We start from the raw sequence: 72089 nt of genomic DNA, 5'->3' as shown, positions 1-72089 counted from the left end.
ATCACTCTCCAACTGAATTGCCTCAAGTGGCACTGTGTCCCGCAATGGAACATCCATCATCTCTGCATGACACTTCTTCAACTGAGATACATGAAACACATCGTGAACTCCTGACAAAGATTCTGGCAACTCCAACTGATAAGCTACCTCTCCTCTACGCTCCAAGATCGTGTAAGGCCCCACAAAACGTGGTGCTAACTTACCCTTGATTCCAAACCTCTTAATTCCACGAAGTGGTGAAACTCTAAGATATGCACGGTCTCCTACCTCATATGTCACCTCCTTACGTTTTGCATCTGCATAACTCTTCTGTCTGGACTGTGCTATCTTCAGCTTTTCACGAATCAACTTGACCTTCTCCTCAGCATCTCTGATCAAGTCTGGCCCAAAGAACTGACGCTCTCCAACCTCATCCCACATTAACGGTGTCCTGCACTTTCTGCCATACAATACCTCAAATGGTGCCATCTTCAGACTAGCCTGATAACTGTTATTATATGAGAACTCTGCATAGGGTAAATTATCATCCCAACTGGACCCGTAGTCCAAAGCACAAGCTCTCAACATATCCTCCAAAATCTGATTTACCCTCTCTGTCTTCCCATCTGTCTGTGGATGGAAAGCTGTACTGAACTCCAGTCTGGTGCCCAAGGATTCATGCAACTGACGCCAAAATTTAGATGTGAACTGAGTACCTCTATCAGACACTACCTTCCTTGGAACTCCATGCAGACAAACAATTTTAGACATATAAATCTTTGCTAGCTGAGCACTGGTATAAGTAGTCTTTACCGGGATGAAGTGAGCAACTTTAGTCAAATGATCAACAACTACCCAAATAGAATCATAACCTGAACGAGTCCTGGGTAGACCTGTAATGAAATCCATACCAATCTCATCCCACTTCCAATCAGGTATAGGCAATGGCTGTAGCAAACCTGCCGGTCTCTGATGTTCTGCTTTAACTCTCTGGCACACATCACATGTTGCAATATATCCAGCAATTTCCCTCTTCAGGCTAGGCCACCAAAATTTTTCCCTCAAATCCAAATACATCTTAGTATTACCTGGGTGAATAGAATAAGGTGAATCATGCGCCTCCTGAAGAATCAACTTCCTGATGTCTGCATCCTGAGGTACACAAATACGCTTCTCAAACCATATGGCCCCATGTTCATCCTCATGGAAACCTTCTGCTTTACCTTTAACCATGTTCTCTTCTATCTCAGCAATCTCCTTATCACCCTTTTGAGCTTCTGTAATCCTATCAAGCAAAGTAGGCTTTACCTCAAGTGTTGCCAAATATCCCTTAGGAACCATCTCCAACCTGAGATTCCTGAACTGTTCACATAACTCGGGTGGCATATTATCAATATTAATTGCATTAGCATGGCTCCTACGACTCAATGCATCAGCAACAACATTAGCCTTACCAGGATGATACTGCACATTCAAATCATAATCCTTAATAAGCTCCAACCATCTCCTCTGCCTGAGGTTTAAATCCTTCTGAGTAAAAATATACTTCAAGCTCTTATGATCAGTAAATATATCACAACGATTACCAATAAGGTATGGCCTCCAAGTTTTCAATGCATGCACAACTGAGGCTAACTCCAAATCATGTGTAGGATAATTATGCTCATGATTCTTAAGATGACGTGAAGCATATGAAACAACTTTACCTTCCTGCATCAAAACACTCCCAAGTCCTTGCCGAGAAGCATCACAATATACCTGGAAGTCCTTATGTATATTCGGCAGAGTTAAGACTGGTGCTGTAACCAAACGCTGCTTCAATTCCTGAAAGCTGGCTTCACATTCATCAGTCCAAACAAACTTCTTCTCCTTCTTCAACAATTCAGTCATAGGCTTTGCAATCTTGGAGAAGTTCTCAATAAACCTCCTGTAATAACCTGCAAGGCCCAAAAAGCTGCGAATCTCTCCAACTGTCGTGGGTGTCTCCCACTCTGTAACTGCAGCAACCTTAGATGGATCAACTGCAACTCCATTACCTGACACAACATGTCCAAGGAATGCTACCTCATCTAGCCAAAACTCACATTTGCTGAACTTGGCATACAACTGATGTTCCCTCAATTTCTCCAATACCAAACGTAGATGCACCTCATGCTCTTGCTTATTCTTGGAGAACACCAATATATCATCAATGAAAACAACCACAAATTTATCCAAGAACTCCATAAACACCTTGTTCATCATATTCATGAAGTATGCAGGAGCGTTAGTCAGTCCAAATGACATAACGGTATATTCATACAACCCATACCTCGTGGTGAAAGCAGTCTTTGGAATATCTTGCTCGCGAATCTTCAATTGATGATAACCAGAACGAAGATCAATCTTAGAAAACACAGTAGCTCCCTCCAACTGTCAAATAGATCATTTATCATAGGCAAAGGATACTTATTCTTAATGGTTACCTCATTCAGAGAACGATAATCAACACACATCCTCAAAGTCCCATCCTTCTTCTCCACAAACAAAACTGGAGCTCCCCAAGGTGATGAACTTGGGCGAATAAATCCCTATGCCTGCAATTCTCTTATCTGCTTCTTCAATTCCTCCAACTCTTGAGGAGGCATTCTATACGGTCTCTTTGCAATAGGTCCAGTGCCTGGTATTAAATCAATAAGAAACTCAATATCCCTATCTGGTGGCATACCTGGCAACTCCTCTAGAAACACATCTGGATAATCCCTCACAACTGGCACCTCTTCCAGGCTACCCCCCTTAAGAGAGTTCACCTGCACCTGATTATGCTTATACTTACATACATATTTGATCCTCTTCCCTCCTTGTGCACTGAGAGCAATAGTTCGACTAGCACAATCAATAACACCCTCATACTTGATCATCCAGTCCATACCCAAAATAATATCCAGACCTTGTGGGAAATTCATACTTCCCAATAGACAAAGTCAACTGATGGCAACCAACACCTGCTATCATCTCAGCTCCTGGGGAACTCACTCTAATAGGCATACTAAGGGTTTTGGTTGGCGAGAATAGATGAGTTATAGATATAATAGGGCCAAAAGCTATGTATATATAAATATATTCTACCCAAATGCATAATATGATCAAGGCAACAAAACACAACAACGAATAACACCAACAACAAACAACAAACAACAAACAACAAACAATATTATATATATACATATATAGTCGAATAATTTTGACAAGATATAAATTAACAAACAAACTACCAATCAAGCAAACAATCTAGTATCTTCATACCACAAAAGTGGGCATAATCAGATACACTAACATGATAGCGTTGCAATATAAAACAAGCATGAATGGGTGTCTCAGCACTAGTTCCTACTTAACTGGCAACATACTTGAGGGGGTTAACTAATAAACAGCAAGAAGTATAGCTGGTTTATAAAATAATTTTCACTCCTATGGCTTTCTAATCCATTTTCTAGGGTCACGTCCTACAGTCAAAACACTGCTCTGATACCATCTGTAACGACCAAACCTCGAAGGATTTGAGTCTCTGTGCTTACCGTGCTAGTCCCTGGATCGAACTCGCTAGCACACACAGTATAGATGAATACCAGAATAGCAAGTGCATCATTTATTACATCGTATGATCCAGAATATATAAAATAAAACAATCTGCATAGCACTTGGCTAGCTTTATTCAATCAAACAGCGGAAAGTAGCAGAAAATAACTATGAGTCCCGTCATAGCCCACTGGCGATGCTGAGTGTAGACTCGCGACCCTAACGGTACCTTACTCTTCGTCTGAATATCCTGCAACATGAGACGTTGCAGCCATATAGGTCAATACTTTGAATGTATTGGCAAGTTACACAGGAGTAATAATATAGCAGACCTACATGTATATGCATAGTACAACAAAGGAAGGCTTGAGGGTTTATTTTTGCATAAAGCTGATTTTATCCTAATAACTACCTAATAGTCAAATTTTTATTTAGTCCTTTTATTACTACAATCAAATACACAAGGTTGAGTTGGCAAAATCAACTCCAACCTACCCTTTATTAATTTGCCCACAAATATTATTAAGTGTCACATCTGTCAAGATCATCCAACAACTGTAATGGCATAGTGGCTCAATTTACCCATAACCGGGGGCACGGCTAATCATGATTAGTTTTAATACTCTGCAGAGTTTTGTACGCTTTACCCACTAGACCCAATCCGAAGATTGAGACGAAGTCTTTCAGAAGAGGTTCCCTTGACCACCTGACGGCCACATCCCACCTACATATGCTACATCTGTCGACACTGTCTGGGCCAGGGTTCCAACAACTGATCAACTAAGCCAGAGCCCATATAGCCAGTGGCCGCACATGGAAGCTACTAGTCACTAAGTCTGTCTGATCTTTTTGAACCTGGGCGGCATTCCACTTAGGGTGCACTCTCATGAGCGCATGGCCTTAGAAAAGGTGCAAGACCCCATGATGCCTTCCCTCAACACCAAGCAATACCACTTCCGCCCAGAGGTGAGTTAAATCCTGAGTTACTACTCAATTGTTATATATATATATATAATCCTCACATACACTCAATGTATACACGAACCACCCCCGTCTACAAAGCATAGCAACCTACAACTACCACGATTTGCAAAGACGGGAAGATAGCTCAACAACATATAGCAAAATAATATAGTAATCATATACATGCATATATTCATAGTGTGATATAACTACATGCATAGAAAACAATAGGTAAAGGATGATCAACATGTACTTGCCTTGGTTCTGGTTCAGAAAGTCACACTCCTGACAATAGCTCGCATCGCACTCCCGACAATCTACACGTTTCACACAATTCAACAAATCAATCATCGGAACACGAATCGAACCAAAATAAAACCAACAGCAAGAAAATCATTTCAAAAACACAACAAAAGAAGCTTAACAGCACCTAAATTGAACTACGGTCACAACGCAAAAAGAATCACTCGAATCTGATAAACGGTTTGAGAGTTATGGCTCCGGAAGGTTTAATTCAAATTCAAACTAATTCAAATTTGAACAGAGCAAACATGTGCAAAGTTGGTACTGTGATATTGTGCTGAATTTTGTGAGTGCATAGGAGAAAGAATTACTTAAATTGGACAAATATACTAAGAGTTATAGCAAATTGAAATTTGGATTAAAATCTGGAAAAGAAACAAAAGGCAGCAGAAAACTCCTGGAACTGCAACAGCGTGCACTGTAGCCGTGCCATGTGGCAGCGGGCGGTTGGCCGAAAAACCTCCTGTGCGTGTGTGCTCACCGTTTACAGAGGAAAACGGCGGCGGCTTCGGGCGTCGGCGGCGGTGGCTCTCCGGCGAGTCTGCGGCGAAGGTGAAGCGACGGATGGGTGCGGCGGTGAGTGGCGGAGGTGGTGGTGGTTTTCAACGGCGGCGGGGCGTCCTTTGCGGGCGGCGGTGATGACGTGAACGCGGTGTGCTCCGGCGGCGGCAGATGTCGGTGGTGGCGGTGTTCGGCTGCGTCTCAGGCGACAAAACGACATCAAAACAGTGAAGAGATGAGCGGATGGTCGAGGAGAGTAAACGGGGTGGTCCGAGGCGTCCTTACGGCGGCGGGAACGACTGGCGAACGACAGCGGCGGCGGAGCTCCGCGGTGAGATTCGTTTCGCCCTCGCTCGAGCGTGCGGCAACGAGGAAGAACGAGGAGTGGATGCGGGGTTGCCCTGGGTCTTCTGCTTGCACACGGCGACTCGGGAGCGCTCGAGGTGGACCAGGGACGCGGGGTGAACCAGCTCGGCCTCGGCATGCGTGCGGTGTGCACGTGTGGTGTCCGGCTCGGGGAGGGACGCACAGGGGCGCGAGTGGGTCCCGCTGTCAGCGGCTAGAGGCGAGGGGTGGATCGGGCGCGGGTCGGGTGCGAGCGAGCGGCGTACCGCTTCGCTGCGGCTTAAGTGGGCTGCGGCGCGGGCGGTGGTTGCTGGGCCGCGGGCTAGCTGGGCCGCGCTGCGGCGCTATGCTGCGCTGCTTTTTTTTTTTTAAAGAAAACAAAACTGCTACAGCAGTTAAACTAAAATAAAAACAACATAATAAAAACTAAACAAAAATACATATACACACAGTAAAATATAGACTACTAATATAAACTACAGGAACACTAGTTCCTCACCTAATGCAATTTTTGAAAATCATTTTATGCAATAGGCCACACAAACAGCAATAAAACAAACAAATAAAATATTTTGAAGATTGCAAAAATTACCAGAACATATCAGATGAACTGGAAATAATATTCTGCACATTATGAACATTTTTAAACAGGGGAGAAGTCATGTTATCTCCACTCCAATAAATTGCCTTTAGTTGCATAATGAAAAGAATATTGCAGAAGAGCAAATAATGCATGGAAAATATGATATGCATATGTATGATCTAATAACATCCTAATTTAGGAAAATTGGGATGTTACATCACCTCATCAAGACCCACACGCTTCCGAAGAACAAAGTGAAGGCCCTCACCCTCGTGAACAAGACCAAGGGCAAGATCTACCTCAAGACGGTGATGAACCACTAAATGATGCCCTAGGTCAAGTTCTCCCCCTCGAGCAAGTTCAAGATCAAGAGCAACCTCGAGATCAAGAACAAGCTCAAGACGGCGCTCAAGATCATCAAGTCAACCCTCCTCCTTCCACATCCGAGGAGGAATTAGAGCGTCGTGCCGCGAAGATTGCTTCCAAGCTCACCGCCCAAGTCAATCTCATGGAAAATGTGGTTGGAAGCATAAGAAAGGGGGTAAGCACTCGTAGACAATTGGCAAACTATTGTGAACATCACGCGTTTGTCTCTTGTGTCGAACCCCAAAAGGTCTATGAGGCGCTCGAAGACTCGGATTGGCTCAATGCCATGCATGAAGAACTCAACAACTTCGAGTACAACAAGGTGTGGAGATTGGTGCCAAGAGCATCCGGGAACCATAATGTCATTGGGACCAAGTGGATCTTCAAGAACAAGCAAGATGCCCATGGAAACATCATTCGCAACAAGGCAAGATTGGTAGCACAAGGCTACTCCCAAGTCGAGGGTATCGATACGGTGAAACCTTTGCTCCCGTTGCTCGTCTTGAATCCATTCGTTTGTTGATTGCTTATGCTTCCCATCACAACTTTAAGTTGCAACAAATGGATGTGAAAAGTGCTTTTCTTAATGGTCCCATTAATGAGTTAGTCTATGTCAAGCAACCCCCCGGGTTCGAGGATCCCTACTTTCCGGATCATGTGTATCAACTCGATAAGGCACTCTATGGCCTTAAACAAGCCCCACGTGCGTGGTATGACCACCTTACCGAGTTGCTACAAGATCGTGGTTTTGAAGTAGGGCTAATCGACCCCACTCTTTTTACTAAGAAGGTCAACGGAGAGTTGTTTGTATGCCAACTATATGTTGATGATATTATTTTTGGTTCCCCTAACAAAGCTTTCAATGAAGAATTTGCCGCTCTCATGACCTCCAAGTTTAAGATGTCTTCGATGGGAGAGTTGAAGTTCTTCCTTGGTTTCGACATCAAGCAAAGAAGAGAAGGAACCTTCATCAACCAAGCCAAATACACTCAAGACATGCTTAAAAGATTCAAGCTAAGTGATGTCAAGCCGGCTACTACACCAATGCCTACCAAGTGCCAACTTGACATCGATCCCAATGGTAAAGCGGTGGATCAAAAGGTATATCGCTCCATGATTGGCTCCTTGCTTTACCTTTGTGCATCTAGACCGGATATCATGTTGAGTGTGGGGATGTGTGCACGTTTTCAAGCCACACCAAAGGAAAGTCACCTTGTGGCGGTCAAGCGAATCTTTCGATATTTGGCTCATACCCCAAACTTTGGCTTATGGTACCCAAGAGGAGCAAACTTCAAGCTTGAAGGGTTCACGGATTCCGATTGGGCGGGAGACAAAGTGGATAGGAAGTCCACTTCCGGAGGGTGCCAATTTCTTGGTTGCTCTTTGGTAAGTTGGTCTTCCAAGAAGCAAAGTTGTGTGTCTCTCTCGTCCACCGAAGCGGAGTATGTGGCGGCCGGTAGTTGTTGTGCTCAACTCCTATGGATGAGGCAAACTTTAAAGGAGTACGGTGTCATTTGTGACAAAGTGCCTCTTTGGTGTGATAATGAAAGTGCCATCAAGATTTCTCTCAACCCGGTGCAACACTTCAAGACGAAGCACATTGAGATTCGGTATCACTTCATTCGGGATCACATTAGGCGAGGGGAGATCGAGCTCAAGTATGTCAACACTCATGATAACCTTGCAGATATTTTCACGAAGCCCTTGGATGAAGCAAGATTTCGCGAGTTAAGGCATGAGCTAAATATCATTGATTTGAGCAATGTGACTTGAACCCGTGCACCCCCCACCACACTCAACTTGTTGTCTAGTTTAGATGTAGGCATGGACATAGGGGGAGTGTTGTTCTCTCAATGAACTCTCCCTCCCCCCATTATGCATAAATAGATCACCTCTTTCACATTAGCCATTTTTGATGGTACTTGTGCTTCAAAGACGAGTTTTGGTCATGGGCCCAAGGATAATTCTTCGCGGTGCCATACCATCCAACTCAAACATAGGTGGCTTCGGCCACCGCCCTCTCTCCATGAGAGGTTTCGTCGCATTGGGATTTCCTGTTGTTCCCTTGGTATGTGCTTGTTCTTGTGTAGTTTTGGGTTGTGTCTGTTTTTTGGTGCAAAGGCATTTTTCTCTCTTGTTCAAAACCTTCGGTGGCATGAGCTCACGGTACTACCGCGGTAGGCCACAGTACTACCGCGGCCAACCAAGGTACTACCGCTGATGGGAGCACGGTACTACCGTCCCCAAGCGGCAGTAATTTTTTACTGCCGCCTGGTTGAGCGGTACTACCGCCTAGGCGCGGTACTTCCGCCCGGGCGGTACTACCGCGATGACCCGCGGTACTACCGCGCCGGTTCGAAGCGCGTGGGGATAAGATCGGGCAGGGGGAGTTCTAACTCCCCCATACCCATTCGTCCTCTTCTCTCCATGTTGTCTCTTCCTCTCTCGTGCTCACGAACGGAGCCGGCGTTCGTCGCCGGATCTCCTCCACCGGCTGCCCTCCCGTGATTCCGTCCGGTGGGATCGTTCCCCACCACGTGCTCTTGCTATGGAACAAGGTTTTTCCCCAAATCCTTCTCCGTTTTGATTGTATTTGGTTCTTCTAGGTTTTGGGGGAGGCTTGTATGTTCTTGAGATTCCTAGTCTAGATCTCTGCAAGAGTAGGATGAAGGAGTGTAGTCTTGCATAGGATTTACACTTGTATTGTTGTCTTGCACTAGATCTGGTCACCGTAGCACCGCCATGGTTTTGCGGTTCTTTTCAGATTCAAATCCTGCTAGATCCGACGCGGCGCGGTACTACCGCCCGTAGGGAGCGGTACTACCGCTCTCACGGTAAGCGGTACTACCGCTCTCACGGTACTACCGCGCGCCGTGCGGTACTAAAGCCTTACTACTGCCCCAGCCACGGTACTACCGCGACCCCTCACGGTACTACCGCGTCTGGAGCTATACTAAGCCTTTAGTATCGCAATCCATGGAAGATCTACCGTGGCTCACATCTATCGCATGCCAACTTTCTCGTTTATCTTCTATGGGTTTCGTGTGCTGTCTTATAGCCTTTGCATTGATTCTTTTCGCCTTGTTTTGGTGCTTTGCGTGTGTGTCTTAGGTGGTGGCTCTCGCCGGGCCAATCCCGTTCGTGACACTGGCTCCAAGCGTCTGCGTAACCCAGGAGAAGTTCCCGAGGGGTCATCTGCATCGAAGCGCAATGTCAAGACCACCGCTAGCAAGCACAAGGAGCCCGCCAGGGGTATGGATGAGATAGGCGCTCAAGAGTATGTCCGTCTCAGGCAGCTTCACCCCTATGTGACTCCACGCTCCACTGTCAGAGGGTGTGAACTGTTCTGGAACAAGACTCAAACCCAGATCTACTTGGATGTCATCAAGAACAAGCAGAATACCTATGTGGAGGTGAAGTGGATTGAGATGCACCACATGAGGAAGGACAAGTTTCGTGACTACTTTGGGGAGGCTTTGGACTTGGTGGAGCAGTTTGGCATTGAGCATGTGATCTCTTTCCACATGTACTATGACCCTGAGATCATTTGTCAGTTCTTTGCCTCAGTGTTCTTTCACACCAATGATGAGAGGAGGATGACGTGGATGACCAATGGCCGCCAGCTGTCTGCTACCTGGAAGGAGTTCATGGATTTGCTTCACGTTGCTGATGATGGACTTGACACTCCCGTCGGTGTTCGCCCTCACGGCAATGCTGACTCTGCTAACAAGGACAAGCTCACCCCGTTCATGGTTGAGAAGACGCTCGCCACTAGCAAGACAATCTTGGTTCTCAACCCCTTTCTGGATATCATGTACCGCATCTTCCGCAACTCTCTGTTCCCACGCATCGGTGACAAAGACAAGGTTCATGCCTACATGGTGGACATGATGCTTCTGTGCGAGGAGGCTCGCTCATCTCAGACTCAGCCACTTGATGTCTCTCACATCATCTGGTGTGAGCTTCGGTTTGCTGTGTTCAACCGCAAGGTGCCTATCTATGGACCCTACCTGTTTCTGCTGATTTCGAAGACTTGGGAGAAGATGTACCCTGAGGAGGAGTTCCTGGCTCCAGACTGGATTCGCCAGGAGCCCATTTGTCTGAGGGTCAAACCCAACTGGGCTAACACCGCTACTCGTGCTGAGGCGTCTGCTGATAGGGCTGCTGCTGTTGATGAGGATGTTGCTGGAGCTGAGGATGTTGCTGGGGGCCGTTCTGCTAGGCCCTCTCAGAGTGACTCTAGGCCATCTTGGGCCAAGAGGTTGAAGGATAATATGAAGTCTCTTTTCTGCATGCAAGCCAAGGGACAGTACAGGGCTCACGTGGAGTCCAAGGAGAGTCGTCGCCGGCACAACAAGGTCTTGCAGCTCTATGGCGAGGATGTGTCTGGCGGATCTGAGGAGCGCATCACTCCTGAGACCGAGTGGATGGAGAAGCAAGGATACAAGTGGACTGATTCTGAGGAGGAGGCCGAGGAGTCCATTCCAGCTGCAGAGGAGTCTGGCGAAGAGGCGTGGGACAACTTCTCTGCTTGAGCCACCTCTTGTGTGTTTAGGTGTCCTCTCTGCCTTTTTGGCGTCTCGATGCCAAAGGGGGAGAGAGTGTAGGGATTTGGATTTGCGAGTTTGTGTGTTTGCTGCCTTCAGTTGAACTCTTTGCTGTCTTTATCGGTTGAACCTTGGTTTTCGTACCTCGTATGGTGTAAGACATATGCACTCTATCTATCCTAGCTAGCTTGTGTTATATTGTGCTACTTTCATGCTATGCTATGCTTATTATCATGTCTTGGTCTCTAAAATATAGGGGGAGTGTTGATCCTAGTTTGGGTGCCATGCAGTCCAAAGCATTCATCTAAAGTGCACACATCTAGGGGGAGCCCCGTCTATATTTTAGAGAAGTGGGGTTTGCCACTGCTTTAAAAATATATTATCTATGTGCAAATCCCGTGTTGTCATCAGTACACCAAAAAGGGGGAGATTGTAAGGGCATATTTATCCCTAAGTGTTTTGGTGATTGATGACAATACTCGTGCGGACTAATCGTGTGCCTTGAGTCTCTCAGATACTTCATCATTAGGCACAAGACGATTCGGTGCCCCTCGGAGACTGTTGAAGCCGGCGTTGTTCTACGTTTCTCTTTGGTGGAGTTGAGTCGTAGGAGAGCCGCACTATTAAGAGGGGGTCCGCGTCGGAAAGGTAGGGTGGAATCACACGTACACTTGTCCCTCCTTTCCTTGCACCTTGGAGCTACCCGTCGTTATCTTGGTTGTGTGAAAAACTGACGACTACTGCTGTACTTGCGGTAGTACCGCAGGTACAAGCGGTAGTACCACGGGGCGTCACGGTAGTACTGCTCCTTTGGCGCGGTAGTACCGCGGCACCCTGGCCTAGTGCCGCTCAGGTGCGGTAGTAGGGGCGGATGTAATTTTTTACATCCGCGCTCCTCACGGTAGTACCGCCCCTCTGGTGCGGTAGTACCGTTGCACCCTGGCCTAGTGCCGCTCCGGTGCGGTAGTAGGGGCGGATGTAATTTTTTACATCCGCGCCACCCACGGTAGTACCGCTCGTCCAGCGCGGTAGTACCACGGGGGCCCACGGTAGTACCGCTCCCTTGGAGTTGTAGTACCGTGGCCCTTCTGCCTAGTACCGCAGCGTCACGGTAGTAGGCGCGGATGTAATTTTTTACATCCGCGCCAGCCACGGTAGTACCGCACCTCGCAGTCGGTAGTACCGCGTCGGGTTTTTGCACCACCCTAGTTTCTGCGGAAGTAGGCACGGATGAAATTTATTTCGTCCGCGCCCTTCCCAGGCCATGACCCTCCTGCCTTGCGGTAGTACCGCAAGGGGGAGCGGTAGTACCGCGCAAGCGGTAGTACTGTTGCGTCCTCAGGTTTGTTCCGGCCTGTGCAGGTGCCACGGTAGTACCGTGGTGGTCGACGGTAGTACCGCGCGGCGCCGCGGTAGTATCGCTTCCTTGGAGCGGTAGTACCGTGGGTCGCGGGCAGAACTAGTGGATAAGGTTGGATTATTTCCACGACTATATAAGGGATGTCTTCTACCTCTAGTTGACTACCTCTTCCACCTCTAAGCTCCATTGTTGCTCCAAGCTCCATTTTCGCTCGATCTCTCTCCCTAGCCAATCAAACTTGTTGATTTGCTCGGGATTGGGTGACAAGGGCCCGATCTACACTTCCACCAAAGGATATTTGATTCCCCCCACTTATCCCTTGCGGATCTTGTTACTCTTGGGTGTTGAGCACCCTAGACGGTTGAGATCACCTCGAAGCCACACTCCATTGTGGTGAAGCTTCGTGGTGGTGTTGTTGTTCGGAGCCTCCGATTGTTGTGGAGATTGCCCCAACCTTGCTTGTAAAGGTTCGGTCGCCGCCTTCAAGGGCACCGATAGTGGAATCACGGCATCTCGCATCGTGTGAGGGCGTGAGGAGAATACGGTGGCCCTAGTGGCTTCTTGGGGAGCATTGTGCCTCCACACCGCTCTAACGGAGACGTACTTCCCCTCAAAAGGAAGGAACTCCGGTAACACATCCTCGTCTTCACCGTCTCCACTCTTGGTTATTTCGTGTCTTTACTTTCGCAAGCATACTTATTGTTTCATCTCTTGCTTGCTTGTTTGCTAGTTGTTATTGCATCATATAGGTTGCTCACTTAGTTGCATATCTAGACAACCTATTTGTTGCAAAGTTTAATTTGGTAAAGAAAAGCTTAAAAAATTGTTAGTTGCCTATTCACCCCCCCTCTAGTCAACCATATCGATCCTTTCAGCTCCCCACTAGTTACTTGCCACAAGTTAACACCTGCTTGAATGGGTTTGCAGTTTTCAATCTCAAACTTCTCACTGTAATGTGGTGTGATCTCCCATCTATCTTCCTTTCCACTCTCTCTATTCCTGTGCCACCTAACCATCTGCTTATCCTTTATGCCATCACACATAGTTCTTATTGGTTTTTACCTATGATCTAGGATGTACTTGTTAAACACCTCAGACAAATTGCTGACAACCAAGCCAAGATTGCTATTTGTGTCAAATGCATGCCTAGCCATGTTTTCTTGGGTATTGCACTAAGCCACTGCCAAGCTTCCTCACTCTCAGCTTTGAGATCATCCATTGCTTTATTAAATTTGTGTTCATTATATGCATAACTGGCATTATCCATGCACTTCTTAAGGTCTTCCCCCCTAAAGCCAGCATTTTGGAAGTTTGCATATATGTGTATTAAGTAGAATCTTTGATGACTGTTAGGAAAAACTCTATTCGCTGCATATAGTAGCCCCTGGTGCACACAATTTAAACAACTAAGCTACTGTCTAATACACATGTAAACATATATTTAGCAGGCAATGCAAGGTGGATAAACATACCTTTTGTCTGTCAGACATTATAGTATATGGACCATACTGTCCAACTTCTCCTCCAAGACAAATTTTCAGTTGGTGTAGAAACCAACACCAGTTTGCTTTGTCCTCTTGTCCAACAATGCCAAATGCCAGTGGGTATATGTTGTTATTGCCATGTCTACCAGTGGCAGCAAGGATTTGTGCACCAGTGGTCAGCTTGATAAAACATCCATCAATACCTAAAACAGGAAGTAAACATAACATGTTAAATGCATTTATATGTGCAAGCTATTGAAAATAACAACATCAAAGTAGTGTACAAGCTAAAATAAACTAACCAATGAATGGTCTGTTGGGGAACGTAGTAATTTCAAAAAACTTCCTACGCACACGCAATATCATGGTGATGCATAGAAACAAGAGGGGAGAGTGTTGTCCATGTACCATCGTAGACCGAAAGCGGAAGCGTTAGAACAACGCGGTTGATGTAGTCGTACGTCTTCACGGCCCGACCGATCAAGCACCGAAACTACGGCACCTCCGAGCTCTAGCACACGTTCAGCTCGATGACGATCCTCGGACTCCGATCCAGCAGAATGTCAGGGAAGAGTTCCGTCAGCACGACGGCGTGGTGACGATCTTGATGTTCTACCGTCGCAGGGCTTCGCCTAAGCACCGCTACAGTATTATCGAGGACTATGGTGGAGGGGGGCACCGCACACGGCTAAAAGATCAAGAGATCAATTGTTGTCTAGAGGTGCCCCCCTGCACCCGTATATAAAGGAGCCAAGGGGGAGGGGGCGGCCAGCCAAGGAGGGGCGCGCCAAGGGGAGTCCTACTCCCACCGCGAGTAGGACTCCCTTCTTTCCTAGTTGGAATAGGAGAAGGGGGAGGAGGATGGAGAGAGGAAGGAAAGGGGGGCGCCGCCCCATTTCCTTGTCCTATTCGGACTAGGGGCAAGGGGCGCGCGGCCCAGCCCTTGCCTCCTCTCTTCCTCTCCACTAGGGCCCATGTAGGCCCATTAAGCCCCCCGGGGGTTCCGGTAACCTCCCGGTACTCTGGTAAAATCCCGATTTCACCTGGAACACTTCTGATATCCAAATATAGGATTTCAATATATCAATCTTCATGTCTCGACCATTTTGAGACTCCTCGGCATGTCCGTAATCATATCCGGGACTCCGAACAAACTTCGGTACATCAAAAGTCATAAACTCATAATATAACTGTCATCGAAACCTTAAGCGTGCGGACCCTATGGGTTCGAGAACTATGTAGACATGACCTAGAACTGTTTCCGGTCAATAACCAATAGCGGAACCTGGATTCTCATATTGGCTCCTACATATTCTACGAAGATCTTTATCGGTCAAACCGCATAACAACATACGTTGTTCCCTTTGTCATCGGTATGTTACTTGCATGAGATTCGATCGTCGGTATCTCAATACCTAGTTCAATCTCGTTACCGGCAAGTCTCTTTACTCGTTATGAAATGCATCATCTGTAACTAACTCATTAGCTACATTGCTTGCAAGGCTTATAGTGATGTGCATTACCGAGAGGGCCCAGAGATACCTCTCCGACAGTCGGAGTGACAAAACCTAATCTCGAAATACGCCAACTCAACATGTACCTTTGGAGACACCTGTAGAGCTCCTTTATAATCACCCAGTTACGTTGTGACGTTTGGTAGCACACAAAGTGTTCCTCTGGTAAACGGGAGTTGCATAATCTCATAGTTATAGGAACTTGTATAAGTCATGAAGAAAGCAATAGCAACATACTAAACGATCAAGTGCTAAGCTAACGGAATGGGTCAAGTCAATCACATCATTCTCCTAATGATGTGATCTCGTTAATCAAATGACAACACATGTCTATGGTTAGGAAACATAACCATCTTTGATTAATGAGCTAGTCAAGTAGAGGCATACTAGTGACATTAAGTTTGTCTATGTATTCACACATGTATCATGTTTCTGGTTAATACAATTCTAGCATGAATAATAAACATTTATCATGATATGATGAAATAAATAATAACTTTATTATTGCCTCTAGGGCATATTTCCTTCAGTCTCCCACTTGCACTAGAGTCAATAATCTAGATTACACAGTAATGATTCTAACACCCATGGAGTCTTGGTGCTGATCATGTTTTGCTCATGGAAGAGGCTTAGTCAATGGGTCTGCAACATTCAGATCCGTATGTATCTTGCAAATCTCTATGGCTCCCACCTGGACTTGGTCCCGGATGGAATTGAAGCGTCTCTTGATGTGCTTGGTCCTCTTGTGAAATCTGGATTCCTTTGCCAAGGCAATTGCACCAGTATTGTCACAGAAGATCTTCATTGGTCCCGATGCACTAGGTATGACACCTAGATCGGAAATGAACACCTTCATTTGCTGCTTCCGAAGCAGCTATGTACTCCGCTTCGCATGTAGATCCCGCCATGATGCTTTGTTTAGAACTGCACCAACTGACAGCTCCACTGTTTAATATAAACACGTATCCGGTTTGCGATCTAGAATCGTCCGGATCAGTGTCAAAGCTTGCATCGACGTAACCATTTACGACTAGCTCTTTGTCACCTCCATAAATGAGAAACATATCCTTAGTCCTTTTCAGGTATTTCAGGATATTCTTGAGCGCTGTCCAGTGATCCACTCCTGGATTACTATGGTACCTACCTGCCAAGCTTATTGCTAAGCATACGTCAGGTCTGGTACACAACATTGCATACATGATAGAGCCTACGGCTGAAGCATAGGGAACATCTTTCATTTTCTTTCTATCTTCTGCTGTGGTCGGGCATTGAGTCTGACTCAATTTCACACCTTGTAATACAGGCAAGAATCCTTTCTTTGCCTGATCCATTTTGAACTTTTTCAAAACTTTATCAAGGTATGTGCTTTGTGAAAGTCCAATCAAGCGTCTTGATCTATCTCTATAGATCTTGATGCCCAATATGTAAGCAGCTTCACCGAGGTCTTTCACTGGAAAACTTTTATTCAAGTATCCCTTTATGCTATCCAGAAATTCTATATCATTTCCAATTAACAATATGTCATCTACATATAATATCAGAAATGCTACAGAGCTCCCACTCACTTTCTTGTAAATATAGGCTTCTCCAAAAGTCTGTATAAAACCATATGCTTTGATCACAGTATAAAAGCATTTATTCCAACCCCGAGAGGCTTGCACCAGTCCATAAATGGATCGCTGGAGCTTGCACACTTTGTTAGCACTTTTTGGATCGATAAAACCTTCCGGTTGCATCATATACAACTCTTCTTCCAGAAATCCATTCAGGAATGCAGTTTTGACATCCATTTGCCAAATTTCATAATCATAAAATGCGGCAATTGCTAACATGATTCGGACAGACTTAAGCATCGCTACGGGTGAGAAAGTCTCATCATAGTCAACCCCTTGAACTTGTCGAAAACCTTTCGCAACAAGTCGTGTTTTGTAGACAGTTACATTACCATCAGCGTTAGTCTTCTTCTTGAAGATCCATTTATTCTCGATGGCTTGCCGATCATCGGGCAAGTCAACCAAAGTCCATACTTTGTTCTCATACATGGATCCCATCTCAGATTTCATGGCTTCAAGCCATTTTGCGGAATCCGGGCTCATCATCGCTTCCTCATAGTTTGTAGGTTTGCCATGGTCAAGTAACATGATTCCAGAATAGGATTACTGTACCACTCTGGTGCGGATCTTACTCTGGTAGACCTACGAGGTTTGGTAGTAACTTGATCTGAAGTTTCATGATCAATATCATTAGCTTCCTCGCTGATTAGTGTAGTTGTCACAGGAACTGGTTCTTGTGATGAACTACTTTCCAATAAGGGAGCAGGTACAGTTATCTCATCAAGTTCTACTTTCCTCCCACTCACTTCTTCCGAGAGAAACTCCTTCTCTAGAAAGGATCCGAATTTAGCAACAAAAATCTTGCCCCCAGATCTATGATAGAAGGTGTACCCAATAGTCTCTTTTGGGTATCCTATGAAGACACATTTCTCCGATTTGGGTTTGAGCTTATCTGGTTGAAGTTTCTTCACATAAGCATCGGAGCCCCAAACTTTAAGAAATGACAACTTTGGTTTCTTGCCAAACCACAGTTCATAAGGCGTCGTTTCAATGGATTTTGATGGTGCCCTATTTAACGTGAATGCGGCCGTCTCTAAAGCATAACCCCAAAACGATAGCGGTAAATCAGTAAGAGACATCATAGATTGCACCATATCTAGTAAAGTACGATTACGACGTTTAGACACACCATTTCGTTGTGGTGTTTCGGGTGGTGTGAGTTGCGAAACTATTCTGCATTGCTTCAAATGTAAACCAAACTCATAACTCAAATATTCTCCTCCACGATCAGATCGTAGAAATTTTATTTTCTTGTTATGATGATTTTCCACTTCACTCTGAAATTCTTTGAACTTTTCAAATGTTTCAGACTTGTGTTTCATTAAGTAGATATACCCATATCTGCTCAAATCATCTGTGAAGGTGAGAAAATAAGGATACCCGCCGCGAGCCTCAATATTCATTGGACCACATACATCATTATGTATGATTTCCAACAAATCAGTTGCTCGCTCCATAGTTCCAGGGAACGGCGTTTTAGTCATCTTGCCCATGAGGCACGGTTCGCAAGTACCAAGTGATTCATAATCAAGTGATTCCAGAAGTCCATAAGTATGGAGTTTCTTCATGCGTTTTACACCAATATGACCCAAACGGCAGTGCCACAAATAAGTTGCACTATCATTATCAACTCTGCATCTTTTGGCTTCAACATTATGAATATGTTTATCACTACTATCGAGATTTAATAAAAATAGACCACTCTTCAAGGGTGCATGACCATAAAAGATATTACTCATATAAATAGAACAACCATTATTCTCTGATTTAAATGAATGACCGTCTCGCATCAAACAAGATCCAGATATAATGTTCATGCTTAACGCTGGCACCAAATAACAATTATTCAGGTCTAAAACTAATCCCGATGGTAGATGTAGAGGTAGCGTGCCGACCGCGATCACATCGACTTTGGAACCATTTCCCACGCACATCGTCACCTCGTCCTTAGCCAATCTTCGCTTAATCCGTAGTCCCTGTTTCGAGTTGCAAATATTAGCAACATAACAAGTATCAAATACCCAGGTGCTACTGCGAGCATTAGTAAGGTACACATCAATAACATGTATATCACATATACCTTTATTCACTTTGCCATCCTTCTTATCCGCCAAATACTTGGGGCAGTCCCGCTTCCAGTGTGCAGTCTGCTTGCAGTAGAAGCACTCAGTCTCAGGCCTAGGTCCAGACTTAGGTTTCTTCTCTTGAGCAGCAACTTGTTTGCTGTTCTTCTTGAAGTTCCCCTTCTTCTTCCCTTTTCCCTTTTTCTTGAAACTGGTGGTCTTATTGACCATCAACACTTGATGCTCCTTCTGATTTCTACCTCCGCAGCTTTCAGCATTGCGAAGAGCTCGGGAATAGTCTTGTCCATCCCTTGCATATTATAGTTCATCACGAAGCTCTTGTAGCTTGGTGGCAGTGATTGAAGAATTCTGTCAATGACACTATCATCAAGAAGATTAACTCCCAGTTGAATCAAGTGATTATTATACCCAGACATTTTGAGTATGTTTTCACTGACAGAACTATTCTCCTCCATCTTACAGCTATAGAACTTATTCGAGACTTCATATCTCTCAATCCGGGAATTTGCTTGAAATATTAACTTCAACTCCTGGAACATCTCATATGCTCCATGACGTTCAAAACGTCGTTGAAGACCCGGTTCCAAGCCGTAAAGCATGGCACACTGAACTATCGAGTAGTCATCAACTTTGCTCTGCCAGACATTCTTAACGTCATCAGTTGCATCTACAACAGAACCATCAAGATATCCATTGGCATCAGCACAAGTTGCTTTAGTGGCATCAATCCCAAAAGAAAACATTGTAGTGGCATCAAACTCTAAATAATACACATTGTAGCATGAGCACAAGTTGTTGTTGTGTCATCAAAGCAAAATAAAGCACAATGTATCATCAGCACAAGTTGTTGCAGTGGCATCAAACCAAAATAAAGCACATTATATTGTAGCAGCAACACAAGTTACTGGAGTGACATCAAACCAAAAGATAAAATTCCACATTGTAACAGGTGCACAATGTAGCACCAGCAGAAGTTTGCATCACTTTCTGCCACCTCTACTAGCATTGAACCAGGCCATCCATCCAGTGTGTGTGCCATCATTTGGTGGAGGAGCACTAGAGTTGAGGCACCATACTGCCTTGGGGCAGAGAAAGGCCTTGAAGAATGAGCACCTCTCCCAGGAGAAGACTGAGCACTAGAAGATGCTCTTCCAGATCCTCTTCCACCACCAGCCCTTCTTCCAGCACCTCTACCAGCACCACTTCCACCACCTCTACCAGCAGCACTTCCAGTTCTTCCTCCAGCTGGAGCAGCTCTTGGTGTTGGTGCAGGAGCTGTAGGTGTTGGTGCAGGAGCTCTAGCTGTTGCTGAAGCAGCTCTAGCTGTTGCTGAAGCAGCTCTAGGTGTTGCTGCAAGAGCTGTAGGAGCAACACCTCTTGCTTGTGAATTCCTTCCAGCAGGCTTGGAAAACAATTCAAAGGAAACATAGTTAATAATACTACAAGTAAGAAATGTACAAGGGAGAAAGGTAATTTACAGAAATATCAAACTGAAGAACTAGTTCAAAGGGGCTTACCACATGTTTATTCTTTCTTAAGGCCAACTCAGGTTTCAACTATTTAAGGCAGCTTGTGTATTTATGCCCTTGTAATCCACAATTGCTACAAGTTATTGTCCCCATTCTTGAGGTGGACTTTGGCTTTGGAACTTCAAAATTTCCCTTTATCCTCTTCTCTTTCTTTCTTCCTTTCTTCACTTTAAATGCTGGTGGTTCTATGTCTGGACCTAGGGTCTTTGTCCAATCATGCTCACCAGGGACAAGATATATCATTGGTTCATATGCTGCCAAGTAATATGGTTTCTTGAAAAATGTGCTTACAAAGTCCTCTGGAAACCTTTTTGCCTTGTTAATTGCTGAGATGGCATGGTTACATGCGATGCCACTGAGGTCCCCCTTTCTGCAACCACTGGTTTCAAGTTCCAAATTGACAACATGTGTTTGCTCCTGTAAGGGCATATTTATCCCCAAGTGTTTTGGTGATTGATGACAATACTCGTGCAGACTAATCGTGTGCCTTGAGTCTCTCAGATACTTCATCATTAGGCACAAGACGATTCGGTGCCCCTCGGAGACTGTTGAAGCCGGTGTTGTTCTACGTTTCTCTTTGGTGGAGTTGAGTCATAGGAGAGCCGTACTATTAAGAGGGGGTCCGCGTCGGAAAGGTAGGGTGGAATCACACGTACACTTGTCCCTCCTTTCCTTGCACCTTGGAGCTACCCGTCGTTATCTTGGTTGTGTGAAAAACTGACGACTACTGCTGTACTTGCGGTAGTACCGCAGGTACAAGCGGTAGTACCGCGGGGCGTCACGGTAGTACCGCTCCTTTGGCGCGGTAGTACCGCGGCACCCTGGCCTAGTGCCGCTCAGGTGCGGTAGTAGGGGCGGATGTAATTTTTTACATCCGCGCTCCTCACGGTAGTACCGCCCCTCTGGTGCGGTAGTACCGTTGCACCCTGGCCTAGTGCCGCTCCGGTGCGGTAGTAGGGGCGGATGTAATTTTTTACATCCGCGCCACCCACGGTAGTACCGCTCGTCCAGCGCGGTAGTACCGCGGGGGCCCATGGTAGTACCGCTCCCTTGGAGTTGTAGTACCGTGGCCCTTCTGCCTAGTACCGCAGCGTCGCGGTAGTAGGCGCGGATGTAATTTTTTACATACGCGCCAGTCACGGTAGTACCGCGCCTCGCGGTCGGTAGTACCGCGTCGGGTTTTTGCACCACCCTAGTTTCTGCGGAAGTAGGCACGGATGAAATTTATTTTGTCCGCGCCCTTCCCAGGCCGTGACCCTCCTGCCTTGCGGTAGTACCACAAGGGGGAGCGGTAGTACTGCGCAAGCGGTAGTACTGCTGCGTCCTCAGGTTTGTTCCGGCCTATGCAGGTGCCACGGTAGTACCGTGGTGGTCCATGGTAGTACCGCGCGGCGCCGCGGTAGTACCACTTCCTTGGAGAGGTAGTACCGTGGGTCGCGGGCAGAACTAGTGGATAACGGTTGGATTCTTTCCACGACTATATAAGGGATGTCTTCTACCTCTAGTTGACTACCTCTTCCACCTCTAAGCTCCATTGTTGCTCCGAGCTCCATTTTCGCTCGATCTCTCTCCCTAGCCAATCAAACTTGTTGATTTGCTCGGGATTGGGTGACAAGGGCCCGATCTACACTTCCACCAAAGGATATTTGATTCCCCCCACTTATCCCTTGCGGATCTTGTTACTCTTGGGTGTTGAGCACCCTAGACGGTTGAGGTCACCTCGAAGCCATACTCCATTGTGGTGAAGCTTCGTGGTGGTGTTGTTGTTGGGAGCCTCCGATTGTTGTGGAGATTGCCCCAACCTTGCTTGTAAAGGTTCAGTCGCCGCCTTCAAGGGTACCAATAGTGGAATCACGACATCTCGCATCGTGTGAGGGCGTGAGGAGAATATGGTGGCCCTAGTGGCTTCTTGGGGAGCATTGTGCCTCCACACCGCTCTAACGGAGACGTACTTCCCCTCAAAAGGAAGGAACTCCGGTAACACATCCTCGTCTTCACCGTCTCCACTCTTGGTTATTTCGTGCCTTTACTTTCGCAAGCATACTTATTCATCTCTTGCTTGCTTGCTTGCTAGTTGTTATTGCATCATATAGGTTGCTCACTTAGTTGCATATCTAGACAACCTATTTGTTGCAAAGTTTAATTTGGTAAAGAAAAGCTTAAAAAATTGTTAGTTGCCTATTCACCCCCCTCTAGTCAACCATATCGATCCTTTCAATTGGTATCAGAGCCTCGTCTCTTTATTAAGGACTTTACCGTCCGAAGAGTATGGTTGACACCAACAATGGTGTGGAGGAACACTCCGGTGTGAATCCCATCTCATCTTCGGCCAAAGGGGGAACCTCGGTCTCTCGTGAGGAGTTCAATGTGGCTTTAGACACATTGAAAACCTCCATGACGGCCGAGGTTAAAAGCATGTTTAATGATTTCTTAGAGGGACTTAAAGTATCTACCGCACCTATGAAAGTGGGTGATCCTACTAACAAGGTGACGGATGCTTTCTCCGACAAGGGGGAAGCTAACAATGAAAAGAGTCCTTCTACTAGTGGTAGAAATGGCACCGGCATCTTTGCCCATGTGGAACCCCCGGTTTATGGAGGGCCAATCCCCTCCACTCATTTGAATCATGCCGGTCCACCTCCTAAGTATGAAAAACATGCAGATTTTGATAATTGGGTCTATCGCTTTAAGCGTCATTTGAAACATGTGAACACTAACCTTTGGAGAGTCATTGAAGAAGGTTTTTATCCTCATGATCCAAGCAACTTCACCCCTTGAGAAGCCGTGGACAATCAATTCAATGAGAGTGCTCTCTTCATCATCCAAGATGCAATACTTCCCGAAGATCTCCCTCACCTTCGACCCCATGTCGTGGCTAAAGAAGCATGGAAATGTGTCGAGGGTCTCTATCGTGGAAGTGCTAGCATTCAACGGTCCAACTATGAAGTGGTGCAAGATGAAGCCGACGAGTTTGCAATGAAAGAAGATGAAGAACCTCGTGAGCTCTTTCGAAGAGTGACCAAACTCGCGGTGGCACTTCGAGATCATGGAAGCAAGGACACGGATGACAATTGGATCAAGCGGAAGTTCCTCAAGGCCATGATGCCCTACAACAAAGCCATGTCCTCCGTCATTCGTCAACGACCGGACTTCCACACCATGACCTCAAGTGAAGTGTTGGATGAGTTCGTTGCAATGAGCATCTTGGACAAGACCGCCCACGATGCGGTGCTCCATTCTCAAAGAGCTAAGAAGCCTAACCTTGCCTTTAAGGCCAAGGTCATTGTCGAAGAAGAGGAAGAAGTGGAAGATGAGGAAAGCAACCCCGAAGACACCAAGTTTGACTACCATGAGCACATGGCCCTTGCTTCAAGACAATTTTGGAGCAAGAAGAGCTCAAGACCCAACTTCAACAAGAACAACTCAAGTGGCGTCAAGGGCAAGCAACGAGTTAGAACTTGCTTCAACTGTGGCAATGTGAGCCATTTCGTTGCGGATTGTCCTTACGAGAAGCGGGAAGACAATGGTGGCAAGTTCATTCGGAAAGACAAAGCCAAGTCCGTCCCCAACAAGAACAACTTCGCCAAGAAGACTCCCACTCGTGGGTTGGTGGTTCAAGAAGAATACCAAGAGGATGACGATGATGATGAGAATGAAGAAGCAACGGCCATGGCATCCATTACCATTGCTACTCCCCGGGTGTCTCTCTTCGAATCACCCAACGAAAACATCACCGCTAGATGCCTCATGGCTAAAGCTTCAAACAAGGTAACCCCCAACATCACAACCACCATCATTACTAATCCCTCCGTGGAGGATTGCATTGATGGACATGTTGAGCCTAATGAGGAAGTGAATGAATTTGAGTCCTTTATGAGTAAGCTCAAGGGAAAGTCCAAGAAGCACTTTGTTGCTCTCTTGGAACAACTTGGTGAGGCCAATGACATGATCGAGGCTCACGAAGAAACCATCTCCAAGATGGAAGGTCATAGTCGTGACTATGCCGATGAGATATCGGATCTCTCTAATGCTCTTGAGGAAGAGCGTGTGCATCGTTTGACTCTTGAGGAGTCACACAATGATGACCATGCTAAGTTAAAGAAAGATCTTGATCATGCTCTTGTCATGTCTCGTGTGCTAACCTCCGAGAAGGCTAAACTTGGGGTTGATCATGCTAGACTCAAAGAGGAGTTTGAGATACTTGACAAGGCCCACAAGGCCTTGAAGGGTGCTCATGCTAGCCTCAAAGAGTCTCATGCTCAACTCCAAGTTAAGCTAATCAAGGAAAAGGCCACCTTTCCTCATATGGTATTAATTGATAATGCATGTGCTACTAACCCTTGTTGTGAGCATGTGCATCTTGTGGAGGAAAATGCCAAGTTGAAAGATCAACTTGAGAAAGGCCTTGTGACTTGCATTCAAGGTGAGAAAAACCTCAACGACCTTTTGAGCAATCAAAAGGAAGTTGTGGGCAAAGAAGGAATTGGGTTTGCACCCAAGTCCAAGAGCAAGAAGAAGAAGAACAACAAGGCCAATCGTCCTCCTCCCCTCAAACAAACGTTCGTGAAAGAGGGAGAGGGTGCTTCTAAGAAGAAGAAGGAGAAAGTGAAGGAAGTTGATGTCCAAAAGGGCAAGAACGTTTCCTCAAACAAAGCCGGCGACTTTAACCCTTCATATGTGTTGTGCCATGCTAGTGATGGACATGTTTATGCTAAATTTGTTGGTTCTCCTTATGTGTACATTGAATGGTCTATTTGGGTTCCCAAGACCCTTGTTACTAACATCAAAGGACCCATTACTAAATGGGTACCTAAAACCAAGCATTGATCTCGTGTAGGTGTTTGCTTCCGGTGGGGGATCGTGGTTGCTCGATAGTGGAGCAACAAATCATATGACCGGGAGCAAGGACTTGGTGGTGGACGTGCAAGAGATTCCATCTATGCCCACCAATGTCGAGTGGGGTGATGCATCACATTCTAAGGTATTGGGTCCCGGCAAGGTTGTCATTTCTCATGATCTAACGATCGAGAAAGTCATGCTTGTTGAGTCCCTTGCATTCAATTTACTTTCCGTTCGTCAACTTGCACTCATGGGCTTTGCCACATTCTTTGATATTGATACCGTGGCCCTCTTGTGGAGCAAGACTCTTAAAGTAGCCTTTGTTGGGCATGTCGAGAACAGTCTCTATGTGGTTAACTTTTCGGAGCAACCCACTAAGACCGCGACATGCCTAATGGCTAAAGTTGACGTGGGATGGCTTTGGCATCGCCATTTAGCCCACGTCAATATGAGATCTTTGCAAAGTCTTCTCAAGGGGGACCATGTTCGTGGACTAACAAATGTTAGTTTTGCCAAAGATCGTGCTTGCAGTGCTTGTATCAAAGGAAAGCTTCATGAAAAGGCTCACCCTCCCTCAACCATCATCTACTCGAAGAGACCCTTGGAGCTCCTTCACATGGATCTCTTTGGGCCTCCATCTTTTGATAGTCTTGGAGGAAGAAAGTATTGCTTGGTGATTGTGGATGATTATTCAAGATACACTTGGGTATACTTCTTCAAGAGGAAGAGTGAGACCCAACAAACCGTCATCAACTTTGCAAATGAAGCTCAACGTCAACATGATGCAAAGATCTTGACAATAAGAAGCGACAACGGCATCGAGTTCAAGAACTACACCTTGGATGAGTTTCTTAGTGACGAGGGGATCAAGCATCAATATGCGGCACATTATACCCCTCAACAAAATGGTGTTGCGGAGAGGAAGAACCGGACGTTGATGGATGCGGCAAGGACCATGATGGCGGAGTTCAAGTCTCCGTACAACTTTTGGGCCGAAGCCATCAACACCGCATGTCATGCATCCAATCGGCTCTATCTTCGCAAAGGCTTGAACAAGACTCCTTATGAGATCCTCACCGGCAACAGGCCCAACCTCAAGTACTTCCGGGTGTTCGGTTGTAAGTGTTTCATTCTCAAGAAAGGTGTTCGGTTGTCTAAATTTGAGGCTAGAGCTCATGAGGGCATATTTGTTGGTTATGCTACAAACTCTCATGCTTACCGTGTCCTCAACAAGTCCACCGGACTCATTGAGGAGACGTGTAACGTGGAGTTTGACGAAAATAACGGCTCCCAAGTGGAGCAAAGTGGTACTTGTGATGTAGGTGATGAAATTCCTCCCCAAGCCATAAGAAGAATGGGTATTGGTCAAATCCTACCCATTGAGGAACCCCTTGTGGCCGAAGGAGAAGGACAATGCTCTACTCAAGTAGAGCCATCACCTGTAACGACCAAACCTCGAAGGATTTGAGTCTCTGTGCTTACCGTGCTAGTCCCTGGATCGAACTCGCTAGCACACACAGTATAGATGAATACCAGAATAGCAAGTGCATCATTTATTACATCGTATGATCCAGAATATATAAAATAAAACAATCTGCATAGCACTTGGCTAGCTTTATTCAATCAAACAGCGGAAAGTAGCAGAAAATAACGATGAGTCCCATCATAGCCCACTGGCGATGCTGAGTGTAGACTCGCGACCCTAACGGTACCTTACTCTTCGTCTGAATATCCTGCAACATGAGACGTTGCAGCCATATAGGTCAATACTTTGAATGTATTGGCAAGTTACACAGGAGTAATAATATAGCAGACCTACATGTATATGCATAGTACAACAAAGGAAGGCTTGAGGGTTTATTTTTGCATAAAGCTGATTTTATCCTAATAACTACCTAATAGTCAAATTTTTATTTAGTCCTTTTATTACTACAATTGAATACACAAGGTTGAGTTGGCAAAATCAACTCCAACCTACCCTTTATTAATTTGCCCACAAATATTATTAAGTGTCACATCTGTCAAGATCATCCAACAACTGTAATGGCATAGTGGCTCAATTTACCCATAACCGGGGGCACGGCTAATCATGATTAGTTTTAATACTCTGCAGAGTTTTGTACGCTTTACCCACTGGACCCAATCCGAAGATTGAGACGAAGTCTTTCAGAAGAGGTTCCCTTAACCACCTGACGGCCACATCCCACCTACATATGCTACATCTGTCGACACTGTCTGGGCCAGGGTTCCAACAACTGATCAACTAAGCCAGAGCCCATATAGCCAGTGGCCGCACATGGAAGCTACTAGTCACTAAGTCTATCTGATCTTTTTGAACCTGGCCGGCATTCCACTTAGGGTGCACTCTCATGAGCGCATGGCCTTAGAAAAGGTGCAAGACCCCATGATGCCTTCCCTCAACACCAAGCAATACCACTTCCGCCCAGAGGTGAGTTAAATCCTGAGTTACTACTCAATTGTTATATATATATATATAATCCTCACATACACTCAATGTATACACGAACCACCCCCGTCTACAAAGCATAGCAACCTACAACTACCACGATTTGCAAAGACGGGAAGATAGCTCAACAACATATAGCAAAATAATATAGTAATCATATACATGCATATATTCATAGTGTGATATAACTACATGCATAGAAAACAATAGGTAAAGGATGATCAACATGTAACTTGCCTTGGTTCTGGTTCAGAAAGTCACACTCCTGACAATAGCTCGCGTCGCACTACGGACAATCTACACGTTTCACACAATTCAACAAATCAATCATCGGAACACGAATCGAACCAAAATAAAACCAACAGCAAGAAAATCATTTCAAAAACACAACAAAAGAAGCTTAACAGCACCTAAATTGCACTACGGTCACAACGCAAAAAGAATCACTTGAATCCGATAAACGGTTTGAGAGTTATGGCTCCGGAAGGTTTAATTCAAATTCAAACTAATTCAAATTTGAACAGAGCAAACATGTGCAAAGTTGGTACTGTGATATTGTGCTGAATTTTGTGAGTGCATAGGAGAAAGAATTACTTAAATTGGACAAATATACTAAGAGTTATAGCAAATTGAAATTTGGATTAAAATCTGGAAAAGAAACAAAAGGCAACAGAAAACTCCTGGAACTGCAGCAGCGTGCACTGTAGCCGTGCCACGTGGCAGCGGGTGGTTGGCCGAAAAACCTCCTGTGCGTGTGTGCTCACCGTTTACAGAGGAAAACGGCGGCGGCTTCGGGCGTCGGCGGCGGTGGCTCTCTGGCGAGTCTCCGGCGAAGGTGAAGCGACGGATGGGTGCGGCGGTGAGTGGCGGAGGTGGTGGTGGTGTTCAACGGCGGCGGGGCGTCCTCTGCGGGCGGCGGTGACGACGTGAACGCAGTGTGCTCCGGCGGCGGCAGACGTCGGTGGTGGCGGTGTTCGGCTGCGTCTCAGGCGACAAGACGACGTCAAAACAATGAAGAGATGAGCGGATGGTCGAGGAGAGTAAACGGGGTGGTCCGAGGCGTCCTTACGGCGGCGGCGGCGGAGCTCCGCGGCGAGATGCGTTTTGCCCTCGCTCGAGCGTGCGACAACGAGGAAGAACGAGGAGTGGATGCGGGGTCGCCCTGGGTCTTCTGCTTGCACACGGCGACTCGGGAGCGCTCGAGGTGGACCAGGGACGTGGGGTGAACCGGCTCGGCCTCGGCGTGCGTGCGGTGCGCGCGTGTGGTGTCCGGCTCGGGGAGGGACGAACAGGGGCGCGAGTGGGTCCCGCTGTCAGCGGCTAGAGGCGAGGGGTGGATCGGGCGCGGGTCGGGTGCGAGCGAGCGGCGTACCGCTTTGCTGCGGCTTAAGTGGGCTGGGCGCAGGCGGTGGTTGCTGGGCCGCGGGCTAGCTGGGCCGCGCTGCGGCGCTATGCTGCGCTGCTTCTTTTTTTTTAAAGAAAACAAAACTGCTACATCAGTTAAACTAAAATAAAAACAACATAATAAAAACTAAACAAAAATACATATACACATAGTAAAATATAGACTACTAATATAAACTACAGGAACACTAGTTCCTCACCTAATGCAATTTTTGAAAATCATTTTATGCAATAGGCCACACAAACAGCAATAAAACAAACAAATAAAATATTTTGAAGATTGCAAAAATTACCAGAACATATCAGATGAACTGGAAATAGTATTATGCACATTATGAACATTTTTAAACAGGGGAGAAGTCATGTTATCTCCACTCCAATAAATTGCCTTTAGTTGCATAATGAAAAGAATATTGCAGAAGAGCAAATAATGCATGGAAAATATGATATGCATATGTATGATCTAATAACATCCTAATTTAGGAAAATTGGGATGTTACAAACCTACCCCCCTTAAGATGAATCTCGCCCTCGAGATTCGGGCTGGCTAGCGAATAGGTGTGGGTGATCCTGCTTGAGATCTTCCTCTTGTTCCCAGGTAGCTTCCTCCTCTGTATAATGATCCCACTGAACCTTGCATAACTTGATTGTTTTGGTGCGAGTAACTCTCTCTGCTGTCTCCAAAATCTTAACAGGTTTCTCCTCATATGTCAAATCACTCTCCAACTGAATTGCCTCAAGTGGCACTGTGCCCCGCAATGGAACATCCATCATCTCTGCATGACACTTCTTCAACTGAGATACATGAAACACATCGTGAACTCCTGACAAAGATTCTGGCAACTCCAACTGATAAGCTACCTCTCCTCTACGCTCCAAGATCGTGTAAGGCCCCACAAAACGTGGTGCTAACTTACCCTTGATTCCAAACCTCTTAATTCCACGAAGTGGTGAAACTCTAAGATATGCACGGTCTCCTACCTCATATGTCACCTCCTTACGTTTTGCATCTGCATAACTCTTCTATCTGGACTGTGCTATCTTCAGCTTGTCACGAATCAACTTGACCTTCTCCTCAGCATCTCTGATCAAGTCTGGCCCAAAGAACTGACGCTCTCCAACCTCATCCCACATTAACGGTGTCCTGCACTTTCTGCCATACAATACCTCAAATGGTGCCATCTTCAGACTAGCCTGATAACTGTTATTATATGAGAACTCTGCATAGGGTAAATTATCATCCCAACTGGACCCGTAGTCCAAAGCACAAGCTCTCAACATATCCTCCAAAATCTGATTTACCCTCTCTGTCTGCCCATCTGTCTGTGGATGGAAAGTTATACTGAACTCCAGCCTGGTGCCCAAGGATTCATGCAACTGACGCCAAAATTTAGATGTGAACTGAGTACCTCTATCAGACACTACCTTCCTTGGAACTCCATTCATACAAACAATTTTAGACATATAAAATCTTTGCTAGCTGAGCACTGGTATAAGTAGTCTTTACCGGGATGAAGTGAGCAACTTTAGTCAAACGATCAACAACTACCCAAATAGAATCATAACCTGACCGAGTCCTGGGTAGACCTGTAATGAAATCCATACCAATCTCATCCCACTTCCAATCAGGTATAGGCAATGGCTGTAGCAAACCTGCCGGTCTCTGATGTTCTGCTTTAACTCTCTGGCACACATCACATGTTGCAATATATCCATCAATTTCCCTCTTCAGGCTAGGCCACCAAAATCTTTCCCTCAAATCCAAATACATCTTAGTATTACCTGGGTGAATAGAATAAGGTGAATCATGCGCCTCCTGAAGAATCAACTTCCTGATGTCTGCATCCTGAGGTACACAAATACGCTTCTCAAACCATATGGCCCCATGTTCATCCTCATGGAAACCTTCTGCTTTACCTTTAACCATGTTCTCTTTTATCTCAGCAATCTCCTTATCACCCTTTTGAGCTTCTCTAATCCTATCAAGCAAAGTAGGCTTTACCTCAAGTGTTGCCAAATATCCCTTAGGAACCATCTCCAACCTGAGATTCTTGAACTGTTCACATAACTCGGGTGGCATATTATCAATATTAATTGCATTAGCATGGCTCCTACGACTCAATGCATCAGCAACAACATTAGCCTTACCAGGATGATACTGCACATTCAAATCATAATCCTTAATAAGCTCCAACCATCTCCTCTGCCTGAGGTTTAAATCCTTCTGAGTAAAAATATACTTCAAGCTCTTATGATCAGTAAATATATCACAACGATTACCAATAAGGTATGGCCTCCAAGTTTTCAATGCATGCACAACTGAGGCTAACTCCAAATCATGTGTAGGATAATTATGCTCATGATTCTTAAGATGACGTGAAGCATATGAAACAACTTTACCTTCTTGCATCAAAACACTCCCAAGTCCTTGCCGAGAAGCATCACAATATACCTGGAAGTCCTTATGTATATCCGGCAGAGTTAAGACAGGTGTTGTAACCAAACGCTGCTTCAATTCCTGAAAGCTGGCTTCACATTCATCAGTCCAAACAAACTTCTTCTCCTTCTTCAACAATTCAGTCATAGGTTTTGCAATCTTGGAGAAGTTCTCAATAAACCTCCTGTAATAACCTGCAAGGCCCAAAAAGCTGCGAATCTCTCCAACTGTCGTGGGTGTCTCCCACTCTGTAACTGCAGCAACCTTAGATGGATCAACTGCAACTCCATTACCTGACACAACATGTCCAAGGAATGCTACCTCATCTAGCCAAAACTCACACTTGCTGAACTTGGCATACAACTGATGCTCCCTCAATTTCTCCAATACCAAACGTAGATGCACCTCATGCTCTTGCTTATTCTTGGAGAACACCAATATATCATCAATGAAAACAACCACAAATTTATCCAAGAACTCCATAAACACCTTGTTCATCATATTCATGAAGTATGCAGGAGCGTTAGTCAGTCCAAATGACATAACGGTATATTCATACAACCCATACCTCGTGGTGAAAGCAGTCTTTGGAATATCTTGCCCGCGAATCTTCAATTGATGATAACCAGATAGAAGATCAATCTTAGAAAACACAGTAGCTCCCTCCAACTATCAAATAGATCATTTATCATAGGCAAAGGATACTTATTCTTAATGGTTACCTCATTCAGAGAATGATAATCAACACACATCCTCAAAGTCCCATCCTTCTTCTCCACAAACAAAACTGGAGCTCCCCAAGGTGATGAACTTGGGCGAATAAATCCCTGTGCCTGCAATTCTCTTATCTGCTTCTTCAATTCCTCCAACTCTTGAGGAGGCATTCTATACGGTCTCTTTGCAATAGGTCCAGTGCCTGGTATTAAATCAATAAGAAACTCAATATCCCTATCTGGTGGCATACCTGGCAACTCCTCTAGAAACACATCTGGATAATCCCTCACAACTGGCACCTCTTCCAGGCTACCCCCCTTAAGAGAGTTCACCTGCACCTGATTATGCTTATACTTACATACATATTTGATCCTCTTCCCTCCTTGTGCACTGAGAGTAATAGTTCGACTGGCACAATCAATAACACCCTCATACTTGATCATCCAGTCCATACCCAAAATAATATCCAGACCTTGTGGGAAATTCATACTTCCCAATAGACAAAGTCAACTGATGGCAACCAACACCTGCTATCATCTCAGCTCCTGGGGAACTCACTCTAATAGGCATACTAAGGGTTTTGGTTGGCGAGAATAGATGAGTTATAGATATAATAGGGCCAAAAGCTATGTATATATAAATATATTCTACCCAAATGCATAATATGATCAAGGCAACAAAACACAACAACGAATAACACCAACAACAAACAACAAACAACAAACAACAAACAATATTATATATATACATATATAGTCGAATAATTTCGACAAGATATAAATTAACAAACAAACTACCAATCAAGCAAACAATCTAGTATCTTCATACCACAAAAGTGGGCATAATCAGATACGCTAACACGATAGCGTTGCAATATAAAACAAGCATGAATGGGGGTCTCAGCACTAGTTCCTACTTAACTGGCAACATACTTGAGGGGGTTAACTAATAAATAGCAAGAAGTATAGCTTGTTTATAAAATAATTTTCACTCCTATGGCTTTCTAATCCATTTTCTAGGGTCACGTCCTACAGTCAACACACTGCTCTGATACCATCTGTAACGACCAAACCTCGAAGGATTTGAGTCTCTGTGCTTACCGTGCTAGTCCCTGGATCGAACTCGCTAGCACACACAGTATAGATGAATACCAGAATAGCAAGTGCATCATTTATTACATCGTATGATCCAAAATATATAAAATAAAACAATCTGCATAGCACTTGGCTAGCTTTATTCAATCAAACAGCGGAAAGTAGCAGAAAATAACGATGAGTCCCATCATAGCCCACTGGCGATGCTGAGTGTAGACTCGCGACCCTAACGGTACCTTACTCTTCGTCTGAATATCCTGCAACATGAGACGTTGCAGCCATATAGGTCAATACTTTGAATGTATTGGCAAGTTACACAGGAGTAATAATATAGCAGACCTACATGTATATGCATAGTACAACAAAGGAAGGCTTGAGGGTTTATTTTTGCATAAAGCTGATTTTATCCTAATAACTACCTAATAGTCAAATTTTTATTTAGTCCTTTTATTACTACAATTGAATACACAAGGTTGAGTTGGCAAAATCAACTCCAACCTACCCTTTATTAATTTGCCCACAAATATTATTAAGTGTCACATCTGTCAAGATCATCCAACAACTGTAATGGCATAGTGGCTCAATTTACCCATAACCGGGGGCACGGCTAATCATGATTAGTTTTAATACTCTGCAGAGTTTTGTACGCTTTACCCACTGGACCCAATCCGAAGATTGAGACGAAGTCTTTCAGAAGAGGTTCCCTTAACCACCTGACGGCCACATCCCACCTACATATGCTACATCTGTCGACACTGTCTGGGCCAGGGTTCCAACAACTGATCAACTAAGCCAGAGCCCATATAGCTAGTGGCCGCACATGGAAGCTACTAGTCACTAAGTCTGTCTGATCTTTTTGAACCTGGGCGGCATTCCACTTAGGGTGCACTCTCATGAGTGCATGGCCTTAGAAAAGGTGCAAGACCCCATGATGCCTTCCCTCAACACCAAGCAATACCACTTCCGCCCAGAGGTGAGTTAAATCCTGAGTTACTACTCAATTGTTATATATATATATAATCCTCACATACACTCAATGTATACACGAACCACCCCCGTCTACAAAGCATAGCAACCTACAACTACCACGATTTGCAAAGACGGGAAGATAGCTCAACAACATATAGCAAAATAATATAGTAATCATATACATGCATATATTCATAGTGTGATATAACTACATGCATAGAAAACAATAGGTAAAGGATGATCAACATGTACTTGCCTTGGTTCTGGTTTAGAAAGTCACACTCCTGACAATAGCTCGCGTCGCACTCCGGACAATCTACACGTTTCACACAATTCAACAAATCAATCATCGGAACACGAATCGAACCAAAATAAAACCAACAGCAAGAAAATCATTTCAAAAACACAACAAAAGAAGCTTAACAACACCTAAATTGCACTACGGTCACAACGCAAAAAGAATCACTCGAATCCGATAAACGGTTTGAGAGTTATGGCTCCGGAAGGTTTAATTCAAATTCAAACTAATTCAAATTTGAACAGAGCAAACATGTGCAAAGTTGGTACTGTGATATTGTGCTGAATTTTGTGAGTGCATAGGAGAAAGAATTACTTAAATTGGACAAATATACTAAGAGTTATAGCAAATTGAAATTTGGATTAAAATCTGGAAAAGAAACAAAAGGCAGCAGAAAACTCCTGGAACTGCAGCAGCGTGCACTGTAGCCGTGCCACGTGGCAGCGAGCGGTTGGCCGAAAAACCTCCTGTGCGTGTGTGCTCACCGTTTACAGAGGAAAACGGCGGCGGCTTCGGGCGTCGGCGGCGGTGGCTCTCCGGCGTGTCTGCGGCGAAGGTGAAGCGACGGATGGGTGCGGCGGTGAGTGGCGGAGGTGGTGGTGGTGTTCAACGGCGGCGGGGCATCCTCTGCGGGCGGCGGTGACGACGTGAACGTGGTGTGCTCCGGCGGCGGCAGACGTCGGTGGTGGCGGTGTTCGGCTGCGTCTTAGGCGACAAAACGACGTCAAAATAGTGAAGAGATGAGCGGATGGTCGAGGAGAGTAAACGGGGTGGTCCGAGGCGTCCTTACGGCGGCGGGAACGACTGGCGAACGGCGGCGCCGGCGGATCTCCACGGTGAGATGCGTTTCGCCCTCGCTCGAGAGTGCGGCAACGAGGAAGAACGAGGAGTGGATGCGGGGTCGCCCTGGGTCTTCTGCTTGCACACGGCGACTCGGGAGCGCTCGAGGTGGACCAGGGACGCGGGGTGAACCGGCTCGGCCTCGGCGTGCGTGCGGTGCGTGCGTGTGGTGTCCGGCTCGGGGAGGGACGAACAGGGGCGCGAGTGGGTCCCGCTGTCAGCGGCTAGAGGCGAGGGGTGGATCGGGCGCGGGTCGGGTGCGAGCGAGCGGCGTACCGCTTCACTGCGGCTTAAGTGGGCTGCGGCGCGGGCGGTGGTTGCTGGGCCGCGGGCTAGCTGGGCCGCGCTGCGGCGCTATGCTGCGCTGCTTCTTTTTTTTAAAGAAAACAAAACTGCTACAGCAGTTAAACTAAAATAAAAACAACATAATAAAAACTAAACAAAAATAGATATACACACAGTAAAATATAGACTACTAATATAAACTACAGGAACACTAGTTCCTCACCTAATGCAATTTTTGAAAATCAGTTTATGCAATAGGCCACACAAACAGCAATAAAACAAACAAATAAAATATTTTGAAGATTGCAAAAATTACCAGAACATATCAGATGAACTGGAAATAATATTCTGCACATTATGAACATTTTTAAACAGGGGAGAAGTCATGTTATCTCCACTCCAATAAATTGCCTTTAGTTGCATAATGAAAATAATATTGCAGAAGAGCAAATAATGCATGGAAAATATGATATGCATATGTATGATCTAATAACATCCTAATTTAGGAAAATTGGGATGTTACATCACCTCATCAAGACCCACACGCTTCCGAAGAACAAAGTGAAGGCCCTCACCCTCGTGAACAAGACCAAGGGCAAGATCTACCTCAAGACGGTGATGAACCACTAAATGATGCCCAAGGTCAAGTTCTCCCCCTCGAGCAAGTCAAGATCAAGAGCAACCTCGAGATCAAGAACAAGCTCAAGACGGCGCTCAAGATCATCAAGTCAACCCTCCTCCTTCCACATCCGAGGAGGAATTAGAGCGTCGTGCCGCGAAGATTGCTTCCAAGCTCACCGCCCAAGGCCATCTCATGGAAAATGTGGTTGGAAGCATAAGAAAGGGGGTAAGCACTCGTAGACAATTGGCAAACTATTGTGAACATCACGCGTTTGTCTCTTGTGTCGAACTCCAAAAGGACTATGAGGCGCTCGAAGACTCGGATTGGCTCAATGCCATGCATGAAGAACTCAACAACTTAGAGTACAACAAGGTGTGGAGATTGGTGCCAAGACCATCCGGGAACCACAATGTCATTGGGACCAAGTGGATCTTCAAGAACAAGCAAGATGCCCATGGGAACATCATTCGCAACAAGGCAAGATTGGTAGCACAAGGCAACTCCCAAGTCGAGGGTATCGATACGGTGAAACCTTTGCTCCCGTTGCTCGTCTTGAATCCATTCGTTTGTTGATTGCTTATGCTTCCCATCACAACTTTAAGTTGCAACAAATGGATGTGAAAAGTGCTTTTCTTAATGGTCCCATTAATGAGTTGGTCTATGTCAAGCAACCCCCCGGGTTCGAGGATCCCTACTTTCCGGATCATGTGTATCAACTCGATAAGGAACTCTATGGCCTTAAACAAGCCCCACGTCCGTGGTATGACCACCTTACCGAGTTGCTACAAGATCGTGGTTTTGAAGTAGGGCTAATCGACCCCACTCTTTTTACTAAGAAGGTCAACAGGGAATTGTTTGTATGCCAACTATATGTTGATGATATTATTTTTGGTTCCCCTAACAAAGCTTTCAATGAAGAATTTGCCGCTCTCATGACCTCCAAGTTTAAGATGTCTTCGATGGGAGAGTTGAAGTTCTTCCTTGGTTTCAACATCAAGCAAAGAAGAGAAGGAACCTTCATCAACCAAGCCAAATACACTCAAGACATGCTTAAAAGATTCAAGCTAAGTGATGTCAAGCCGGCTACTACACCAATGCCTACCAAGTGCCAACTTGACATCGATCCCAATGGTAAAGTGGTGGATCAAAAGGTATATCGCTCCATGATTGGCTCCTTGCTTTACCTTTGTGCATCTAGACCGGATATCATGTTGAGTGTGGGGATGTGTGCACGTTTTCAAGCCGCACCAAAGGAAAGTCACCTTGTGGCGGTCAAGCGAATCTTTCGATATTTGGCTCATACCCCAAACTTTGGCTTATGGTACCCAAGAGGAGCAAAGTTCAAGCTTGAAGGGTTCACGGATTCCGATTGGGCGGGAGACAAAGTGGATAGGAAGTCCACTTCCGGAGGGTGCCAATTTCTTGGTTGCACTTTGGTAAGTTGGTCTTCCAAGAAGCAAAGTTGTGTGTCTCTCTCGTCCACCGAAGCGGAGTATGTGGCGGCCGGTAGTTGTTGTGCTCAACTCCTATGGATGAGGCAAACTTTAAAGGAGTACGGTGTCATTTGTGACAAAGTGCCTCTTTGGTGTGATAATGAAAGTGCCATCAAGATTTCTCTCAACCCGGTGCAACACTTCAAGACGAAGCACATTGAGATTCGGTATCACTTCATTCGGGATCACATTAGGCGAGGGGAGATCGAGCTCAAGTATGTCAACACTCATGATAACCTTGTAGATATTTTCACGAAGCCCTTGGATGAAGCAAGATTTCGCGAGTTAAGGCATGGGCTAAATATCATTGATTTGAGCAATGTGACTTGAACCCGTGCACCCCCCACCACACTCAACTTGTTGTCTAGTTTAGATGTAGGCATGGACATAGGGGGAGTGTTGTTCTCTCAATGAACTCTCCCTCCCCCCATTATGCATAAATAGATCACCTCTTTCACATTAGCCATTTTTGATGGTACTTGTGCTTCAAAGACGAGTTTTGGTCATGGGCCCAAGGATAATTCTTCGCGGTGCCATACCATCCAACTCAAACATAGGTGGCTTCGGCCACCGCCCTCTCTCCATGAGAGGTTTCGTTACATTGGGATTTCCTGTTGTTCCCTTGGTATGTGCTTGTTCTTGTGCAGTTTTGGGTTGTGTCTGTTTTTTGGTGCAAAGGCATTTTTCTCTCTTGTTCGAAACCTTCGGTGGCATGAGCTCACGGTACTACCGCGGTAGGCCACGGTACTACCGCGGCCAACCACGGTACTACCGCTGATGGGAGCACGGTACTACCGTCCCCAAGCGGCAGTAATTTTTTACTGCCGCCTGGTTGAGCGGTACTACCGCCTAGGCGCGGTACTTCCGCCCGGGCGGTACTACCGCGATGACCCGCGGTACTACCGCGCCGGCTCGAAGCGCGTGGGGATAAGATCGGGCAGGGGGAGTTCTAACTCCCCCATACCCATTCGTCCTCTTCTCTCCACGTTGTCTCTTCCTCTCTCGTGCTCACGAACGGAGCCGGCTTTCATCGCCGGATCTCCTCCACCGGCTGCCCTCCCGTGATTCCGTCCGGTGGGATCGTTACCCACCACGTGCTCTTGCTATGGAACAAGGATTCCCCAAATCCTTCTCCGTTTTGATTGTATTTGGTTCTTCTAGGTTTTGGGGGAGGCTTGTATGTTCTTGAGATTCCTAGTCTAGATCTCTACAAGAGTAGGATGAAGGAGTGTAGTCTTGCATAGGATTTACACTTGTATTGTTGTCTTGCACTAGATCTGGTCACCGTAGCACCGCCATGGTTTCGCGGTTCTTTTCAGATTCAAATCCTGCTAGATCCGACGCGACGCGGTACTACTGCCTGTAGGGAGCGGTACTACCGCTCTCACGGTAAGCGGTACTACCGCTCTCACGGTACTATCGCGCGCCGTGCGGTACTAAAGCCTTACTACTGCCCCAGCCACGGTACTACCGCGACCCCTCACGGTACTACCGCGTCTGGAGCTATACTAAGCCTTTAGTATCGCAATCTGTCGGGGCGCCGCGTCGGCTGCGGCCCCGGGCACCTATGGGGCAGGGGCCCCTTTTTTTGGTTCGGCAAGGGGGGGCGGAGGCCGCGCGCAGAGCGGATCGAGGTCGGCGCGCGCGCGGGGATATGGCGTGACGGGCGATCTTTTTACCCAGCTTCGGAGCTCTCCGGAGAGATAAAACTCCTACTGCTGCTTTGTGTTTTTATCGGGCCTTGCTCGAGAGCGAGCGTATGGTGGTGTTGTGGTTTCGAATGAGTCGAACCTCCTCTACGTCCGCATGGGCCTCCCTTTTATAGTCTAAGGGGGTCACCGACATGTGGCAGCGTAGAAAGAGGGGTAGAAAGGTAAAAACGCAGGTTGGTACAACTACTACCAACAGTGTCCCCTACCTAACTCTGACAGCAGGGGACAAGGGCATTAAATGCCCTTCTGGTCGCCCCAATAGTGCAGGAAAACGACCGTTGGAGGCGCCACCGATCGCCACGATGGTCTGCATGTCAGCTTCGCTTGCCACCTCGCACCGCCATGCTGCGCAACTGCCCGCCACGTGCACCAGGAGCGATCCTGTGGTGACACGTCGTAGGGTGCGCTGGAGTTTGGGTTTAGGGTGGCTGCCTTGCCGCGGCAAGTGCCTTGCCGCGGCCCTTCTCTTGTCGTGCCGGCAAGCTTGCCGGCCGTCGGGCCTTGCCGGGGCGCGCGGGGCGCCGCGGCAAGTCTTCTGGAGACGCCTTGGTCGGCCTCCCCGGCAAGCTCCTCTTGCCGGGGCCTCTGTTTTCTTCCTGGCCGGCTTCTCTTGCCGGGGCCTTGGTTGGCCTTCCCGGCAAGCTCCTCTTGCCGGGGCCTTGGGTTGAGTACTTAGATCTTAAATGGCATCAAAGTAGCCGTGGAGGATCTTGGCAGGCGCCCAGCGAGCCCTGCCGCGGGTTGCTGCGACTGCCCGTGCACAAGTTCGGGGTACTAAGGTACCCCCCTACTTTAGTACACCGACAGGAGCCCCCGGGCCTGGGCCACACACGGTGCCGAGCGCTGTTGGGCCAGGCCCAAAACAGTGCATGGGCACGCGTGGCCTGGGGCCACACAGGATCGGACTCCGTGTCCACCGCGTTCTCCCGCAACGGCACGCGTCGATTGCGGCGTCGTGGGAGAGAACGTGGTCAATACTTAACTCCAGGAAATGTGTAACGTTCGCATCCCCCGTTTATAAGCAGAGGAAACGGGGTCGTTCCCCCACTTTCGCCACTTGCAGTTTCTTCCTCCAAAAGCTCCGCCGCTCTCCTCCGTCCCCCGAATCGAGAGGGAAACAGCACTCCGCTGCCCGTCGCCGCCGTCGCCGCTTTTGCCTCCCCCCGCTGCCCCCTGCCATGGCTCCGAAGGCCGGGAAGGCTGCGAAGGCTGCGAAGGCCGCAAAAGCCGCGAAGTCGGCCGAGGCGCAAGAGCTCGAGGCGCTGCGCAAGAAGCAGGTGCTTTTCTCCCCCGAGCTCACCCCGGAGGCGTTGCGGTCGGGGTTCTACCTCTTTTGGTCGACGGAAACGCGGGCGCACCCACGCACGCCGGTGCTTTCCGCGGAAGCCTCCAAATCGAAGAAGTGCCCCAGAGGGTACTACTTCTTCCCTGTGTTCTTCTATTGCGGGCTCTGCCCGCCTTTTTCCTATTTCTTTTGCGACATCATGAACACCTACGGGTTCCATCTGCTTGATTTCACCCCCAATGCCGTTCTGACAATGGCGGTTTTTGCGCACCTCTGTGAGAACTTCGTTGGTATCCTCCCCAATGTCGCTCTTTTTCGCCATTATTTCTCCCCTCGGGCCGAGAAAGGGGAGCCACTGGCTGGCGGAATTGCCTGGACCTCCCGGATGGGCATGAAGGAGGTGTACTTGACGGGCGAGCTCCGCGGCAAGTGGGACGAGTGGAGGGCGGAGTGGTGTTGGATCTGTGACGCCGATCTGCCGTCGTTCACTGAGCTGCACAAGACTCGGGTGGTGTGTGGCGGCGACTGGAGCGCTCTGTCGCCGGACGATGCCAAACTGACGATCGCCACCACCCGAATCCTCCGGCTCAGGCACGCCGGGCTCACGACAGGGGCAGTCGGCGCAGATTTCCTTCGCCGTCGTATCGCCCCTTTGCAGGCAAGGGGGAGGCCCGCCTGGCTATTCAGCGGCCCGACAGATTTCATGAGGCTGCGCCCAGGCCTCAACTTCAACTTCACGGTCCTGGAGCTTGACGCGATGTTGAGGGAGACGTTCAAGCACGACGCCAATCATCCAGAGTGGTTCCGGCTGCCGCACGGCGTCATCCCCTTGTGCAACAACTCCCAGCGCGATCGCATCTGCGCAATGATGCCAGAGTGCGACTCGCACGGGGTAAGTGCCAACTGGATAGAGCCCGCCGCCGAGGTCGTGCAGCAATTCTTCGACGACTTGTCGGAGGCGGCAGTTAATTCTGACGAGCAGAAGCTCCTCACCCGCGCCACCACTGCCAACGAGCTGGCGTACATCGCTAGCAGGGCCGAAGAGGTGGCGGCAGCCGCCGCCGCGGGCGAGTTTGGCTTCACGCTGGCGGAGGCAGAAGCAGCTGAGGCGGCAAGCCTTGCCGCCTGGAAAGATCTTGCCGGAGAGGGCGACGGCGAAGGGGAGGCCGCGGCCGAAGCGAGCCAGCCTGCAGAGGGTGCGAGCGGTCGGCCGCGTTCGAGCAACTTGCCGCCGATGGAGCCCTCAGCGCAGCCCCAGTTCCGACCGAGAAGGCGTCTCCGTTGGGTTGGAGAGCTGGCAGAGGCGCAGGCCGATCAGCAGCCGCGGCGCCGCGGGACGCGCTCTGCCGCGGCAAGTTTCGTCGCCGCGGGAGGGTCCCAAGCCGCGCCGGAAACTGAGGCGGAGTCTTCCCGGGCCGCCACGCCTGACCCTGCCGCAGCCCTTGGGAAGCGCCAGAGGGAGCCTACCCCTCCGCCACGCCGCGCAGGGAGGGCACCGAGTTTGACCTCTCCGTGCTGAGCTCTGATGACGACGAGGAGGAGGAGGACGAAGAGGAGTAAGGCTTCCTCCGTACTGCACTCGCCTTTCGCTCGTCCCTTGTTGTTGTTTGTCTTGTATCTAATCTGTTTTTCTCTCCGAACTCCTGTTCTGTCTCAGGACTTTGGCGGAGAGAGCGTCGAAGAGGGCCAAGGTCCCTGCGGTTAACATCGAGGACGATCTTGCAGAAGACGCGTCCGAGACCACTTTGACGGACACGGTCCCTTCCCCCCGTAGCAGCTCCCAGCATAGCCCCCAGCGTAAGTGCCTTGATTCACTTCCCGTTGTGGAGCGCGCGTGGTCGCCTCTTCTTCTGCCAATATCTTCGTTATTGACTCTTTTGTATACAGGAGAAGAACAGGCCCAGGAGGAGCAGTCGGGGGCCGACCCGGAGGTGTCATCGGCCTCGACTACGCCACCGAGGGCCGATTCCCCGATATGGGAGCCATCCCCGGCAAGGAAGGGGTCTCCGGCAAGGGGTGGGACCAGTGAGCCCCCAGTGGTGGAGCCCACGATCTCAGAGCCCTGCACAGGTGATCCTCCTTGTCGGGGACTCTCCCTCGGGTTCTGCTGATCTCCCTTTTTCTTCTTCGGGCATTTGCTTGACTGTCCCTTCCTTTCTCTGCCTTCAGATCCTCCCCTTGGGGATCCGATGGAGGCTGAGGCCACCGGCGAGCAGCACGGGCGCGGCTATACTGAGGACGTCGCCGCCGCTGAGGAAGAGACCGGCGCGGAGGAGCCCGCCGGCGAAGAGGCCGCCAAGGCCGCTGGCACAGGGGCCGGCGAGGGGTCCGGCGACCGTACTGACGACCCAGGGGATGCGGGAGCGCGAGGTGCTACACCGACTACCGACCCCTCCGCCGCTGACGCGGCGCTAGGCTCCGAGGAGCCTCAACCCGACGCATATTTGAAAGCCGGCGATGGCGTATACATCAAGCTCCCCTGGGCGTCGAGCTCCAGGGCACTGGTTGAAGGAGAGGAGTTTGACGGGGAAGTACTTGCCTCTGCCGGGCTGGCAGTGGTAGACGGGCTAGGCAGCAGCAGCAGCGAGTCCGAGGAGGAGCAGCTGCTCCGAAAGCTGGTGTCACTCTACCGCGCCCGGCAAGCGAAGCTTGAGTCCCAGGAAGCACTTGTCGCGCGGGCGGGAGTTGACATAGAGAAACACGCACAAGAGCTCCGGAACCGCAACCAGGAGGCCCTCCGATCCATTGCAGAGGAGAGAGCGCAGCTCGGCGAGGCAAAGGAGGCGTTCATCCTGGAGAAGGCTGAAGCCGAGGAGCAGCAGAGGCTCGCCGCCGAGGAGATGTCCAGGCGGGAAGGTGAGCTGACACAGAAGAAAGCCAGTCTGGACAGTCACGAGGAGGAGCTCAAGGCACGAGAGCAGTCGCTTGGTGGGACACTCAAGGAGGCAAAGGACGCAGCCGCGGCCGCCGAGGCTGCCAGGAAGGATTTAGAGGAGAGGGTGGCGCGGCTGGAGGCGTATATGGGGAAAAAGAATGAAGAGCTTGCTGCACTCTAGCGCGAGCGCGAGAAGGACGCACGCGCCCATGGCGAGCTGCAAGTCCAGCTTACCGAGAAGACCAAGGAGCTAAATGCCGCCAAAGACTCGAGTGCCGGTCTGGAGCTGAAACTGACTACCTTGGCGGAGACGCTGGACGCCGCCAAGAAGCGAGAGGACGACTTGAGGAAGGAGCTCAAGGGCAACGTGGAGCTGCTGACGAGGGCCGCCGAGGCCCAGAACACCTTCAAGACCACGGTGGAGCTCTGGACGGAAGGCCTCGTCGGCATCGCCGCGCTCATCGACGAGGAGTTGGCGGAGCTGAGCTTGACGGGCTTCGGGTACTCCACTGAGGAGAATCTCCAGCCCAGCGCCAAGCTCACGCTTTTCTTCAAGGATGTGGTGACAGCTCTCCGGCAGCTCCGGGAAAGGATCCCGAAGCAGCTGGCCGACGAGTCGCGCGCGATCTGCGCCGGGGTATTGGAGAAGGTGTTGGTGAAGGTCCTCTTCCGCAACCCGGGCATCGACCTCTCCCGCGTCACCAAGAAGCTGCCGGACGGCGCCGATCTTGAGGATCTCAAGGCCATCGTCGCACCCATCGTGGACAAGGTGAACGAGGTCAGGAGGGTCGACGGCGGGCGCGTGGATTTGGCCGCCCTTCTTCTCCCTTTTTCTTGCTGCTGCTGTTTCGGTTATGAGAACAAATTAGTCAGTGTCATAATAGGTCATTCTTGTAATATAACTCTATTCTGGGCACTGCTTGCTATGTTATTTCCTTTACTCTGTTACATCCCTTGTATGCTTTTACCCTGTGCTTCGAGGGGACTCGCCGGCGCAAACACACTTGCCGAGTGCGGAACATCAGCAGCCCGCTGGCGGTGCGGCCTCCGGCAAGAAACCTTGCCGGGGCTAGTTGCAGCTCGCTTGTATTGTTGAGCGGACTCGAAAACAAATCAAGGGCGCAACCTAGTCGCGAGTCGATTCCTCCGTGCACAAGTTTTCCATACAAGGCACGAACGTTAAAGGAATATAACTCGAAAATTTAAAATTGACTAAGCTCAAACTTTGGCAACTTAGCTTTTCTATTGTCTTCGTCCCGGCAAGGCTAGACTTCTTTGAACGACGCCTGGCTCAGACCTTTATCTCCCCCTCCCCCCCCGGTGAACTTGTGGGCGGAGGAATCTTCTTTTTGAGAAGAAAGAAGCAAAGATAATGATATGGAACCCTAAGGTTCTTTATTGCTTACCGGGGGTAAGTGTTGCACAAATTGTCAGATATATATGCAAGAAAAAGAAAGATGCACTGAGTTTGACAAGATGTGCAGGGCACATAAACTTTATTTACGCATGGGAGCTGCGCCCGGCTTTGTACGAAGTGTTACATGCGACAGCGGCAAGGCTTGTACAAAAGGTGGTTGCCGGAACGGGTCCGGCAACCGCGCCTTATGGGTAAAACTTGCGAAGATGTTCTATGTTCCAGGAGTTGCTCACTGGAATGCCATCTTCGGTCTCAAGGCGGACAGCGCCGGGCCTAGTGACTCGTTTCACCCGATAAGGGCCTTCCCACTTCGGCATCAACTTGTTTGAATTCTTGGCGGATTGAACGCGCCGAAGAACAAGGTCGCCTTCCTCGAAGCTTCTGGCGTTAACTTTGCGGCTATGATAGCGGTGCAAAGCTTGCTGGTAGCGAGCATCTCGCACAGCAGCCTGAAGACGATCCTCCTCGAGGAGCAGCGCGTCATCTTGCCGCAGCTGCTCTTGCTCAAACTCATCATAAGCGAGCACTCGCGGTGATCCGTATACGAGTTCCGTGGGGAGAACTGCCTCTGCTCCATAGACAAGAGCAAAAGGTGTCTGGCCAGTGGCTCGATTTGGCGTCGTCCTGATCGACCAAAGAACCACTGGCAACTGCTTGATCCAATTTTTTCCGCACTTGTGCAGTCTGTCGAAAGTTCTGGTCTTGAGCCCGCGCAGTACTTCAGCGTTTGCCCTCTCCGCTTGACCGTTGCTTCTCGGGTGAGCAACAGAAGCGAAGCAGATCTTGGCGCCAAGATCTTGGACGTATTGCATGAAGGTGTGACTCGTAAATTGTGTGCCATTGTCGGTGATGATCCTGTTAGGGATTCCGAAACGGCAAACAATCGACCTGAAGAACTTGACTGCTGACTGTGCTGTCACCTTCCTCACTGGTTCCACTTCCGGCCACTTTGTGAACTTGTCGATTGCAACGTACAAGTACTCAAAGCCCCCGACAGCTCGGGGAAAGGGGCCGAGGATGTCGAGCCCCCAGACCAAAAATGGCCAGGATAAAGGGATTGTTTGGAGAGCTTGAGCTGGCTGATGAGTCTGTTTGGAATGGAACTGGCATGCTTCACACTTGGTCACTTGTGCAGTTGCATCCTGGAGGGCTGTCGGCCAAAAGAAACCTTGCCGGAAAGCCTTGCCGGCAAGTGCTCTTGCACCGATGTGGTGACCACATATGCCTCCATGTATGTCTGCTAACACCTCTTGTCCATCTTCCCGGGAAATGCATTTCAATTTCACTCCGTTGAATCTTTTTCTGTACAGTATGTCATCGACAAACTGGTACATACTTGACTGCCGAGCTGCTCTTTCTGCTTCTTCTTGTCCCTCGGGAAGTTCTCCTGTCTGAAGGAAATGGACTATTGGCTGTGCCCAGACTGGAGCTTGTGGCTCGACAGCGAGGACTAAAGGCGCAAAGGCCGCTGCAGGAACATCCGCTCCGACGGCAAGGACCAGGGATCCTGCCGGAGCGTGATGTTCCCCGGCAAGCGTGTCGGGACACAGCTTGTCGGGAGCGTGAGCTTCAACGAAGCAAGCCTTGGGGCTTGTCGGAGCAGACTGCTCCTCAGCTCTTTCTGTGTTGAGCCTGGGAACCTTCTTGGCGGCGGCTTCTGGGAGCTCTGCCGGGGAGTGGTCGCCAGCAGGCAATTTTCTCTTCCTGCTCTATCCAGTTGATGGTGTGACGGATGGTTGAGTCAGCTTGAGCACAAAAATCCCTGGTTCCACAGGCAACTTGAGTGCGGCACATTTTGACAGGCCATCTGCAACGTCGTTCTGAGCCCTTGGAATATGTTCCATTTGTAGGCCGTCAAAATGTTCCTCTAGCTTCCTCACTTCGTCAACGTAGGCTTCCATCAACGGACTCTGGTAATCTTTGTTGACTTGGCGGACGACCAGCTGTGAGTCACCCCTGACGATGAGCTTTTTGATCCCAAGTTCAGCTGCGATCCTGAGTCCGGCAAGCAAACCCTCATATTCCGCAGTATTGTTTGTTGCTTGTTCCTTAGGAAAGTGCATTTGGACCACGTACTTGAGGTGCTCCCCGGTGGGGGCGACAAGTAGTATGCCCGCACCGGCGCCTTGCAGCGAGAAGGCACCATCAAAGTACATGATCCATTCTTTGCTAACTTCCTTGACGGGGGTGCTCTTCTCCGGAGTTTCTTCATCCGGCGTTGGCGTCCATTCTGCTATAAATTCTGCCAGAGCCCGGCTCTGAATAGTTAAAGTGCTTTCAAACTTGAGGCCAAAGCTTGACAATTCCAGTGCCCACTCGACAATCCTGCCTGTTGCTTCTGGATTCTGCAGTATCCTCTTCAGCGGAAAGCGAGTGACAACCGTGATCTCATGTTCTTGAAAATAATGGCGCAGCTTCCTTGAGGCCATGAGTAGGCCGAAAAGCAACTTCTGCACACCGGAGTACCTTGATCTAGCCCCCTGTAAAAGGGAACTGACAAAGTAAACTGGGCGCTGCACCTTCTTCCTCGGTGTTTCTTCCGGCAACTGCACAGATCCATTCTTGGTGGAGCCAGAACTCGTCGGATCAGGACTTGCCAGGCCAGAGCTTGTCGGAGAAGCCCCCTGTTTGTCACTGGATTCGCTTGCCGCGGCTGCTGGCTCATCATTCGCCTCCCTTTCCGCCACCAACGCAGCACTAACCACTTGATTCGTTGCCGCTAGGTATAGCAGCAACTTTTCTTGTGGCTTAGGTGCGACAAGTGTTGGAGTGGAGGATAAATATCTCTCCAAGTCTTGCAGCGCAGCCTCCGCTTCCGGGGTCCATTTCATGGGACCCGCCTTTTTCAGGATTTTGAAAAATGGCAGGGCGCGTTCAGCAGACTTGGAAATGAATCTACTAAGAGCAGCAACGCAGCCGACAAGCCTTCGCACATCCTTGACGCGCTTTGGTGCTTCAATTTTCTCTATGGCTTTGATCTTGTGGGGATTGGCTTCAATCCCCCCCTGAGACACAAAGAACCCGAGAAGCTTGCCGGAAGGAACTCCGAACACACACTTCTCGGGGTTCAACTTGAGATTGACCTTGCGCAGATTTGCAAAAGTCTCATCCAAATCTTGGATCAGAGTCTCCTTGTCCTTGCTCTTGACCACTATGTCATCCATGTAAGCTTCTACATTCCTGTGCAGCTGTGGCTCAAAAGCTTGGCTGACTACCCTTGCAAATGTTGAACCAGCATTCTTTAGCCCGAAAGGCATCCGTACGAAGCAGTACGTGCCACACAGAGTAATGAATGCGGTTTTCTCCTCATCCTCTTCTGCCATGAAGATCTGATGATATCCTGAGTATGCATCGAGGAATGAAAGCAGATCACATCCTGCTGTGGAGTCAACAATCTGGTCAATGCGCGGTAGGGGGAATGGATCCTTGGGACAGGCTTTATTAACATCAGTGAAGTCGATACAAAGCCTCCACTTCCCGTTTGCCTTGCGCACGACTACTGGATTGGCTAGCCACGTCGGATGGAGTACTCCTCGGACCAGGCCTGCTGCTTCCAACTTCTTGATTTCTTCGGCTATGAACTCTTGACGCTCTACTGCTTGCTTTCTGACTCTTTGCTTGACGGGCCGCGCGTGTGGGCAGACGCCAAGGTGGTGCTCGATTACTTCCCTGGGAACGCCGGGGATGTCAGATGGTTGCCATGCAAACACATCGACATTCGCCCGCAGGAAAGCAACGAGCGCGTTTTCCTATTTAGGATCAAGCGTGGCACTGATGGTGAAGGTACCACCAGTGCCGTCCTCCTTGGCGGCCACCTTCTTGGTCTCTGGCGAAGCTATCTTCGCCTTCTTGCACTTGCCGGTGGAGCTCGATGGTGTGTCCTCGACGGCAGCGCGGCACTTCGGGGAGGTGCGCTTGCCGGAGTGGGCATCAGAGCTGCTCTTGCCGGTCTTGACTTTCTCCTTCCCCCGGGGAGCTTCAGCGGCAAGTGGCTTGCACTCTGCTGCGGCTACTGCTTCCCGGTAGATCTTGTCGGTGCAGATAAGTGCATCCTTCTTGTCGCCTTGGACAGAGATGACACTCACCGGACCAGGCATCTTGAGCACGTTGTATGCGTAGTGAGAGGCTGCCATGAACTTGGCAAGCGCTGGTCGGCCTAGTATCCCATTGTAGGGCAATGGGAAATCAGCAACATCAAACGTGACCCTCTCTGTCCTGAAATTCAGCTCGCTGCCAAACGTAACTGGCAGTGTGATCTTCCCCTTTGGCTTGCTCCTTCCCGGGTTTATCCCTTGAAAGGTACCAGTTTCTTCGAGCTCGCTGTCGGGGATCTGGAGCTTCTTGAGCACTGCGGAGGAAATCAGATTCAGGACGGCCCCGCTGTCAACCAACATCTTTGTGACCTTGAGGTTGCGGATTGTTGGTGAGACCAACATTGGCAAGCACCCGACCGTAGTGATGCGATCAGGGTGATCCTCAACGTCGAAGACGATGGGCGTGCTGGACCACTTCAGAGGCTTGCGCGACTCGACGGATGGCTCTGCTGCATTCACTTCTCGCACCCACTGCTTGAGTTGGCGGCGTGAAGCGTGCATGGAGGCGCCGCCGTCGATGCACAACACCTCTGTCGCCTTCTGGAACTCTTGGTCATCGGTCTCATCTTCCTCCATCTCATCATCCTCATCTTCATCTTCGTCCTTGTCGCGGCCGCGGGGAGGCCTATCTCCTTGCCGCGGCTTGGCCTTGCCGCGGCGCCCTCCCCGGGCGGCAAGCTTCTTGCCGGATCCTTCGCCACCTCCCTGGGCTCTCTCCTTATCGCGGCGCTCATATTCGGCTTCCTGTAGCTCCGCCATCTGCTCGACTTTCTTGCAGGTTTGGAGATCATGGCCCTTGGTGCGGTGGATCTTGCAATATCGCTTGCCGGAGCCACCCTGCTTGTCGGCGGCTACTACAGCTTCACCGGAGTCATCGGCCCTGGCCTTGTCGGAGCTGCCTCCGTTGCTGGAATGCTCAACAGCTAGCACATCCTTAGCCTTTCTCTTCCTGCTGTTCCATCTCCGGTTCTTCCTTGCCGGGGCGGCATCCCCACTGTCACATCCTTCTGCTCCTGCAACCTCTCCGGGGATTTTCCTCCCCTCCTCAGCCCGTGCACACTTGTCGGCCAGAGCATAGAGCTCGCTGACGTCTCTGATCTTGCACATCGCCATCTCCTCCCTCATCCTGCGGTTATGCACGTTCTGATGAAACGCGCTGATAACTGCGGCAGGGTGGACGTCTGGGATGTTGCGCTGCACTTGGCTGAATCTCTGTATGTACTTGCGCAGGGGTTCTCCCTCCTTCTGGACGAGAAAGTGGAGGTCACTCTCCTGGCCATGAGGCTTGTGGCCACCTGTGAAGGTGCCGACAAACTGATGACACAGGTCCGCCCATGAGGAGATGGAACCGTCCGGCAAGTGCATGAGCCAAGATCTGACGTTGGGCTTGAGCACCAGCAGGAAGTAGTTGGCGAGGATCTTCTCGTCGCGCCCCCCAGCAGCCTGCACCGTGATGGTGTAGATGATGAGGAACTCCGATGGATGTATCCTGCCATCGTACTTCTCGGGCACGTCTGGCTTGAAGTTCTTGATTTTGGGCCACTGGACTTGCCGCGGCTCGCGGGTGAACGCAGAGCAACCTGCCGCGTACGGCAAGTCGCTTGGTTCCCCTGGAGCGTGCATGTCGACAGTGGGCCCGACGCGCTGGTCGGATTGACGGCGCGCTTCCCTTCTACGCTCGATGCGAGTGCGAGCGTCTTCGTGCCGCCGTTCTTGGAGAATGTGGCGTTGATCGAGTCGGGTTCGCGGGTCCGACGACGCGGTGGAGTCACCGTCGGGGTGGGCCCGACGAGCCGGCGATTTTGGCCTTCGGGGCTGGGAGTGCACGGAGGTGGCACCCCCATCGGTCTTGTCGGCGCCGGCTTGCGCCTGGGCGCCTTGCCGGGGCCTCGATGTGCTCGGTTTCCGGGGCTTGTCGCCGTTGGCGAAGCCGATGAGGCTGTATATGGTCATCCTCTAGTCGTCCATCTTGTGCGGCGCCGGAGGATAGTCTAGAAGCAGCTGGGCTCGGGCCAGCGCTTCCTCTGCTGTCTTGGGTGGTGGTGGCGACGAGCGGCGCGAGGAGCGGGATGTGCTCGGACTCCCAACTTGATTGGGAGGTGCAACACCCCGCCCGGGCGACCGTACCTCGCTCGCGCCAGCATGCGGGCGTGCATGCTGACCTCGAGCGTCTCGCGACCCACCAGCTTGGCCTTGTTCCAACGCGAGCACGGTGCTAGGAGCACCGAGGCGTTGTCGACCTTGCACTTCCTGGGAAGGGTGTGGTGTCTGCATGGTCGCCGACGCTTGCGGGGCCTTGTTTTTGGATCTGGTGGTGACGTGAACCCCACCGTCGGCGCCCGCTCCTCCGCCGGCGTCCACTCCACCGCCCGTTTGCTCCGGTGGTGGTGGCAGAATCGATGTAGACGGAGCAGCCACCTCCGAAGGCTTCTTATTTGGTGGCATGTTGATGAAGGCGTTGATGTAGCGCGCGTGGAGACCGGATCAGATGCTCACGACCTCGCGGCGCCCCCTACCTGGCGCGCCAGAGATGTCGGGGCGCCGCGTCGGCTGCGGCCCCGGGCACCTATGGGGCAGGGGCCCCTTTTTTTGGTTCGGCAAGGGGGGGGGCGGAGGCCGCGCGCAGAGCGGATCGAGGTCGGCGCGCGCGCGGGGATATGGCGTGATGGGCGATCTTTTTACCCAGCTTCGGAGCTCTCCGGAGAGATAAAACTCCTACTGCTGCTTTGTGTTTTCATTGGGCCTTGCTCGAGAGCGAGCGTATGGTGGTGTTGTGGTTTCGAATGAGTCGAACCTCCTCTACGTCCGCATGGGCCTCCCTTTTATAGTCTAAGGGGGTCACCGACATGTGGCAGCGTAGAAAGAGGGGTAGAAAGGTAAAAACGCAGGTTGGTACAACTACTACCAACAGTGTCCCCTACCTAAATCTGACAGCAGGGGACAAGGGCATTAAATGCCCGTCTGGTCGCCCCAATAGTGCAGGAAAACGACCGTTGGAGGCGCCACCGATCGCCATGATGGTCTCCATGTCAGCTTCGCTTGCCACCTCACACCGCCATGCTGCGCAACTGCCCGCCACGTGCACCAGGAGCGATCCTGTGGTGACACGTCGTAGGGTGCGCTGGAGTTTGGGTGTAGGGTGGCTGCCTTGCCGCGGCAAGTGCCTTGCTGTGGCCCTTCTCTTGTCGTGCCGGCAAGCTTGCCGGCCGTCGGGCCTTGCCGGGGCGCGCGGGGTGCCACGGCAAGTCTTCTGGAGACGCCTTGGTCGGCCTCCCCGGCAAGCTCCTCTTGCCGGGGCCTCTGTTTTCTTCCCGGCCGGCTTCTCTTGCCGGGGCCTTGGTTGGCCTTCCCGGCAAGCTCCTCTTGCCGGGGCCTTGGGTTGAGTACTTAGATCTTAAATGGCATCAAAGTAGCCGTGGAGGATCTTGGCAGGCGCCCGGCGAGCCCTGCCGCGGGTTGCTGCGACTGCCCGTGCACAAGTTCGGGGTACTAAGGTACACCCCTACTTTAGTACACCGACACAATCCATGGCAGATCTACCGTGGCTCAAATCTATAGCATGCCAACTTTCTCGTTTATCTTCTATGGGTTTCGTGTGCTGTCTTATAGCCTTTGCATTGATTCTTTTCGCCTTGTTTTGGTGCTTTGCGTGTGTGTCTTAGGTGGTGGCTCTCGCCGGGCCAATCCCGTTCGTGACACTGGCTCCAAGCGTCTGCGTAACCCAGGAGAAGTTCCCGAGGGGTCATCTGCATCGAAGCGCAATGTCAAGACCACCGCTAGCAAGCACAAGGAGCCCGCCAGGGGTATGGATGAGATAGGCGCTCAAGAGTATGTCCGTCTCAGGCAGCTTCACCCCTATGTGACTCCACGCTCCACTGTCAGAGGGTGTGAACTGTTCTGGAACAAGACTCAAACCCAGATCTACTTGGATGTCATCAAGAACAAGCAGAATACCTATGTGGAGGTGAAGTGGATTGAGATGCACCACATGAGGAAGGACAAGTTTCGTGACTACTTTGGGGAGGCTTTGGACTTGGTGGAGCAGTTTGGCATTGAGCATGTGATCTCTTTCCACATGGACTATGACCCTGAGATCATTTGTCAGTTCTTTGCCTCAGTGTTCTTTCACACCAATGATGAGAGGAGGATGACGTGGATGACCAATGGCCGCCAGCTGTCTGCTACCTGGAAGGAGTTCATGGTTTTGCTTCACGTTGCTGATGATGGACTTGACACTCCCGTCGGTGTTTGCCCTCACGGCAATGCTGACTCTGCTAACAAGGACAAGCTCACCCCGTTCATGGTTGAGAAGACGCTCGCCACTGGCAAGACAATCTTGGTTCTCAACCCCTTTCTGGATATCATGTACCGCATCTTCCGCAACTCTCTGTTCCCACGCATCGGTGACAAAGACAAGGTTCATGCCTACATGGTGGACATGATGCTTCTGTGCGAGGAGGCTCGCTCATCTCAGACTCAGCCACTTGATGTCTCTCACATCATCTGGTGTGAGCTTCGGTTTGCTGTGTTCAACCGCAAGGTGCCTATTTATGGACCCTACCTGTTTCTGCTGATTTCGAAGACTTGGGCGAAGATGTACCCTGAGGAGGAGTTCTTGGCTCCAGACTGGATTCGCCAGGAGCCCATTTGTCTGAGGGTCAAACCCAACTGGGCTAACACCGCTACTCGTGCTGAGGCGTCTGCTGATAGGGCTGCTGCTGTTGATGAGGATGTTGCTGGAGCTGAGGATGTTGCTGGGGGCCGTTCTGCTAGGCCCTCTCAGAGTGACTCTAGGCCATCTTGGGCCAAGAGGTTGAAGGATAAGATGAAGTCTCTTTTCTGCATGCAAGCCAAGGGACAGTACAGGGCTCACGTGGAGTCCAAGGAGAGTCATCGCCGGCACAACAAGGTCTTGCAGCTCTATGGCGAGGATGTGTCTGGCGGATCTGAGGAGCGCATCACTCCTGAGACCGAGTGGATGGAGAAGCAAGGATACAAGTGGACTGATTCTGAGGAGGAGGCCGAGGAGTCCATTCTAGCTGTAGAGGAGTCTGACGAAGAGGCGTGGGACAACTTCTCTGCTTGAGCCACCTCTTGTGTGTTTAGGTGTCCTCTCTGCCTTTTTGGCGTCTCGATGCCAAAGGGGGAGAGAGTGTAGGGATTTGGATTTGCGAGTTTGTGTGTTTGTTGCCTTCAGTTGAACTCTTTGCTGTCTTTATCGGTTGAACCTTGGTTTTCGTACCTCGTATGGTGTAAGACATATGCACTCTATCTATCCTAGCTAGCTTGTGTTATATTGTGCTACTTTCATGCTATGCTATGCTTATTATCATGTCTTGGTCTCTAAAATATAGGGGGAGTGTTGATCCTAGTTTGGGTGTCATGCAGTCCAAAGCATTCATCTAAAGTGCACACATCTAGGGGGAGCCCCGTCTATATTTTAGAGAAATGGGGTTTGCCACTGCTTTAAAAATATATTATCTATGTGCAAATCCCGTGTTGTCATCAATACACCAAAAAGGGGGAGATTGTAAGGGCATATTTATCCCTAAGTGTTTTGGTGATTGATGACAATACTCGTGCGGACTAATCATGTGCCTTGAGTCTCTCAGATACTTCATCATTAGGCACAAGACGATTCGGTGCCCCTCGGAGACTGTTGAAGCCGGCGTTGTTCTACGTTTCTCTTTGGTGGAGTTGAGTCGTAGGAGAGCCGTACTATTAAGAGGGGGTCCGCGTCGGAAAGGTAGGGTGGAATCACACGTACACTTGTCCCTCCTTTCCTTGCACCTTGGAGCTACCCGTTGTTATCTTGGTTGTGTGAAAAACTGACGACTACTGCTGTACTTGCGGTAGTACCGCAGGTACAAGCGGTAGTACCGCGGGGCGTCACGGTAGTACCGCTCCTTTGGCGCGGTAGTACCGCGGCACCCTGGCCTAGTGCCGCTCAGGTGCGGTAGTAGGGGCGGATGTAATTTTTTACATCCGCGCTCCTCACGGTAGTACCGCCCCTCTGGTGCGGTAGTACCGTTGCACCCTGGCCTAGTGTCGCTCCGGTGCGGTAGTAGGGGCGGATGTAATTTTTTACATCCGCGCCACCCACGGTAGTACCGCTCGTCCAGCGCGGTAGTACCGCGGGGGCCCATGGTAGTACCGCTCCCTTGGAGTTGTAGTACCATGGCCCTTCTGCCTAGTACCGCAGCGTCGCGGTAGTAGGCGCGGATGTAATTTTTTACATCCGCGCCAGCCACGGTAGTACCGCGCCTCGCGGTCGGTAGTACCGCGTCGGGTTTTTGCACCACCCTAGTTTCTGCGGAAGTAGGCATGGATGAAATTTATTTCGTCCGCGCCCTTCCCAGGCCGTGACCCTCCTGCCTTGCGGTAGTACCGCAAGGGGGAGCGATAGTACCGCGCAAGCGGTAGTACTGCTGCGTCCTCAGGTCTGTTCCGGCCTGTGCAGGTGCCACGGTAGTACCGTGGTGGTCCACGGTAGTACCGCGCGGCGCCGCGGTAGTACCGCTTCCTTGGAGCGGTAGTACCGTGGGTCGCGGGCAGAACTAGTGGATAACGGTTGGATTCTTTCCACGACTATATAAGGGATGTCTTCTACCTCTAGTTGACTACCTCTTCCACCTCTAAGCTCCATTGTTGCTCCAAGCTCCATTTTCGCTCGATCTCTCTCCCTAGCCAATCAAACTTGTCGATTTGCTCGGGATTGGGTGACAAGGGCCCGATCTACACTTCCACCAAAGGATATTTGATTTCCCCCACTTATCCCTTGCGGATCTTGTTACTCTTGGGTGTTGAGCACCCTAGACGGTTGAGATCACCTCGAAGCCATACTCTATTGTGGTGAAGCTTCGTGGTGGTGTTGTTGTTGGGAGCCTCCGATAGTTGTGGAGATTGCCCCAACCTTGCTTGTAAAGGTTCGGTCGCCGCCTTCAAGGGCACCAATAGTGGAATCATGGCATCTCGCATCGTGTGAGGGCGTGAGGAGAATACGGTGGCCCTAGTGGCTTCTTGGGGAGCATTGTGCCTCCACACCGCTCTAACGGAGATGTACTTCCCCTCAAAAGGAAGGAACTCCGGTAACACATCCTCGTCTTCACTGTCTCCACTCTTGGTTATTTCGTGCCTTTACTTTCGCAAGCATACTTATTGTTTCATCTCTTGCTTGCTTGTTTGCTAGTTGTTATTGCATCATATAGGTTGCTCACTTAGTTGCATATCTAGACAACCTATTTGTTGCAAAGTTTAATTTGGTAAAGAAAAGCTTAAAAAATTGTTAGTTGCCTATTCACCCCCCCCCTCTAGTCAACCATATCGATCCTTTCAGCTCCCCACTAGTTACTTGCCACAAGTTAACACCTGCTTGAATGGGTTTGCAGTTTTCAATCTCAAACTTGTCACTGTAATGTGGTGTGATCTCCCATCTATCTTCCTTTCCACTCTCTCTATTCCTGTGCCACCTAACCATCTGCTTATCCTTTATGCCATCACACATAGTTCTTATTGGTTTTTACCTATGATCTAGGATGTACTTGTTAAACACCTCAGACAAATTGCTGACAACCAAGCCAATCTTGCTATTTGTGTCAAATGCATGCCTAGCCATGTTTTCTTGGGTATTGCACTAAGCCACTGCCAAGCTTCCTCACTCTCAGCTTTGAGATCATCCATTGCTTTATTAAATTTGTGTTCATTATATGCATAACTGGCATTATCCATGCACTTCTTAAGGTCTTCCCCCCTAAAGCCAGCATTTTGGAAGTTTGCATATATGTGTATTAAGTAGAATCTTTGATGACTGTTAGGAAAAACTCTATTCGCTGCATATAGTAGCCCCTGGTGCACACAATTTAAACAACTAAGCTACTGTCTAATACACATGTAAACATATATTTAGCAGGCAATGCAAGGTGGATAAACATACCTTTTGTCTGTCAGACATTATAGTATATGGACCATACTGTCCGACTTCTCCTCCAAGACAAATTTTCAGTTGGTGTAGAAACCAACACCAGTTTGCTTTGTCCTCTTGTCCAACAATGCCAAATGCCAGTGGGTATATGTTGTTATTGCCATCTCTACCAGTGGCAGCAAGGATTTGTGCACCAGTGGTCAGCTTGATAAAAGATCCATCAATACCTAAAACAGGAAGTAAACATAACATGTTAAATGCATTTATATGTGCAAGCTATTGAAAATAACAACATCAAAGTAGTGTACAAGCTAAAATAAACTAACCAATGAATGGTCTGTTGGGGAACGTAGTAATTTCAAAAAAATTCCTACACACACGCAATATCATGGTGATGCATAGAAACGAGAGGGGAGAGTGTTGTCCATGTACCATCGTAGACCGAAAGCGGAAGCGTTAGAACAACGCGGTTGATGTAGTCGTACGTCTTCACGGCCCGACCGATCAAGCACCGAAAGTACGGCACCTCCGAGCTCTAGCACACGTTCAGCTCGATGACGATCCTCGGACTCCGATCTAGCAGAATGTCAGGGAAGAGTTCCGTCAGCACGACGGCGTGGTGACGATCTTGATGTTCTACAGTCGCAGGGCTTCGCCTAAGCACCGCTACAGTATTATCGAGGACTATGGTGGAGGGGGGCACCGCACACGGCTAAAAGATCAAGAGATCAATTGTTGTCTAGAGGTGCCCCCTGCACCCGTATATAAAGGAGCCAAGGGGGAGGGGGCGGCCAGCCAAGGAGGGGCGCGCCAAGGGGAGTCCTACTCCCACCGCGAGTAGGACTCCCTTCTTTCCTAGTTGGAATAGGAGAAGGGGGAGGAGGATGGAGAGAGGAAGGAAAGGGGGGCGCCGCCCCCTTTCCTTGTCCTATTCGGACTAGGGGGAAGGGGCGCGCGGCCCAGCCCTTGCCTCCTCTCTTCCTCTCCACTAGGGCCCATGTAGGCCCATTAAGCCCCCGGGGGGTTCCGGTAACCTCCCGATACTCTGGTAAAATCCCGATTTCACCTGGAACACTTCCGATATCCAAATATAGGCTTCCAATATATCAATCTTCATGTCTCGACCATTTTGAGACTCCTCGGCATGTCCATAATCATATCCGGGACTCCGAACAAACTTCGGTACATCAAAACTCATAAACTCATAATATAACTGTCATTGAAACCTTAAGCGTGCGGACCCTATGGGTTCGAGAACTATGTAGACATGACCTAGAACTGTTTCCGGTCAATAACCAATAGCGGAACCTGGATGCTCATATTGGCTCCTACATATTCTACGAAGATCTTTATCGGTCAAACCGCATAACAACATACGTTGTTCCCTTTGTCATCGGTATGTTACTTGCATGAGATTCGATCGTCGGTATCTCAATACCTAGTTCAATCTTGTTACCGGCAAGTCTCTTTACTCGTTACGAAATGCATCATCCGTAACTAACTCATTAGCTACATTGCTTGCAAGGCTTATAGTGATGTGCATTACCGAGAGGGCCCAGAGATACCTCTCCGACAGTCGGAGTGACAAAACCTAATCTCGAAATACGCCAACTCAACATGTACCTTTGGAGACACCTGTAGAGCTCCTTTATAATCACCCAGTTACGTTGTGACGTTTGGTAGCACACAAAGTGTTCCTCTGGTAAACGGGAGTTGCATAATCTCATAGTTATAGGAACTTGTATAAGTCATGAAGAAAGCAATAGCAACATACTAAACGATCAAGTGCTAAGCTAACGGAATGGGTCAAGTCAATCACATCATTCTCCTAATGATGTGATCTCGTTAATCAAATGACAACACATGTCTATGGTTAGGAAACATAACCATCTTTGATTAATGAGCTAGTCAAGTAGAGGCATACTAGTGACATTAAGTTTGTCTATGTATTCACACATGTATCATGTTTCTGGTTAATACAATTCTAGCATGAATAATAAACATTTATCATGATATGATGAAATAAATAATAACTTTATTATTGCCTCTAGGGCATATTTCCTTCAGTCTCCCACTTGCACTAGAGTCAATAATCTAGATTACACAGTAATGATTCTAACACCCATGGAGTCTTGGTGCTGATCATGTTTTGCTCGTGGAAGAGGCTTAGTCAACGGGTCTGCAACATTCAGATCCGTATGTATCTTGCAAATCTCTATGGCTCCCACCTGGACTTGGTCCCGGATGGAATTGAAGCGTCTCTTGATGTGCTTGGTCCTCTTGTGAAATCTGGATTCCTTTGCCAAGGCAATTGCACCAGTATTGTCACAGAAGATCTTCATTGGTCCCGATGCACTAGGTATGACACCTAGATCGGAAATGAACACCTTCATTTGCTGCTTCCGAAGCAGCTATGTACTCCGCTTCGCATGTAGATCCCGCCATGATGCTTTGTCTAGAACTGCACCAACTGACAGCTCCACTGTTTAATATAAACACGTATCCGGTTTGCGATCTAGAATCGTCCGGATCAGTGTCAAAGCTTTCATCGACGTAACCATTTACGACTAGCTCTTTGTCACCTCCATAAATGAGAAACATATCCTTAGTCCTTTTCAGGTATTTCAGGATATTCTTGAGCGCTGTCCAGTGATCCACTCCTGGATTACTATGGTACCTACCTGCCAAGCTTATTGCTAAGCATACGTCAGGTCTGGTACACAACATTGCATACATGATAGAGCCTACGGCTGAAGCATAGGGAACATCTTTCATTTTCTTTCTATCTTCTGCTGTGGTCGGGCATTGAGTCTGACTCAACTTCACACCTTGTAATACAGGCAAGAATCCTTTCTTTGCCTGATCCATTTTGAACTTTTTCAAAACTTTATCAAGGTATGTGCTTTGTGAAAGTCCAATCAAGCGTCTTGATCTATCTCTATAGATCTTGATGCCCAATATGTAAGCAGCTTCACCGAGGTCTTTCACTGAAAAACTTTTATTTAAGTATCCCTTTATGCTATCCAGAAATTCTATATCATTTCCAATTAACAATATGTCATCTACATATAATATCAGAAATGCTACAGAGCTCCCACTCACTTTCTTGCAAATATAGGCTTCTCCAAAAGTCTGTATAAAACCATATGCTTTGATCACACTATCAAAGCATTTATTCCAACCCCGAGAGGCTTGCACCAGTCCATAAATGGATTGCTGGAGCTTGCACACTTTGTTAGCACTTTTTGGATCGATAAAACCTTCCGGTTGCATCATATACAACTCTTCTTCCAGAAATCCATTCAGGAATGCAGTTTTGACATCCATTTGCCAAATTTCATAATCATAAAATGCGGCAATTGCTAACATGATTCGGACAGACTTAAGCATCGCTACGGGTGAGAAAGTCTCATCATAGTCAACCCCTTGAACTTGTCGAAAACCTTTCGCAACAAGTCGTGTTTTGTAGACAGTTACATTACCATCAGCGTTAGTCTTCTTCTTGAAGATCCATTTATTCTCGATGGCTTGCCGATCATCGGGCAAGTCAACCAAAGTCCATACTTTGTTCTCATACATGGATCCCATCTCAGATTTCATGGCTTCAAGCCATTTTGCGGAATCCGGGCTCATCATCGCTTCCTTATAGTTTGTAGGTTTGCCATGGTCAAGTAACATGATTCCAGAATAGGATTACTGTACCACTCTGGTGCGGATCTTACTCTGGTAGACCTACGAGGTTTGGTAGTAACTTGATCTGAAGTTTCATGATCAATATCATTAGCTTCCTCGCTGATTAGTGTAGTTGTCACAGGAACTGGTTCTTGTGATGAACTACTTTCCAATAAGGGAGCAGGTACAGTTACCTCATCAAGTTCTACTTTCCTCCCACTCACTTCTTTCGAGAGAAACTCCTTCTCTAGAAAGGATCCGAATTTAGCAACAAAAATCTTGCCCCCAGATCTGTGATAGAAGGTGTACCCAATAGTCTCTTTTGGGTATCCTATGAAGACACATTTCTCCGATTTGGGTTTGAGCTTATCTGGTTGAAGTTTCTTCACATAAGCATCGGAGCCCCAAACTTTAAGAAATGACAACTTTGGTTTCTTGCCAAACCACAGTTCATAAGGCGTCGTTTCAACGGATTTTGATGGTGCCCTATTTAACGTGAATGCGGCCGTCTCTAAAGCATAACCCCAAAACGATAGCGGTAAATCAGTAAGAGACATCATAGATTGCACCATATCTAGTAAAGTACGATTACGACGTTTAGACACACCATTTCGTTGTGGTGTTTCGGGTGGCGTGAGTTGCGAAACTATTCTGCATTGCTTCAAATGTAAACCAAACTCGTAACTCAAATATTCTCCTCCATGATCAGATCGTAGAAATTTTATTTTCTTGTTATGATGATTTTCCACTTCACTCTGAAATTCTTTGAACTTTTCAAATGTTTCAGACTTGTGTTTCATTAAGTAGATATACCCATATCTGCTCAAATCATCTGTGAAGGTGAGAAAATAAGGATACCCACCGCGAGCCTCAATATTCATTGGACCACATACATCAGTATGTATGATTTCCAACAAATCAGTTGCTCGCTCCATAGTTCCAGGGAACGGCGTTTTAGTCATCTTGCCCATGAGGCACGGTTCGCAAGTACCAAGTGATTCATAATCAAGTGATTCCAGAAGTCCATAAGTATGGAGTTTCTTCATGCGTTTTACACCAATATGACCCAAACGGCAGTGCCACAAATAAGTTGCACTATCATTATCAACTCTGCATCTTTTGGCTTCAACATTATGAATATGTTTATCACTACTATCGAGATTTAATAAAAATAGACCACTCTTCAAGGGTGCATGACCATAAAAGATATTACTCATATAAATAGAACAACCATTATTCTCTGATTTAAATGAATGACCGTCTCGCATCAAACAAGATCCAGATATAATGTTCATGCTTAACGCTGGCACCAAATAACAATTATTCAGGTCTAAAACTAATCCCGATGGTAGATGTAGAGGTAGCGTGCCGACCGCGATCACATCGACTTTGGAACCATTTCCCATGCACATCGTCACCTCGTCCTTAGCCAATCTTCGCTTAATCCGTAGTCCCTGTTTCGAGTTGCAAATATTAGCAACATAACAAGTATCAAATACCCAGGTGCTACTGCGAGCATTAGTAAGGTACACGTCAATAACATGTATATCACATATACCTTTGTTCACTTTGCCATCCTTCTTATCCGCCAAATACTTGGGGGAGTCCCGCTTCCAGTGTGCAGTCTGCTTGCAGTAGAAGCACTCAGTCTCAGGCCTAGGTCCAGACTTAGGTTTCTTCTCTTGAGCAGCAACTTGTTTGCTGTTCTTCTTGAAGTTCCCCTTCTTCTTCCCTTTGCCCTTTTTCTTGAAACTGGTGGTCTTATTGACCATCAACACTTGATGCTCCTTCTGATTTCTACCTCCGCAGCTTTCAGCATTGCGAAGAGCTCGGGAATAGTCTTGTCCATCCCTTGCATATTATAGTTCATCATGAAGCTCTTGTAGGTTGGTGGCAGTGATTGAAGAATTCTGTCAATGACACTATCATCAGGAAGATTAACTCCCAGTTGAATCAAGTGATTATTATACCCAGACATTTTGAGTATGTTTTCACTGACATAACTATTCTCCTCCATCTTACAGCTATAGAACTTATTCGAGACTTCATATCTCTCAATCCGGGCACTTGCTTGAAATATTAACTTCAACTCCTGGAACATCTCATATGCTCCATGACGTTCAAAACGTCGTTGAAGACCCGGTTCCAAGCCGTAAAGCATGGCACACTGAACTATCGAGTAGTCATCAACTTTGCTCTGCCAGACGTTCTTAACATCGTCAGTTGCATCTACAGCAGGCCTGGCAACCAGCGGTGCTTCCAGGACGTAATTCTTCTGGGCAGCAATGAGGATAATCCTCAAGTTACGGACCCAGTCCGTGTAGTTGCTACCATCATCTTTCAACTTAGCTTTCTCAAGGAACGCATTAAAATTCCACGGAACAACAGCACGAGCCATCTATCTACAACAAACATAGACAAGCAAAATACTATCAGGTACTAAGTTCATGATAAATTTAAGTTCAATTAATCATATTACTTAAGAACTCCCACTTAGACAGACATCTCTCTAGTCATCTAAGTGATCACGTGATCCAAATTAACTAAATCATGTCCGATCATCACGTGAGATGGAGTAGTTTCAATGGTGAACATCACTATGTTGATCATATCTACTATATGATTCACGTTCGACCTTTCGGTCTCCATGTTCGGAGGCCATATCTGTATATGCTAGGCTCGTCAAGTTTAACCTAAGTATTCCGCATGTGCAAAATTTTTGGACACGTTGTATTTGAACGTAGAGCCTATCACACCCGATCATCACGTGGTGTCTCAGCACGAAGAACTTTCGCAACGATGCATACTCAGGGAGAACACTTCTTGATAATTAGTGAGAGATCATCTTAAAATGCTACCGTCAATCAAAGCAAGATAAGATGCATAAAGGATAAACATCACATGCAATCAATACAAGTGATATGATATGGCCATCATCATCTTGTGCTTGTGATCTCCATCTCCAAAGCACAGTCGTGATCACCATCGTCACCGGCACGACACCTTGATCTCCATCGTAGCATCATTGTCATTACGCCATCTATTGCTTCTACGACTATCGCTACCGCTTAGTGATAAAGTAAAGCAATTACAGGGCGTTTGCATTTCATACAATAAAGCGACAACCATATGGATCCTGCCAGTTGTCGATAACTTCGGTTACAAAACATGATCATCTCATACAATAAAATATTGCATCACGTCTTTGACCATATCACATCACAACATGCCCTGCAAAAACAAGTTAGACGTCCTCTACTTTGTTGTTGCAAATTTTACGTGGCTGCTACGGGCTGAGCAAGAACCGTTCTTACCTATGCATCAAAACCACAACGATAGTTCGTCAAGTTAGTGCTGTTTTAACCTTCGCAAGGACTGGGCGTAGCCACACTCGGTTCAACTAAAGTTGGAGAAACAGACACCCGCCAGCCACCTGTGTGCAAAGCACGTCGGTAGAACCAGTCTCGCGTAAGCGTATGCGTAATGTCGGTCCAGGCCGCTTCATCCAACAATACCGCCAAACCAAAGTATGACATGCTAGTAAGCAGTATGACTTGTATCGCCCACAACTCACTTCTGTTCTACTGGTGCATATAACATCTACGCATAAAACCAGGCTCGGATGCAACTGTTGGGGAACATAGTAATTTCAAAAAAATTCCTACGCACACGCAAGATCATGGTGATGCATAGCAACGAGAGCGAAGAGTGTTGTCCACGTACCCTCATAGACCGAAAGCGGAAGCGTTAGAACAACGCGGTTGATGTAGTCGTACGTCTTCACGGCCCGACCGATCAAGCACCCAAACAACGGCACCTCCAAGTTCTAGCACACGTTCAGCTCGATGACGATCCCCGAACTCCGATCCAGCAGAATGTCGGGGAAGAGTTCCGTCAGCACGACGGCGTGGTGACGATCTTGATGTTCTACCGTCGCAGGGCTTCGCCTAAGCCCCGCTACAATATTATCGAGGACTATGGTGGAGGGGGGCACCGCACACGGCTAAGAGATCAAGAGATCAATTGTTGTCTAGAGGTGCCCCCTGCCCCCGTATATAAAGGAGCCAAGGGGGAGGGGGCGGCCGGCCAAGGAGGGGCGCGCCAAGGGGAGTCCTACTCCCACCGGGAGTAGGACTCCCTTCTTTCCTAGTTGGAATAGGAGAAGGGGGGAAGGAGGAGGGAGAGAGGAAGGAAAGGGGGGGCGCCGCCCCCCTCTCATTGTCCTATTCGGACTAGGGATGGGAGGGGTGTGCGGCCCAGCCCTTGCCTCCTCTCTTCCTCTCCACTAGGGCCCATGTAGGCCCATTAAGCCCCCGGGGGGTTCCGGTAACCTCCCGGTACTCCGGTAAAATCCCGATTTCACCCGGAACACTTCCGATATCCAAATATAGGCTTCCAATATATCAATCTTCATGTCTCGACCATTTCGAGACTCCTCGTCATGTCCGTAATCATATCCGGCACTACGAACAAACTTCGGTACATCAAAACTCATAAACTCATAATATAACTGTCATCGAAACCTTAAGCGTGCAGACCCTACGGGTTCGAGAACTATGTAGACCTGACCTAGAACTGTTTCCGGTCAATAACCAATAGCGGAACCCGGATGCTCATACCTAGTTCAATCTTTATCGGTCAAACCGCATAACAACATACGTTGTTCCCTTTGTCATCAGTATGTTACTTGCCCGAGATTCGATCGTCGGTATCTCAATACCTAGTTCAATCTCGTTACCGGCAAGTCTCTTTACTCGTTACGTAATGCATCATTCCGTAACTAACTCATTAGCTACATTGCTTGCAAGGCTTATAGTGATGTGCATTACCGAGAGGGCCCAGAGATACCTCTCCGACAGTCGGAGTGACAAAACCTAATCTCGAAATACGCCAACTCAACATGTACCTTTGGAGACACCTGTAGAGCTCCTTTATAATCACCCAGTTACGTTGTGATGTTTGGTAGCACACAAAGTTTTCCTCCGGTAAACGGGAGTTGCATAATCTCATAGTTATAGGAACATGTATAAGTCATGAAGAAAGCAATAACAACATACTAAACGATCAAGTGCTAAGCTAACGGTATGGGTCAAGTCAATCACATCATTCTCCTAATGATGTGATCTCATTAATCAAATGACAACACATGTCTATGGTTAGGAAACATAACCATCTTGGATTAATGAGCTAGTCAAGTAGAGGCATACTAGTGACATTAAGTTTGTCTATGTATTCACACATGTATCATGTTTCCGGTTAATACATTTCTAGCATGAATAATAAACATTTATCATGATATGAGGAAATAAATAATAACTTTATTATTGCCTCTAGGGCATATTTCCTTCATGGTCTACACCCCTGTAGAAATCCCTCCCTTGCTCCATTGATGCAGTAAAACATGGCATGGAATCTTGGTCCTGGATGTGGGATTTTTTCAGTGGCTCTTGGAGTTACAGTGGTGACTACAACTCTACTCCCAGGGTTTGTATCCATCACAGTCTGAGCATTGTCTCTCAGCCTTGGGTATTGCTTCTATGATCTCCCAACACAGCCTCAACAGCTAGGTTTTTTGCCTTATATGCCATAGCCTTGGGCACATCCATACCATACTTTTCCATGCAGGCATCAATAAGTGTATGTATGCTAGTACTGACATCAGATCTGAATAGTGGCTCATATTGCTTTGCAAGCCACTTGGCACTTACCCTGCTTGTTTCAGTAGAACTAGGGCAGGTGTGTTGTATCCTCATCTTCTTAATTGCAAAAGTGTTTTCCCCTTTTATAACAGCTGCCACAATGCAGAACTTGCATTGTTCATTTTTGCAATTCACAATGATCCTCTGATCTGAGTTCCTGTGATACTTGAAGTCTCTGCACTGAGTGATGTGCAAGCTCAACAAAGCATCTCTAATCGATGTTGATCTATGAAGCACATATGCAGTTGTAGTTGTTGGTGTGGTTGCTCCAAATCCTCATTGTACCATACTCTAGGTGGCTTCTTCTTTGCCCTACTCTTCCTTCTTTGAGGTAGCACAAATGCTAGTGGATCAAACCCATCATCTTCACTGTCCTTCAATAAACTATTATCTTCTTCATCTGATGATGGTTTCCAATCAGGTTGCACTTCTTCTAAAACACTGGAATGTGACCTTGTTGTTGGTCCCCTCCTTACTTGCAGCTTCTGCTTCTTCTTTGTTGGCACAGATATTTTTTCTTCCTCTTCTGGAACAATAGGGTCATTATCCTCCAACTCAAATAATTCCTCTACCTCTGTGTCACCCTCATAATGCACTTGTTCTTCCTCCTTCTGATTCTTCATCCTCTGTTTCTTCCTCATGTTGTTCTTGTACTTCTTCCTCTCTCTGTTTGTTTCCCTCTTCCATCTCCATGTCTTCAGCATCATTCATTTCCTCATTATAGTTAGGCCTTAAATCCCCCATATAATAAGGGTTAGTGTCACTATCATATTGCCCTTCAGATGAAGATGCATAACTGCCATCATAGCCATCTTATTCTTCTTCCACAACTTCTTTTAACTTTGGATTTAGAACACTCCTGGTCTCTTGTGTTAAAACAGTAGGGCCTACAGCTACAATAGAGCAGCTACTCTGACCTTCATAAGCAACACCTTGCTGATCAACAGCATAAACAGGAGGATCAGCCAGATCATAAACAACAGACTCAGAATAAACAATTGGATCTAAATTTTGCTTCTCTACAAAACCCTTCTGTGGTACACTGCCAGCTGGTGGACAAGCCCTAAATAGCAAGTTAAGCACCAAACTCTCCTCATTATGCCTCTTGATCAACTGTAGTTTAACATTACTATCAACCAATTCCAAGCCCTGCTCTCCTGGGGTCTCCATGTAAAACATCAGTGAATCATCAATACTAAAGCCTTGTGTTTCCATCAATGCAACCATATTCAGATATGTCACATCTGAACAACTTAACTTCCTATCTAACAGATCATTATTGTCAAAATGGATCCTAACATTCCATATGTCTTCATATAAACTACAATTCACATGCAATTTGCCTAGTCAGTACACTATAACCCTAATTAGAAAATAAATGAGAAGAAAAAAGACAGAAACTTATAGGACGCCGCCGAGCCCGTGGGTCAGCTCGTGGCTATTGCTAGGGTTCACCACCCATTGCTTTGCCAGCCGTACCCGCTGCTCCATGGACAGTGCGAGCTCCATGAACTCATCGTCATCGCTGGAATACTCAGAGCTCGAGTAGCCATCGCCGCCCTCGATTGGAGATCTCCCCTCGATTCCTCCTGCCGCGCCGATGCCGAAGAGGGGAATGTTTGTGCCGCTGCCATTGCCATCGCCGCCATCGCTGCTGTTGCCACCACCGCCCGGGGTCGCCGCCGCCATCACCGTAGAGACGCGCGGGGTAGCTAGGGTTCATCGACTAACACAGGAAGCGAGGAGGAAGAGAGTGGAGACAGAGCACGGGCCAGTCCGGTTCGAGCCGGACCGCACCTATCGAGCGAGCGGGCGGGTGCCAATTCGCCAGCGTGGCAGCTGACACGCGGGCCCGGGCGGTCAGTTCCAGTGTCAATACGTAGAAATACGAAGTTTATCCCGATTTGCAACGGTTCGACCCAAACGTGGTACTGACACGTAAAAATTACCAAAAATGGCACCAATTCGCCACCACCGCCCCAAATGTGGTACTACGTGTAATTAACTCGATCAAAATACGTCTTTCTTGTTAGAGAAATCAAAGAAAGCATGTTGGAACGTAGTTCTTATATTACTCATATCCGTCATAGTTATATTTTTTTTAAATGAAAGGTAGATACGGTCTACCTTATATATATTTCAAAACAGGCTAGAAGCCTGGGGACCCGTGGGGGTCGATTACATGAATCTTACATTTAGCACCAATGGTGCCCTGGCTGTAAGTCACCAGATTGGAGTCTAACAAGAAAAGGGGGGGTGGGGTGTTTAAGAAGAGAGATATACAACAATTGAGCCGAAGCTGAGAAAAAGACTTAAACTAAGAGATTGATCCAGGTGTCTATAGCATCATTGTCATCTTGTTCATGGCTCCTGTTTCGCCAAAGATGCACCAATTGCTTTGCATATTGTTTGATATAAGTGAGGGCCATCGCTTAGAGTTAAAAATCATGTCATTCCGGGCGTGCCATGCTGTGACAGCGGCGGCAGCAAAGAGGAAGTGGAATTTACCCGGGGCCGGCCAAAGCTGTTCAGCTCTTTCGACAAAGCTGATGAGATTCAGAGAGTTGGAAGCAAGGTCTATGAGGCCGAAAACGTCCCAGATCACAGAAGCTGGAGCACAACGTAGCACCAGGTGGGAAGAAGATTCAGGAGCAGGACAGAAATCACATTCTGGGTGTGATGCAACAGAAGTCCAACGTTTCTTCATCATATTATCTCGAGTGTTTAACCGGTCCCAGAACAGTAGCCATAGGAAGACATGATGCTTGAGGGGGATGATCCTGTCCCAAATCCATGAACCGTAAGCACAAGACACGCCACGGAAGTTGAGTACCTCGTAGACATGGGCTGTAGTGATGGTCTTGTTGTAGATCGCAGAAACCCTGGAGTCTGAACTATCTGATGTTGGCGTGACAGGAGCTAGTATTGAGAGAAGTAGTTGAAGTTCATACATGGCTGTCACTGACAGGTTTGGATGAAGCTGTAGTTGCCATGATTCTTGAGAGTGTTGAGAGGCCACGGAGCAGTCCTGATCTCGTGCAAAAGTGTATAGTGTAGATAGAGTAGAGCTGAGTCGTCCTACCGGGAGCCAGCAGTCGTGCCAGAAAGAAATAAACTTCCCAGATCCTAAGGAGCATCTTGAAGAGGCTAGAATCATGGGGATGGATTCCTTGAAGCCGCTCCAGATTGCAGTGTCTCGAGCACAATTCCTCCTGGGCACAGAGCCATGGCAGTATTGTTGGGCAAACCATTGATAGCAGCACACGCTTGAGTATTGAAGAACCTTGGCTGTAAAGCTTGTCAGCAGGGCCTGGTTGTGAGCAGACAGGTCCCTAACACCCAGGTCACCAACAGATCGTGGCATGGTGACGAAATGCCAGGCAACTAAACATTGGCCTCCCTTTGCTGTACTCGCGCCTTGCCATAGGAAAGATCTCAACAAACTCTCGAGCTTGTGGATGGATTCTTTTGGCCAGCGGAAACATGTCATGGAGTAACTTGGGATGCTAGCCAGTACAGAGTTGATCAGCGTCAGCCTGCCGCCCCAAGACAAAAGAGTAGCCAGCCATCCCGATAACCTCTTGTCCACTTTGTGAATGACTGGAAGTAGCAAGTCATGTCTAATCTTGTGCAAAGAGAGGGGCAAGCCTAAGTACGTGCAGGGGAAACTTGACGCTGGGCAGCCAAACACACCAACGATCACATCAGTGGTAGAGTTATCTATGCATATTGGGATGAGAGTGCTTTTGTGGTAGTTGATTTGTAACCCAGAGAAGCTAGAGAAGTCCGACAGGATCTGCTTGATGATTGTAGCTTGTTGAACGGTGCCGTGAAAGAGGATTAAGGTGTCATCAGCGTATTGTAGAATAGGAAACATCCTGTCCGAACCAAGAGGGTGAATCAAACTGCCACATTCAAAGGCGGAGCAGCAAAGTCGTTGCAAAACATCAGCCACCAGAATGAAGAGATAGCGAGATGGAGTCCCCCTGTCTGAAACCTCTCTTATTTGCAAAACAGCCACCCAGTTCCCCATTTAATAAAACTCAAGATGTTGCCGAAGAAAGCAAGCACTCGATCCAACTGATCCAACGCCGAGGGAAGCCGCAGGTAGCCAAGACACTGTGTAGGCATGACCAGCTGACCGAGTCGAAGGCTTTTTGAAAGTCCAATTTGAGGGCTACCATGGGCAATTTCGTTTTATGTGCCGTTTGAATCATGTTTGCAGCCAAGGCAAAATTTTCAATGATGGCCCTGCCCTTGATAAAGCCAGACTGTAGGGAGTGGATAAGTCTTGGGATTTGGGCTTGAAGCCTTCTGGTTAGGACCTTGATTGCAAGCTTGGGCACGTTGTGCACTATGGAGATAGGCCGGAAATCCTTCAGTTCAAGTGGTGTGTCTTTCTTGGGCAAGAGGGAGATGTGAGCCAGGTTGATGCCAGACATGTCCAACTGATTCTGATATAGCTGGGAGAAGAAAAGTTCCAAGTCAGCCTTGATGACACCGTGGAATGCTTTATAAAATTCATTTGTGAAACCATCTGGGCCGGGGCTGCGGTAGTTGGGAGAATGGTTGATAGCTTCGAAAATTTCATGCGAAGTGAACTCCCTTGCGAGACATGATAGGTCGACTTGCTCATAGATCTGATCAAGTTGTACTGTAGGTAAAGAATGGGAAGGCTGACCCAGGAGAGCAGACAAGTACTCGGTTGCTAGTTGAAGCTTCTGTTGATTGTCAAAAACCTCAACTCCATCTTTGACGAGTACCCTGACCTTGTTTCTCCTCGCATGGCCAGCAGCAGCATGGAAGAAATTGCAGTTTTCATCTCCAGAGATGCACCAACGCAGTTTAGCTCTTCGCTTCCATGCAGCAGTTTGCCACAAGATGAGCAGCTCTGTTTTTTGTGTGGCAAAAACTCTAAGCACCCTCTCTAACAGAGAAAGAGGTCGCCGTTCTTCGACACTATAAAGGTAGAGCACCACCTGTTTATTGTTTGAAACGAGCATATCCAAGCTGGCCCTGTTCCTCTTCCAACTCCGTAGAGCAGCACGGATACGTCTCAACTTCAGGTTAAAGAGAGAAGCAGCCGAGCGAGTTGTTCTGGTGTTTTGGTTCTAGCTGTTTTGAATGATTGCTCTTGTTTCTTCTAAATGCAGCCAGTGATTCTCCATCTTGAAGAGATTGCTTTTCACCTTATTGTTGCCAAACTGGACCAAGAGAGGCACA

Source organism: Triticum dicoccoides, chromosome 5B (assembly GCF_002162155.2).
Source record: "Triticum dicoccoides isolate Atlit2015 ecotype Zavitan chromosome 5B, WEW_v2.0, whole genome shotgun sequence".
In the NCBI taxonomy this organism is placed as follows: Eukaryota; Viridiplantae; Streptophyta; class Magnoliopsida; order Poales; family Poaceae; genus Triticum; species Triticum dicoccoides.
Note: the sequence above shows the minus strand (reverse complement) of the source record.